General features: G+C 38.2%; 4 protein-coding genes and 1 pseudogene across 4 annotated transcripts; all 5 read right to left on the bottom strand.

Annotated features, from left to right (window-relative positions):
• Nucleotides 1-199: 199 nt before the first annotated feature.
• Nucleotides 200-1,177, bottom strand: LOC147832884 (vomeronasal type-2 receptor 26-like; annotated as a pseudogene).
• An 18,765-nt stretch (nt 1,178-19,942) lies between these two features.
• olfcq6 (olfactory receptor C family, q6) lies at nt 19,943-29,933 on the bottom strand. The gene is made up of 8 exons (XM_087293263.1): nt 29,860-29,933; nt 27,831-27,895; nt 23,282-23,447; nt 22,693-22,984; nt 21,694-22,503; nt 21,332-21,559; nt 20,928-21,051; nt 19,943-20,850 (listed from the first exon to the last, which is right to left on the bottom strand). The coding sequence occupies exons 1-8, from the start codon at nt 29,931-29,933 to the stop codon at nt 19,943-19,945; spliced, it is 2,667 nt and encodes an 888-aa protein (XP_087149389.1).
• Nucleotides 29,934-31,774: 1,841 nt separating this feature from the next.
• olfcq5 (olfactory receptor C family, q5) lies at nt 31,775-37,523 on the bottom strand. Its single transcript, XM_087293674.1, has 6 exons — nt 35,971-37,523; nt 35,472-35,763; nt 34,390-35,217; nt 34,055-34,279; nt 33,811-33,934; nt 31,775-33,717 (listed from the first exon to the last, which is right to left on the bottom strand). The coding sequence occupies exons 1-6, from the start codon at nt 36,192-36,194 to the stop codon at nt 32,804-32,806; spliced, it is 2,607 nt and encodes an 868-aa protein (XP_087149800.1). The 5' UTR covers nt 36,195-37,523; the 3' UTR covers nt 31,775-32,803.
• Nucleotides 37,524-52,447: 14,924 nt separating this feature from the next.
• On the bottom strand, nt 52,448-58,124 carry olfcq4 (olfactory receptor C family, q4). Its single transcript, XM_087293673.1, has 6 exons — nt 57,849-58,124; nt 57,350-57,641; nt 56,268-57,095; nt 55,933-56,157; nt 55,689-55,812; nt 52,448-55,600 (listed from the first exon to the last, which is right to left on the bottom strand). The coding sequence occupies exons 1-6, from the start codon at nt 58,070-58,072 to the stop codon at nt 54,687-54,689; spliced, it is 2,607 nt and encodes an 868-aa protein (XP_087149799.1). The 5' UTR covers nt 58,073-58,124; the 3' UTR covers nt 52,448-54,686.
• An 8,246-nt stretch (nt 58,125-66,370) lies between these two features.
• On the bottom strand, nt 66,371-70,514 carry olfcq3 (olfactory receptor C family, q3). Its single transcript, NM_001082889.1, has 6 exons — nt 70,306-70,514; nt 69,769-70,060; nt 68,876-69,679; nt 68,540-68,767; nt 68,241-68,364; nt 66,371-67,281 (listed from the first exon to the last, which is right to left on the bottom strand). Exons 1-6 carry the CDS (start codon nt 70,512-70,514, stop codon nt 66,371-66,373), a joined length of 2,568 nt encoding a protein of 855 aa, NP_001076358.1.
• Between the last annotated feature and the right edge of the window lie 1,575 nt (nt 70,515-72,089).

The following is a 72,089-nucleotide window of genomic DNA, read 5'->3' as shown; positions in this document are numbered from 1 at the left end:
ATTTTGTACACCCATTGCAAATCTTCTTTGTGTGTGTGTGTTTGTGCTAATCAAAATCTGGAAATTAAACTGAAAAATAAATACATAAATGTATTGACCTGGCTTATTCTTTACTGGGTAAGTGTCTGTAGAATAATCTCTGTTTTTCTCTCTTTCTTTGGGAGAGAGAGGGAGAATACTTGGTAACAAAAAAGTAAAACTATTTATTTTTGGTTTCTCTTCCCATGATGAATTTTTTAGTGTTTCTCTCCGGATGTAAAATGATCATGTAACACTTTGGGGCAAATATGGCCACCAGCACTCCAAAACTAGAAGCTAAGAAAGCAAATATCTCCATAGCCACTGCATATTTCCCTGACGAGCTCATATATGCTGAAACAAATGCATTCCATACCGCACAGAAGATCAACATGCTAAAAATGTTAAACTTTGCCTCATTAAAATTATCTGGAAGATTTCTAGCCAGAAAGGCTAGTAGGAAGCTTATTGCTGCCAACATTCCTATATATCCCAGCAGCAAATAAAACCCAGCCACTGAGCCAACGGGCACATTCATAGACTATTTTAGAGCGGACAATCTAGTTATTTTTACAGGGTGTTGGAGAAGAAGTTGATAGCCAGACAGCACATATTACAATTTGGAGGGCTGTTAGGACCAGAACTGTGCATCTTTGCTGAGCTGTTCCAAACCATTTCATTGCTCCTTTGCCCTTTAGGCCGAGAGGAATTGAACACAGCTACAGTATTACCACCATAGTCTTGACTAGAATGCTGGAGATGCACAGGACAAAGCTTATGCCAAACACAGCATGTCTTAACTGACCCGTCCACAACTGGGGCTGACCAATTAACAGCAGCACACACAAGAAACACAGTTTGAGTGACAAAAGCAGCAGGAAGCTGAGCTCGGAATTGTTGGCATGTACTATAGGAGTGTTACGGTGAAAAGTAACGATTATCATCACAAGAGCACAAAAACAGGTTCTTTGCAGGGAAGTAGTTCCTCATATGATAGAAAATCAATTTCTTTAGGAACACATCGATCTATTATTAAATTATTCTTTTATTTCTATAATACAATTTTGTATTCAATAACATTCTCACCTGTTGTGTTAGAAATTTCACCATCTCCACATGTCAGGCAGTCAAAACAGCAGACAGGAAAGCCCTTCCTCATGACTCTTCTGGTGCCTGGGAGACAGCTCTCACTGCACACAGACTGTGGAGGCTGAAAGTGACATCATGTGTTATTAGTAGTGCTGTCAATCAATAAAAAAAAAAATTAACTAATTAATTGCACTTTTTAAAAAAATGTAATCACGATTAATAGCATTTAAAAGACTGAAACTTGTAATAAAAAACACAAGACAAAAACTATTTATTTCAAAATATTATTAGATTTTTTGTTTAACTTGTAACAGATTTCTTCATGTAAAAAAAACATACTCACTATAAACCATCAAGATCCTGGCTTGACAGCCATATTTTTTACAGAAATAAAAACACAGGCATATTAATGCCATTTGAATTTCAAAACAATCAATGTCAATACAGAAAACATTGATTTCCATGTTGGATTTTAAGTGGACTGCAAAAAAAAAAGCCAAAATACAAGTATTACAGATATGTCAAATGGAAAACTATAATAAAAATAAAGTGTTGAATACAAACAACTGCTCTCATTGCAGGGCTGGACTGGGACAAAAAAAAATCTGCCCTGGTATTTTGGGCCAGAGCGGCCCACTACATCAATCAAAATGCTCCCCATTACCCCATGCCCTTGAATATGTTTACCAACTCCCATTCTATAAAAGCACAAAAGCCATATATAGGAGATAATGAGAGTAGACAAATTAAAAACTTATCTTTTTTTTTTATTTAATATTATAATAAAATTATAATCCACACTGGAAATGTGGGTGCCTGTGTGTTTTGAGGGAGCCTAATAAATAATGAACATAAAAACTGCCTGCTGACGCACACAGTTAATGTTAATTAATAAAATAAAGTTAAATAATAAAAGCAATGTGTCAGAGACTCTAAAAAAATGTTTAACTCAACAATGAAACATCAAACGTAGCTAAAAGATTTTATATTGTCAATCAAATGAACTTAAACAATTGGAAAATGCAACAAATATTTTTTTTAGCCCAAACTACAAAACTAAATGTAAAAAAAAAGTTGCTTAAGTTGCACACTAGTTTGGTCATGTATAAATATCATTATAGCCATATTGTATAAATATTGTCACTAAAAGCCTACATCATGCAGACGATCAAAAACACAATGTCATGATATCTTATGCAATTGTCTTCTGACCGAGTGCATCTTAAAATACATGAATGACACCCCTCATAGAGCTTGAGAAGCAGACATTCTTTATAATTTGTAAAATAAAGACTTGCAGGTTAAGGAAACAGCATAGGAGGAAGTTGCCACGGGCCATGGTGCAGAAAAAAAAAAAAACAGTATATTTATATGGACAGATAGGTAACTAGATAGAATAGACAGGAATATATTGATCTGTGCTCTGCTGCACGCTGCAGAGTGCAGACGCAAAAGGCAAATGCAAGGCTCTCCCGCGGACCCGCGCGTTAGAAACAGGCATGACTCTCGACTATTTCAACAAATACACACCTAAGTTATGCAGAGCCCAACATGGAAGTTTGTGACTGGGTCAGCCCAATGTCAATAAAGAAAAGAACCAATGGGCTGCAGATTATGTCACATGGCTGCTCTTTCCGGAAAAGAAACTTCTTACTTTCAGAGCATGACAGCTCACAGGACCGTCAATCACTTAGGGAGAAAAACTTGACAGTCTGCTAACGTTAAGTGTTTTATGGGCTGATCAGATCATAAGATGATCAGCCCGACCCAAAAATTACGTCGACCCAGCGGGAAACTGCCCGGTCTGCCCCTGGCCACAACAGGGAAAAAAAAAACGGCAACTGCGTTAATTACATTAATTTTTTATAAAGTGTTAATTATTTCAAATTAATCGCATGTGTTAACGCGTTAATTTTGACAGCACTAGTTATTAGTCATGCCTGTTGTCTCTTTCTCATGACAAACTTCTTCTTATTTATAAGCTTTGACTAATATTTCAATTTAAGTTTACTTTTTGTGCCTCAAAGTTCCAGTAAATTTCGTCATTATTCAGTGTGAGCACCATTCCTGTTGCTGTGGTGTGGTGGTGGTGTATCTTTCGCCTGCTGTGTTCACAACTGGTGGTGTGGGGAGTGTGTGTGTGTGTGCGCGCGTGTGCCTCCAACAGTAACGAATGCTCAGACAGAGATGGATCCATGTGCAGTACGTTTATTGTATAAATGAGATTAAACAGGAAGAAGTACATACTCAAGTGTACAGCAGGAGAGTACGGGTTAGTAGACAGGCGGCTAGCAATCGGCATCGGATAACAGGCTGGGATCAGGGCTGGCGGCAGAGATTCAGAGTCCAAAAGCAGGCAAGGTTCAGGGCAGGCGGCGATATAAATACAGGGTCAAGAAACAGTCCGGGTTGGCAACAAGAAGAAATCAGAATCAGGAAAAACGCTCAGAAATGTCTGCGGGGCAAAACAAGACTTCGCACTGAAGCAGCGTGTGAGTGCTGCTTATATGTGTGTGGAATGTGATTGAAGAATATTCGACTTTTGTAATAAATGTAAATCCAACTAGTTAAATTGTGTTCTGAAGTCTGATTGAGCCACAACGAATATGTGTCCTAAAACTGTTGCATAGAAGTGTAATGTGGGTCCCTGGCCCATAATTTCCAGGGTGGCGTAGTCGAGCAATATACCAATCCAACCAATCTCTCTTGCATTACAACAGCCGTCCCCTTCCCCCCAACGCCACACTTGGAAGAAAGTGAGTGAGGAGGTCGGAGAATCTGGAGAGTAAAAAAAACAGTACTCAATATTTATATAAATGTATGTTTACGTATTGAGACTGCAAGCTGAAGCCAGCTACTTCAGCTTACTATAACCATAACATTATTTGACAACTACTTTGCGACTAATGGGTTGTTATTTATTTAGAGGATGTGTGCAGAAAGAAGTGGAAGAGTCTGAGGGACACATATTTGAAGGAGAGGAGAAAGGAGACGGAGAAAAGTGGGTCAGCAGCAGGGTCAGGAAAGAAGTGGAAGTACTCTGCGGTACTGTCTTTCCTCGACCCCTTCGTCTCCCCGCGGGAGACAAGCGGGAACATGGAGAGGGGGGGTAAGGAGAGTCAGCCCGCAGGGTACGAGGGGGAGACAGAAAAAGCAGCAGCAGCAGAAGGGCAGTCAGAAACAGGTGTGTTTGCAAGTAATATAACACAACAGAACACACACACACACACTGTGATGAAAACGAGCCCACCAACTCGTCTTCAAGGGGGAAGAAATGTGAGATCATAAAAAAAAATGATGGCTTACTCGCAAAGCACTGTCGTGCAAGGTGATATTTATTTACAGTGCCAAAAAGTCACTGAAGATATTTACAAGTGCTAACAAAAAAAAATAGTAATAAAAAGTACCAAAGAAACAACAAACAGGAAAATAAAATCTGCAAAAATATACTCCAATTATATCTACAATAATAATAATATACGATAATATCAGGTATTCACAATATACAATATACTTGCTTGAGGCACCACAGTAGCACTCTTGCATCGACTTGGTTAACAAGTGTTGTAAGAAAGTTTGGCTCTGGCTTATATAGCCCAAACTCCCGCCCGTTTGTGGGCTAAACCATTCAACAGGTAAGTATTAAAACGTACAAATACACAAACATTAAATAACTTGACATTCAAGCCACACTTCACATTAAACACATAAAGAAAAAATCCTTAATATATAATTAACAACAAAACATACATTTTCTTAATATAAATAAACACATAATACCCACCCACCCATGAACACAAAACACCTATTTAACAGACATAATGGTTTCGTCAGCTTCCGATCGCAGTGCGCATGCGCACACAATCCCATTCATTCTTAAACCGGCACTTCCTATGTGCTCGGTTTGACCGATCGCGACCGGAACCCTGACTACGCCCACACAGACAAACACCAAACAGAGAAGACAACACAACAGGTGAAGTGGAGGTGTATGAAATGCCTATGGATGACTTATGAATTGCGGGGAGTGGATTTATGGAAATATGACCATTTGCTATCGAGATCGCGTGTGCACCCGCTCCTCCGATAACGGCAACGGCAGGGAGGAACATTATGATGAATGAATGAGGTAAGTGGGTCTGTGAGTATGTCTGCGTGTCAGCGCGTCTGTGTGTGTGTGTTTGCCAGTATGTGTGTGCGTGAGAATATGCGTGTGCGTACGAGAATGTGTGTGTGTGAATGCCAGTGCTGCTTTCCCAGCGGTGACAGTTAATGTGACTTTATCACATCACCTTCCCCCTCTCCCAGCTGCGTACTGGCCGGGAACCTGGACAAGTAGTCGGCTACCACATTGAGTCTACCCGGTCGATGGCGTATTTTAAAGTGGTATGGCTGCAGGGCGAGGTACCATCGGGTGACTCTGGCATTGTGGTCTTTCATGGACTGGATCCAGGTAAGGGCCCGGTGGTCAGTTTCCAGATCAAACTCTCGGCCTAGGAGGTAATAACGTAGACTGTCCAGAGACCACTTGATTGCAAGACCTTCTTTTTCAATTGCAGAATATCTTGTCTCCCTTGGCAGTAGCTTGCGGCTGAGGAAAACAACGGGTTTTTGTTCTTCTGCATTTCCTTGGGCAAGGACAGCTCCTATTCCTGTTGCAGAAGCATCCACTTGTACTAGGAACCTTTTTGTGAAGTCCGGACTCTGTAAGACTGGACTGGAACAGATCTTCTCTTTCAGGGTTTTGAAAGCTTTTTCGCAGTCATTGGATCATGGAACAGGATTTGTGACTGACTTAGACAACAAGTTTGTTAAAGGAGCAGCGATAGAGGCAAAGTTTGGGACAAATCTCCTGTACCAGCCTACAAGTCCTAGGAACGATCTCACTTTCTTCTTGGTCTTTGGCTGTGGGCTCCTGCAAATCGCCTCTACCTTGTCGATCTGAGGTTTAAGCTGTCCATTGCCCAGGTGGTATCCGAGGTAACTGGCCTCTTGCTTTGCCCACTCACATTTAGACACATTTAAGGTGAGTCCTGCTTCTGCTATCTTCTTGAGTGTCTGTTGAAGATGTTGTAGATGTTCAGTCCAAGAATTACTGTGAATTACCACGTCATCCAAATATGCAGCCGCCCAGTCTTCACAACCCTGAAGGACTCTATCCATTAACCTTTGGAAGGTGGCTGGTGCCCCATGAAGGCCAAAAGGAAGGGCTGTGAAGTGAAATAATCCAAATGGTGTTCGGAAAGCAGTGTATGGTCTGGACTCCGGATTGAGGGCTACCTGCCAGTATCCCTTACATAAGTCTAGCGTGGTTATGTATTTGGCTTGACCAATCTTCTCCAGCAGATCATCAATTCTTGGCATCGGGTATGCATCAAACTTGGACTGGGCATTGAGCTTGCGGAAATCGATGCAGACACGCAAGGATCCATCTTTCTTGGGAACAATCACCATTGGGCTGCTCCATTCACTCGTTGATGGTTCGATCACTCCTAGCTCCTTCATCAACTTTATCTCCTCTTTCAAGGGTTCCACCAGCCTCTCAGGCACCCGGTAGGGACGTTGACGTGTTGGTGTTGGATCAGAAAGGTGGATGGTGTGTTGGGTTAGCTCAGTCCGTCCAGGCCTCTGACAGAACAAAGCAGGAAACAGATTTAGGAGGTTCTGCAGCTCTTCCCTTTTGGAGTCTTCTAGGTGAGTGAGATTCACCACAGACGGCTGTCTCTTTACATCCTCCATATCCTCTTCTTCCACATCCTCTTCTACCTCCACCTTCCTCACCAGGAGGGCTGTTTCTGGTCCCTTACCGTGTGGCTCCTTCCACTCCTTTAATAGGTTGACATGGTAGGTCTGCCTGGTCTTCCCCTTGTCTGGATGATGAATTTCATACGTTACCGGCCCCATCTTGCGGATCACAGTAACATTATATACATTATGACCCTCCCCCACAGAGTCAAAATCACAGTCCCCTTCTCTTGGCACATAACAAAAACCCGTAAGTTTAGCTTTACGAGCAGGACATACCGATGCTTTATGACCCAGCTGCTGGCAGTAAAAGCAAATCAAGTCTTTGGTTGCAGGTTTTTGGGTTTGTGCATTGTCCGACAGTTCAGTACGACCCCTCTCAGAACCAGTGTTATGTAACGTGTGACGTACAGTACCTTTATGTGGTTGAGTACGGAGCCCGCCACGATGTGCGTTCAGGTACTGCTGAGCCAACCGTGCTGCTGCCTGTCCTGACTTTGGCTCGTGCTCCTTTACCCAGGTGCGTGCGTCGTAGGGTAGCACCCGAAGCAGCTGCTCCAGGATGATGACCTCGCCAATCTCCTCTTTGGAGTGCTCCTCCGGTTGGGCCCATCGCTTGTACAGGTTCTTTAGTCGGTGGTAGGTCTCTGTCGGCGATTCTCCCACTGGAACTGTAGATGACCTGAAGCGCTGGCGGTATGTCTCTGGAGAGATGTTGAACTTCTCCAGCAGTGCTTCTTTCAGATCAGCATAGACCTCAGCCTCTTCCTCGTCCATTGCCAGGTATGCCTCCAGTGCTTGTCCTGTCAGCAACGGAACCAGACGGTAGCTCCACTCCTCCTTAGGCCACCTCCATGTTCTGGCCAGACGCTCGAACCGCTGAAGATAATTCTCAATATCTTCCCCCTGCTGGAAGCTTGGCATCTTTGGCTCAGTCCACTGCATCGGCACTCTTGGCTCTGTGACATTTGGAGAGTCATGGATATAGGCTGTTCTGTGTTTTGTGGATACCTTTGTTGCGGGTGTCGGTAGCTCCATTCGTGCACTCTCTGCATCAATGAAAGTCTCCGCAGGACGTATTGACTGCAGAATGGAATCACGAAGACCTCGGAGCTCCTGCATATATCGGTCCTCTCTCTCCTCTTGAGAGTCCAGAAATCTCCGCATCAGGGAATACATTCCCTCACCAGCTGTAGCATCAGAAGTAACTGGCTTGGATGGGGTTGAGCTGGACTTTGAGGAGACTCTGGGACGACTTGTGGCTCCCTCCTCATCCTCCGTTGTCACCACCGAATTCCAATCAGCCCCTTCCTCTGATGCTGCCTTCACTTGGGACCGTAAACCCGTCTTCGGTTTTCGGCCTTTTGGCGCTGTCTTGCGAGTAGCCATCCCACCGCTGCCACCAGATGTGATGAAAACGAGCCCACCAACTCGTCTTCAAGGGGGAAGAAATGTGAGATCATAAAAAAAAATGATGGCTTACTCGCAAAGCACTGTCGTGCAAGGTGATATTTATTTACAGTGCCAAAAAGTCCATCCACAGTGAAGATATTTACAAGTGCTAACAAAAAAAAAATAGTAATAAAAAGTACCAAAGAAACAACAAACAGGAAAATAAAATCTGCAAAAATATACTCCAATTATATCTACAATAATAATAATATACGATAATATCAGGTATCCACAATATACAATATACTTGCTTGAGGCACCACAGTAGCACTCTTGCATCGACTTGGTTAACAAGTGTTGTAAGAAAGTTGGGCTCTGGCTTATATAACCCAAACTCCCGCCCGTTTGTGGGCTAAACCATTCAACAGGTAAGTATTAAAATGTACAAATACACAAACATTAAATAACTTGACATTCAAGTCACACTTCACATTAAACACATAAAGAAAAATTCCTTAATATATAATTAACAACAAAACATACATTTTCTTAATATAAATAAACACATAATAGCCACTTCATGAACACAAAACACCTATTTAACAGACATAATGGTTTCGTCAGCTTCCGATCGCAGTGCGCATGCGCACACAATCCCATTCATTCTTAAACCGGCACTTCCTATGTGCTCGGTTTGACCGATCGCGACCGGAAGCCTGACTACGCCCACACAGACAAACACCAAACAGAGAAGACAACACAACAGGTGAAGTGGAGGTGTATGAAATGCCTATGGATGACTTATGAAAAGCGGGGAGTGGATTTATGGAAATATGACCATTTGCTATCGAGATCGCGTGTGCACCCGCTCCTCCGATAACGGCAACCTCAGGGAGGAACATTATGATGAATGAATGAGGTAAGTGGGTCTGTGAGTATGTCTGCGTGTCAGCGCGTCTGTGTGTGTGTGTTTGCCAGTATGTGTGTGCGTGAGAATATGCGTGTGCGTACGAGAATGTGTGTGTGTGAATGCCAGTGCTGCTTTCCCAGCGGTGACAGTTAATGTGACTTTATCACACACACACATATATATATATATATACATACACACACACACACATATATATATATATACACACACACACACACACACACACACACATATATATATACACACACATATATATATATCCAGAATCTCGCCGGAAGTAGTAAGTTATCCGGGCATTTTTCGCATACTGATTATCGAATTCTATTGCTGTTTCGTAATATGCGTTCTTCAGCGGTCTTGCTTCCTCGTGTTCTCGTGCAACGTCATCATCAGCTGCCTAATTTCAGTTCCAATACTCAAGACCGCAAGTACGGAGAACGTGTGAAACTTCCCGGATGTGTTCTTGATATCGAGGACGCACTGATGCAGACTTGAGCACCGAACTCGCTCTGGAAGTCCCAGAAGTCATTGTGACTGAAGATGGGAAGCGCAGCATTCTATTTAGATTTATTATTAAAGGTCAAAGATATAATTTATTTATCTCAGGACTTTCCCTAAATGAAACGGTGAAAGTAAAAATGAACATGAACATCTTAATAAAGGAATAAACACATTAAGGGTGTTTGTTTGCTGAAATTCGTATTAAAATTAGTTTTATTTATATTGTGCAGGGTATATTTATAATGCTTTTATGCAAAGTATATATTTTGAAGAGGGGAAAACAATAAATCATTGTTTGAGTGCTGTAATGTTTAAATAATTTCCATTTAAAACACGTAAAGGTCACGTGACCATCAGGAAGAACACAGAATCTCATTTCTCAAAGGATGCGTTCTCTGCCCTCGCGGTCTCCTAAATTCGTTCTTCCGAGGACACCTGGCAAGACCGGTCTCCACAAGAACGCAAGTCCATTCTCTGCGTTCTTGGAATTGAGAAACAGCCTATGAATTCGGACATACTACTCGGTTCGCATACTGATTTTAGCTTACTATATAGTATGGAAGTACGTGGTTTCGGAAGCAGCCTGAGTGTTTGGTGTGGCCAAGTTAATATGGCCACCAAACAGGAAGTACCCAACGAAGAATAGGTAGTCAGAATTTGGGCGAAGGCTCCCTCTGCTGGCTGGATGAGTGGTTTCTAGTCCTGTTTGTTACACTTATAGCCATTGCTTGTTTTTGTTTCCTTGTACTTTCCCTTCCTCCTTCACCTTTTCTAGGAGACCTCTCATTGCGAGTCTTAAATAAATTAGAGACAACCCACTCTCATGATAATTTATTTTGTTTAGTTGTACGTCAACTATCAATTTTGGACTCATAGCGAGACGTTAAGGCTTCAGAGCTAGTTGTGGACCAGGTCCACTCAGCTCTCCTCTTTCTTCCTGCTTCTCTCTTGATTAGTTGTCATTTCCTTTCCCTTGTTTCCTCCTGTCTTCCATCTTATTCATCTCATTTGTAGGAACCAAACCTAAGCAAACCAACTTGTCAAGTCTATGGGAAAGAAACAAATTTGTTTTGCTCTCAAACCATCCTTTGTTTAGATTCACTTCATGCATTTGTGAATGCAATTAAAACTTCTGATTTTTCCTACAAGATCAATTGACAAAACAAGTAGTGAACAGTTCCTTCTGAAACATCGCTGGTAAGCGGTCCAACAAGTAAGTTGTGTGGTGTCAATCCTGTCATACTGAGACAAGAAAAAAATTCTCAATTATAATTTTAGTATTTCCCTCATAAATATAAGAAGTAGTATTATTTCTTTTATTTTCAGTGATACAAAATATTGAAAATATTTTCATAACTGAAAGAAAAATTATATTTTTCTGTTTAAATTGGTTTTAACTCTGTTGTTCAATTCAATTCAATTCAGCTTTATTTGTATAGCGCTTTTACAATGTAGATTGTGTCAAAGCAGCTTCACATAAATGGTCATAGTAACTGGAACAGTGTGGTTCAGTAACTGGAACAGTGTGGTTCAGGTTTTAGTGTTTAAGTTCAGTTCAGTTTAGCTCAGTTCAGTGCGATTTAATCATTACTGAGAGTTCAAACACTGAAGAGCAAATTCATCGATGCGTAGCTCTACCAATCCTGAACCATGCGAGGCATGGAACCATTGTCTCTCTTTTCTTTTCTCACACGGAAACCAATACATCACACCACTTAATTTTGGTTTATAATCACTTAAACAAACAACACTTAGCTTCTCCACTACATATAGACTGATAACACCACAAAGATCTGGATCAGTCTCCACCTCCCAGCGAGCCAACATGTCACCGACTGCAAAACTCACTGCTCGAGGAGAAGATGGGGAAATCTGGCTAATGGACATCATAAATGGCCGTATCCACAAGGAAATTGAACTTTTATTATTTTTAGTAATATTCATGATTCTAGAGAGACAGGACTTGAAACAGGACTCAAGCCAGAATCACAACCATCCTGAGCTAACCAAATTCACCTGTCTCCTGAGTGCAGCCTTCACAGCCCAGCTCAGGAACAGCACCCATTTTCAGAAGGAGCTGACGTGTGCACAAAGCCGCATCGACAAGCTGGAAGCGAAAGCCCAAGATAACTTCAAGCGTCAAACCACTGAGTTCCTAAAAGAGTTACTGCACCTCCAATGCTGCACAGAGAAAACCCAGGACCAGCTCAACGTATCAGACGAAGTGGAGCATCTAACTAAGAGACATGTTGAACAGCTCCAAACAGCCCTTGCTGTTGCTGAACGAGACCAGCATGAACTGAAGTATTCCCAGCAGGGCCTAATACAGCGTCTCCAGTCTGCTGAACAGCAAGTAGAGGAAGCTATAACCAGCATCCAACACAAAGACGCTAAAATTAATGCTCTGGAGGACCAACTGAGCACATACTGCAGTGCAAATAATGACCTGACCCAATAGCTAAATGACATCAGCGAGGAGGCTCAGAGAACTCATGCATGCCTACCAACAGAACCCAGAGCCAAGATGGGCAGAGCCCTCATCAGCATCACCTTCGCTAAGCAAAGCTGACTCCCTCATCTCCATAAACGGTGGAAGAAGTGAATGGCTGAAGACCAAGTCATTACCAGCCCTCACCACCAACATCTTCCCATCTGATGCAAGCAAAAAGTCACTACACACGGCTGTTAAACCTGCACAGGAAGCAACTCTTAGAGACCTTGATAAACTGGCGAACGCGTCACCCAATTAAACCCAAACTCCACTGAGAGCAGGAACATCAAGGCTTACCTCCAGTACATAGACTTTTATCTTGAAGTGAGACCTCATGTGACTGACAGAGACAGGTTCTACCTCCTCAGATCCATATCCAGTCCCGAGGTGCAAAGCTTCCTAGACAGACAACATGCTCACATAAAGTCAAACTACCAGCTACTGCGTGCAGCGTTAATTGAAGAGTTTAAAAGCTCAGAGTCTGAACATGGAGTGTTTACTGCCCTGGAAACCAAAAGGTCGCCACGAGACACCTTGAGCTTTCTACCACAGGTTCAGGCAAGCATACTTTGCTGCACATGATGACCCGGATATCTAAACTCATTTCACCTGACAGCGACCACGGTCAAGCACAGAGGTCAGTGTCTGTCACAGCCAGAAAGCTCCATCAGGGTAATGTAACGTGGAAGACAAGTCTGCATATCAGCTCCACACTGCCATGACAAACAACTACCCACATTCTGCCAAAGAAACACTTTTCCTAAAGGACTCCCTTCAGGTCACCAACGACCCGTCACCCACGGAAAAGATGCAATGAGCCAAACTTCATGTGTACCTAGAGACAATGAATGAGAAGCAAGTGCATCAAACCAGCAATAATAAGAGAAGGATCAAAAGAATGAGACAGATCTGACCACACAGTACACGCATTACATCAGTAACTGCAAACAGCAAACACATCTGACATTAAAACATCATTGTTTGGTTTAACTCTGCCTATCGTTTCCTATCTTTCTTTAATTAGAATATCAGGATTGGCACACCATACCTAATTTTTGATACTATTTAAATATGGTTCTGAACCAGAGAGCGCTACGCCAATTGGTCATATTATCAAAGATGACTGAGAACTGAACTAAACTTAGGAATGTTGAGAGTAAGTGTTAATTATCAGCAACCAAACAATTTGATACTCTACACCAGTACAGTATGTTGAGATGGAGGTGTTGTCTTGTTGTTTGCCGTGTATTTGTCTGTCTCTCCATCTTGTTTTGCTTTTATTCAACAAATGAGCCAACTTTTGCCGAAGGAAGACTCGATGGTCAGTTGTAATCTGATTCCAAGGAATTTATGACCCAAAGGAATGTGCCCACAGCACAGCAAAAAATAATTAAACAGAACTTCTTTAAGCTTCTTGCTTAAGACTGATGTTTTAATGTAAACTGTATTCTCTCTTTATGTGTAATCATGTGTTTTGCAATGTTTCTCTTACTCCTGTATTAATATTATGGTTTTAATACTTCTGCATACAATGTTTAACTCTACTGAAGCTAAACAAGCTCATAAGCTGTACATGTTTGTAATTGTTTTTAAGCTAATTTGCTTTACTAAACGATTGAACATTTTATGTTAATACGAGTGCAACAAATTAACATTTTAAGAGACTTGAACATTTCTGCCTCAGTTTGCATCAAATTTGCCTATACAAATTTCTCTACTTTGGACAAGGGTCATAAACCATGATTCAGGGAAGTTATCTTCTAATTGCTCAACTTTCCATGGAGGGTGGATACGGATCCTCCCAATACAGCTTGTGTTCAAAGCAACGCCCATTCTCTCTTAAAAACCGCTCTTCAACTTCAACAACTCTCTGCAACTTTTTTAGAAAGAGCCATTCTTCTCTTTACTTAATTCTCTACTCTTAAACCTCTTCAACTTCGACAGCCTAAGCACGAGACCTAAGCAGAGAAACTTCCAAGAAAGCAGGCGGAGACCCAGACGGAATGGGTTAATCGTACAGCTTGTACATTCACATCTCCGATACCTTCTTTTATTTATTTTCCATCGAGAGTTTAGTTAAGTTAGTGTGTCGCACATCAGTGGTCAGAACAAATGGTCCCTTTTGCCGCTTCAACTTGAAACACTGACTCCACCCCACTTCAAAACTCGCGAGAACAAGACCAACCAACCAACCATGTGCTCAACCAAGAGAGCTTATTCATATCATGGTCAAACCACAAGTATATTTCCACCTGAACTGGTGTTAACTAAATGCAACCCTAAAGAGACAATAGAAGGGTGAATTTAATTATGTTTGGCTCGCTTGGTTTGCTCTTACAAAATCTGAGGTTGTTCTATTATTACATTCTCTTAACCTCTTACTTTACCTTCTTTACTATTCTCTACACTTGTATGAATGTGTGTTTGTGTTAGGTGTTAGTTTCTGTTAGATTAGTCAATAAAGTTTCATTTTGTATAAAGATAGGTGCCTGTGTATATATATTTATGAATCTAATGTCCTAAACTTCGATCTTGTTACCCTGCTCAAACATAAATGGGTTTTTATTTTGATAGCAATAGCCATAATAAACTTGACTGTCCACTTAAAAGATCGCTGGATGATTAGTTTGTTCGGATCTAAAGAGTCGAGTCATTTGAAGCCCCGTTCAAATGAATCTTACTCCCGTTAAGCTAATCCGCTATATATATAATGGTGCAGAAGATACGCGAGCACTCTAATCTAGATCATAACTCGCTACATTATAATGGTGGAAAAGGCGCGGGAAGGATAACCTTGAGCTAATTTGTTACAGTAATAATGGTGTAGATATGCGAGCACTTTCTTCTACATTATAATTTGTTACAGATTATTAATGTAGATATGAGTGCAATTTAATCTACATCATAATTTGTTACACAGCATAATACACAACACCAGCCAAGACAATATAAATAATTACATAAATAATAAAAAAATAAAAACAAAATACGGAAAACGGAAAACTGTTAATTTACGGGTATGTTTTACTGTGTACTAATATATATATATATATATATATATATATATATATATATATATATATATATATATAAATTAGCGCTGTCAAAATTAACGTGTTAACGCATGCGATTAATTTGAAATAATTAACGCGTTAAAAAAAATTAACGCAATTAACGCATTTTTTTATTATTATTTTTTTCCTGTTGTGGCCAGGGGTAGACGCTGTTTCGACGTACTTTTTGGGCCGGGCTAATCATCTTCTTATGATCTGATCGGCCCATAAAACACTTAGCAGACTGTCATGTTTTTCTGCCTCAGTGATTGACGGTGCTGTGTGAGCTGTCACGCTCTGAAAGTAATGTTTCTTTTCTGGATAGACCGGCTGTGTGACATAATCTGCAGCCCATTGGTTCTTTTCTTTATTGACATTGGGCTGACCCAATCACAACCTTCCATGTTTGGCTCTGTGTAACCTTGGTGTGTATTTGTCAAAATAGCCGAGGGTCACGCCTGTTTCTCACGCGCGGGTCCGCCCCGCGGGAGAGCAGACTTTCGCGTCTACACTCTGGAGCAGGGCACAGATCAATATATTCCAGTCTATTCTTTCTAGTTACCTATCAGTCCATATAAACATACTTTTTAAACTTTTAATCTGCACCACGGCCGCGGCAACTTCCTCCTGCTGTTTCCTGAACCTGGAAGTCTTTATTTTACAAATTATAAAGAATGTCTGCTTCTCAATTTCTATGAGGAGTGTCAGTCATGTATTTTAAGATGCACTCGGTCAGAAGACAAGCGCATGAGATATCATGACATTGTGTTTTTGATCGTCAGCATGATGTAGGCTTATAGTGACAATTATATTTATACAATTTATATTATAATATATGGAAATAATAATTCCTCTAATATATGGTTAATATAATGATATTTTTACATGACCAAACTAGTGTGCAACTTAAGCAACTTTTTTACATTTAGTTTTGTAGTTCTGCCCAAACAAATATTTGTTGCATTTTTTAATTGTTTAAGTTCATTTGATTGACAATGTAAAATCTTTTAGCATCGTTTGATGTTTCATTGTTGAGTTAAAAAAAAATTAGGGTCTCTTACACATTGCTTTCATTATTATCTTTATTTTATTAATCAACATTAACTGTGTGCGTCAGCAGGCAGTTTTAATGTTCATTATTTATTAGGCTCCCTCAAAACACACAGGCACACACATTTCCAGTGTGAATTATAATTTTATTTTAATAATAAATAAAAAATGTAGTTTTTTAATTTGTCAACTCTCGTTATTTCCTATATATGGCTTTTGTGCTTTTATAGAATGGGAGTTGGTAAACCTTTTCAAGGGCATGCGCAGGTTTTCAATACTTTATTATTATTATTATAATTTTCCATATCTGCAATGTCTGTATTTTTGTTTTCTTTATTGGCATTGATTGTTTTGAAATTCAAATGGCATTAACATGCCTGTGTTTTAATTTCTGTAATAAATATGGCTGTCAGGCCAGGATCTTGATGGTTTATTGTGGGTATGTTGTTTACATGAAGAAATCTGTGTTACAAGTTAAACAAAAATTCTAATAATGAGTTATATTTTGAATTCAAACAGTATTTGTCTTGCGTTTTCATAAATTTTACACTCGAATAGCCAAAATTACAAGTTTTAGTCTTTTAAATGTGATTAATCGCGATGAATTATTTTTTTTTTTAAGTGCGATTAATTAGTTACATTTTTTAATCGATTGACAGCACTAATATATATATATATATATATATATATATATATATATATATATATATATATATATATGATCAAATAATAATAATTAAATGCCTGGGTGCTGATCCACAGAGGACTACAGGACTATTATTTTGAGGATGACATCAGGAGCTCAGATGTGGTTGACCAATCAGACGAAATGGGTGTTTAGAACCACCTTCATGTGGATAATAAATTTTAAAGTAATTTATCCATTTTCCTACCCTAAACCAAAAAAAAAAAAAAAAAAAAGGAAAATTGAGCCAAAATCAGTTGCTTAATTTTTTATGGGCAAATGAAAAAATGGCCATTTCTTTGTTTATTAAATTGCGTTTAAAATCAAAAATCGAATGAACGCAACAAACACTGACCATTCTTGTTGCAAAGTACATGGTATTTTAAAATGAAACTAAAATAAATATAGATATTTATTAGTATTTCTACTTTTCCAAGAACCTTTTAATGTAATATAATATGATGAACATTATGATTTAATGTAATAATAATATGATTTAATGAAATACGAGCAAAATATAATTTTATTGTAAAACAGAGGCAATTGATTAAATAAAAAAATTATTTGGAAAGCTGGCATTTGTATAACTTGTTGTTACATAAATCATGATTATCTGAGCATGTTACAAGATTATTTGCTGTTGATTGGTACTAAAAGAGAACATATAAATCTCACCTTGATCTAATTCCGCATCTCTTATGCTTTGTTCACACAAGACACGGAACACACTGATAAATCGCACTATTCCCTCGTAAATAGACGCGTGAACATTTTGAGTTTACTCGCTTCATTCGCGTGTCAAATCCACTTAATTCGTGCATTTAATTCCCTGAGCCATAGACGCAGATTTGCATCATAGGCAGAGCTTCTGTCTGCCCGATGATTGTAGCTTTGTTGCTAAACAACTAACATGGATTTTATTGACAGAGTAGCTGTGTTTATGTGCTTTATGAAGGCTGAAAAAAAAGCACAGACTCATTTGGAGCAGTGTACAGTGTAACAGAGTCCATTAAAGAGCCCATATTATACATGAAATAGGGTCATATCTTGGTTGTAAGGGTCTCCAACAACATTTTAATATGCATGCAAGGTCAAAAAACACTTTCATGGTCTTATAATCTGCATTTATTTTTACCTAATTATCCCAGCGACTCCTGTATGAATCGTCCAGTGATTCATTTGTTCCCAAACCCCTACTTAGCGCGAAGCTAATCTGCACTGATTGGACCAATGACAGTCTGTTGCGATTGGTCGAATGCCTTCAGTGAGAGAGTGAAATGCCCAACAGCTAATCAGCAATATAAAAGTAATCACATTTCATACACGCTCGATAGTGTAGGCGTGGATTCTAGCTGCCAGTGGGTCAATGTAAATACAGACTATGGACTTGAAAATACAGACGTCTATCTATTTTATTGAGCAAAAACTCCAAAAACAGTTGAGGAGATCTTCTAGCTTGTGTCAGTCTGCTATTTTCACAGACACACACACACATATTGCAAACAAACAAACACTTAACCCTGCTCCGGACAACAGCGCGCACACACACACACACACAAACACAAACACACACCTCCGGATGACAGAGTAAGTTACTCTTTACTGATCCTTCCTTTAACAAACTCTGATGAAGTATTCTTTGTAGCATGTAGTTTCCAGAAGTTTCCAGTAGTTTCCAACTGCTTGGCTATAATGCTGAGGTTTCATCTTTGGGTAGAGACTCAATAATATCCATCTGCAGTGTGACTTCAATCGACCGGCATGTTTGTGTGTGTGTGTGGGGGTATCTGTGTCAGAGGGCGGGGCCGCAGGTTTGAAATCTCCCGGGTTTGCGCGTGCACGTGAATAACTTGGTTTCGTTAGTACGTCATGGCAAAACACCTAATGACTCGGTATCAAGGCGACTCGTTTGAAGCACTATGAGTCAACTCTTTTATAGATGAATCACCAGTTTTAAACACTGTACTCTTACAGATTTAAGCCTTAGCTGGATACTTCACTTCACTTAGAGCTGTGTTACAAACTACATGGAAGGGCATTTTCAAAAACCCATAATATGGGCTCTTTAAATCCTTTCAGAAGTGCACCCAGCTCTGTGAGTTCATGAACTCCTCCAGAAATGTAGCCTGGATGATTAAGGCTTTCAGCAGTGCTTCTAACTGACCGGAACCCAGTTTGATCAACAGTGGTCAGGTGTCGGCAGGTGAATTTCCCCCTGGGACACCAACAACAGATGCTATGTCATAAGCACGCCCCTACAAGAGAAAGCTCTTGGCTGGTTAGTGCAAATGTCCACTAGTTTAGATTTTCGAACTTGAGCGATTCAAGCAAAATGTGCGTTTAGTTCATCAAAACGCTCAACTCGCGCCTTTTATTCTCATAAATCATGCCGCCTGATAACTATCAGTTTTCTGCTACCTGGCAAAGGCCTAATCTTTTCCATTTATGCGCAGGAATGTAAATTATAAAACTTCACTCAAAAACTGACCCAGCCAGGGCTTAAACCAGCTGCTTTCTTGCTGTGAGGTGATTGTGCTACCCAATGTGCCACCATTACGCCACATAATCCAGTCATCAAAATTTAATTATATTATGAATTAAACATAAATTACATTACATAAGTTTTGTTTATTAAAAAAATAAGCACAATATACACTTCAAAGCAGCTTTACCTTTATGGCCTGCATGTACATACATTAATGTAATTTTCTAGTAAGCAGATAGAAGTTGCTACAAACTCCTAGAGATGGGTTAAAGCTGGAAGGGCATTCGCTGCGTAAAACATATGCTATATAAGTTGGCGGTTCATTCCGCTGTGGTGACCCCAGATTAATAAAAGGACTAAGTCGAAAAAAAAAAGATGAATGAAGTTGCTACAAAATTCCTGTCATCTCATGTGTTGCATATATGTTCTAATATAACAGAAACAATGACATAGTATTAAACAAGTTTTCACAACTGTACAAAAAGATTAATGTTTACTATCCCTAATGTGTCTCTCTTCCCATGATGGCTTTTTTATTGTTTCTTTCTGGATGTAAAAGGATAATGTAACACTTTGGGGCAAATATTGACACCAACAGTCCAAAACTAGAAGCTAAAATAGCAAATATTTCTACAGCCACTGAATATTTTCCTGGAGAGCTCACATATGCTGGAACAAATGTAATCCATACAGCACAGAAGATCAACATGCTAAAAGTGATAAACTTTGCTTCATTAAAATTATCTGGAAGATTTCTTGCCAGGAAGGCTATTAGGAAGCTTACTGCTGCCAACAGTCCAATGTATCCCAAAAGCATTGAAAATCCAGTCACTGAGCCAATAGTACATTCATATACTATTATAGAGCGGATGTACAGATTGTTTTTATGGGGAGTTGGAGAGGCAGTTGATAGCCAGACTACACATATAACAACCTGGATGGCTGTTAGGGCCAGAATTGTGCATCTTTGTTGAGCTGCTCCAAACCATTTCATTGCCATTTTGCCCTCAGGCCGAGAGGACTTAAACACAGCTATTACCACCATAGTCTTGACCAGAATGCTGGAGATGCACAGGACAAAGCTTATGCCAAACACAGCATGTCTTAACTGACATGTCCACAACTGTGGTCGACCAATGAAGAGAAGCACACACAGGAAACACAGTTTGAGAGAGAAAAGTAGCAGGAAGCTGAGCTCTGAATTGTTGGCTCGTACTATGGGAGTGTTATGGTGATGCACAAAGATGACCATCACAAAAGCACAGAAACAGGTGCCAAGCAGTGAAGCAGTGGTCAAAGATATGCCCAGAGGATCGTTATAGGACAGAAACTCTACTTCTTTGGGAATACACTGATCCTTATATAGATTAGACCAGAAATCATCTGGACAGACTGTGCACTTAGTAGCATCTGTTTTGTATAAATGAGAAATAAAATTAAAATTTAACAGAACAAAACTTTTACATTGTCAACAACAATTTACTCACCTGTTGTGTTAGAAATTTCCCCATCTCTACATGGCAGGCAGTCAAAACAGCAGACAGGATGGCCCTTTCTTGTGGCTCGTCTGCTTCCTCGCGGACAGCTTTCACTGCAAACAGACTGTGGTGGCTGTCAAAGACATCATTTGATATGTCATTTATTTGAGATCTTTTTGGTTATGTCACCTGAAATAACTAATTTAAGCCCACTTGCAACTGTAGATGCCAAAGTTCATATGTGCCATTTTCCTTTTATAAGTAATTTTCTACATGTTGTCCATGTTTAAATTCTTTTTTTTTTTCTTTTTGAAAAATTTGGGCAAAAGTTGCTTAATTTTTTATTCAATTAATGTGATTTGTAATCTAGTTTTGACTTTTGAAAAAAGATTGACAATATAATGCAAAGTTACTTTTTTTGTCTCAAAGTTCCAGTATATTGCATCCTCATCCAGTGTCAGCATCAATCCTTTTTCTAGCTCTTCACTCACTACACCTACTGTGTGGATTCTTATTGATCTGTCTGAGCCTGGCTGCCAGTTCATCACATCATAGATGGCCAGAGCATCTCCATTCTTATTAAATGACACATGATCCCCAAAGCGTGTGGAGAAGTTCACTTTCTGTAGATAGTGAACAAGCTGTGCAGTTTATAGACAGGACAAAAGTTATATTATTATAATCAGTGTTTTTTGTTTTTATGTTTATTTAAATGAAGACATGTTTTGATTTTAATATGGATATAGAAAATTTGCTATCTATCTGTTTGTCTCACCTGCCACGGTTTTAGATTACTTATTTCAGCACAGCTGTTTTTACTGAATGGTCCTTTTCCCTCCTCACACTTCATTAGGTCATGAAGTGCATGTGCCAGGGCATAAACTGCCTTATAAACATTATTTGCTGCTCTCAATTCTGAAACATCAGTGTAAGGTGTGTTTGTGGTGCTCAGATCTTCCTGTCCTGTACACACATTTTTTACATGTGGCCCAGTTTCAAAACTACATCCAAACATGTTCTCCCAGAAAATCTTAAGCATATTATTTCTTGGATCGTTTTTTGGACGAAGCTGTAAAAGAAATTCACGGAGCCCCTCAATCTCTCCACGTCTGATGGCTATGCCAAGTGTGCCCCCAAGGAAGGGCAGGAAACGTGGAGTGTAAAAGACAGGTGAAGTGGCCCAAGATTCACTTGCAATCCACTGCCTGCCTGTCATATTCTGCAACACCACTTCATTCATCAAAGGTATCACTAAAGTTGATGGAGAAAAAACAACCACCACTGTAGATGTTGAAGCTTGAATCACTTCCATTAAACGTTGAATATCTCTGGGGTTGCTATCATACCGCAGTGGTTCAGAAAAAGCAATACAAAATCCAAATAACTGCATTTCTTGATGAAAGGACTGAGCAGCATAGGTACCATAGTCATCATCACTGTAGAGGAGACCAATCCAGGTCCATCCAAAATGACTAATGAGTTGAATCATAGCCCGCACCTGGAAGGCATCACTGGGGATTGTTCTGAAGAAAGAGGGGTACTTTTTTCTGTCACTCAAACAGGAACATGTAGCATAGTGACTAACCTGATTAGTGATCAAAGGAGGAAGCACATAGCAGAAATAGTGTTATGATCCAAAGGTGCTCTTACAAAATGAAATGAATAAAAAAAAAATAAAACAACTAATTAATCAATGGATTATTATTAATTATTAATAAATTAATTGATCAAATCTGTATATTGATTTTCTTATGCTTTTTTCATCTCATCTTACTATAGGTACTCGAAATAGTCCCAAAACACTGGAAATTGCAATGGAAGGAGTTGAACTTGGATCCCCCACAACTCCAATTATTGGAGGAGGGCCAGTGCAGTTTAGGTTTAAGAAGGACTCCTCTATCCCACTAACCAGGGACATGGCAGCTCGCAATGCCATTCCAAGCATCACACAGTTGTCATAAAGATGGTAACCAAGACTGATATTAGGCAGAAGACTGGGATTCCTGTTAATCTCATTTATTGCAAAAGCCATGGTTTGAGCATACTGGAAACTTTCCATATTAAATCTACAGAAGAAAAGTTGACATATATATATATATATATATATATATATATATATATATATATATATATATATATATATATATATATATATATATATATATATATGTATATATATAAACAGGCATTAATACACAGCTTATATGTCAAATTACACTTATCAATTATAAAACTCTTCAGGTGTAGACACAATAAAGTATATAGTGGTTTCTTTGTCAAGCTGAGGTACAACTATAACCATTAGTATTATCATCATCACCCATTCTCTCATCTTTCATAAATATGCATCCAATCTTACTCACATTTCACAGTATGGTGGAGCTGGCTCTGTTCTGAAAGTCAGCTCAGGGAACAAAGTGAAAAAATGTGCCTCAAAAAGGCCTCCGAGTATAACATCTCCATCCTGGTACATTCCGTTTAACCTGAAACGCCCCTGGAGCTGACAGGCACCTGCTCTGAGGACTACAGCTGCAGAGATACATTTTAAAATTAAGTGAATATTAATAAGCAAAGTTATCCACATTTCTGTCTGAGGTGTCTGAGGAACTAACGTCCTCAGCTTGTAAGAGATGATATTTTATAAGAGAGGCGTGACAAGTAACAACCTAGATATTAGCTTGTTGTTTGTTTATTTTTTGCCACAAAAATAACCTAGATCTACATAAAAACTTAAATTACCCAAGGGTTCCCATAGATTTGCAAATTCAGACACTGTTTTTTATTAATAGCTCTCTCAAGCTATCCTCTTAGCTCTCAAGCTGAATTTATGCTTCTAGAAACTATGGGCAAGCATTGAACAAATTGGTAAGTAGTGCTGTAGTTATACAACATGTCATTTAGTCATTAAGTATCACCACATTGATTTTTTACAATGCATAATAGGGGCTCTTTAAAAACTATAAAGTGTCCATAATCATTCAAATTATGCCTGGTTTATGCTGATTACACATACAATTATATTGTACTTTTAAATATAATTATGATTGTTTAAAATACACACACACACACACAAATGCACAGCATTATTTCACTAAATCAGGGGTCCACAAACTACGGCAACATACAACGTGGGGCCTCTTAATTACCTCAGAGACATTAAAATATATATTTTTTTAATTTTTTTTTAATGTGTCACTTACATGCAAATTGTTGTGTATCGATACTATGCACACAGGGGTAGTTCCGAATGCAGCTTTATTATAAGAAGGGTCAATCAAGCAGGGGTCAAATACCAGCATAAACAGTATAGTAGACAATCCAGAAGCGTAATCTAAAAACAGGCAAAAAGGTTCAGGGCAGGCAGCAAAGGGTCAAAACACGATAAACAGTCCATGGTTAAAAACACAGTAAACAAAGAGAATCGATTACGTAAAGGCAGCAACAGCTAAACAATACTCAACACATGTGAGTGGAACTAAGGGTTTTAAATGGTCTAAATAATCAGTGTATGAGCAGCTTCAGCTGTGAAAGTGTAATGAGTCTGTATTTTGAACTGGTTGTGTGTGTGTGACATGACTGGGTGCTGTAGTCCATAACATGGCAGATTTGTAGTTTATTTGAGAATGTTTACCAGCGATCTTTTTTTAATCAAGCACAAACAGCTTGTTTTGTAATTTAATACTGGCTATACCACCTGAAGGACGGTTACAGCGTGTTGTAGTTGGCCATTACTGGAGAAAGTCAACTCTTTCTTTAATTGTTTGGACTAGTTTGAAAGCTTTAGTGGCACTGTAGCTGTCCAAGGTACTGTTTTATGATTTAAATTATAGCCTATGCACCAATAAACAAGTCAAAGGTGTGAATGAATAAATAAAATATATATGGAGACTTAATTGTCGATATTGTTTTTACAAAATAAATAAATTAATAAATAATAATAATACTATAAGTAGAACATTTATGGTGCCATATAACAAGTTTTTGTGTTTGTTTGTTTTTTGTTTTCGGTGATCTTTAATACATACTGGGTAGCTGCGCAAAATATTTTATAAAATGTCAATCAGGAATTTGTCTATAACTTAATTTTGACGTCAATAAATTATTAAAAACTAACAAAAATAAAAAAATAGAAATACAAAGATAAAAAGAGCAGTATTTTGCTAAATATAATAGTGCTTTATGTTCTGCTATGGGTTGTTTAATATTCATTTTTTTATTTCACTTGATGCATTCGTTATTTAATGTTTAAATACTGAAAGAAATAACAGCTATCGTTTAAATGGTTATTTTACCATCAAAATGTATATTTTATATCAGTATAAAACCTTGAAATAAAATCCTGCAGGTGCCCCTGCTACAGATAGACTTTTTGGCTGAAAGACATTACTTGTTAATTTTAGTGCTGTATCTTGACATTTCCCAAGGGCTTCCGCTGGTACCGGCCTCAGATTCACAACTTGACGTTAATGTGGCATCTACTTGATGTCTGGATGACAGCGAGAGCGAGATGAAACCTCAGATACAATGTACGGCTGCACAGTTTCTTTATACAGTTTCTGCAAATTTCGACTATAGGCTCATCTAAATAGTTTTTTCATTCAATTGAAAGCCGAAATATTGCCAGAAAGACATCTAAATAGTTTTTTCATTCAATTGAAAGCCGAAATATTGCCAGACAGACAAAGTAACTTTTGGTTATTAAGTTTAATTAGTGTAATTTATAAATACATGAATTATTTAGTGCTTTTTGGATTTAGGCATAGGCCGAGTATAAAACTTAATTTTACATGTAAATGCAAAAATTGTATACAATCATTGCAATGCATTGTTCACCGAAAAAAAGGTGCACCAAGACAAAAAGTTAGTCTAGAGCCCTGTATTGGATAGATTAATTGATAGATTGTGTGTGCATTTTTAATAACATTGACACTACTTTTACAATTGATTAAACTAGGGATGCTAACTATTACTCGATTGATTATTGTTGGTAACCCTTTAAAATCGATAGACCTTATCAATGACAGATTAAGCATGGGCATTTAATAAGTTATGCTTTGCGCTGTAAGACACGTCCCGATTTCACACATTACATAATTAAGTGTGTGCAGTTTACGTTACCCTATGGAGTCATGCACTTTCTTGACTTTGCATATTGGGGACACATAAAACCCTGCTATGCACAGATCTCGTTTATGTCAGCCTGGTGCTGTCGTAAATCCGCAGTTCAATTAATCGAAAAGTAGGTTACATGACGTGTAATTATGGGTAGCAGGTTAATAAGACCGAACTTTGGATGTGCAAACCTTATTAGTTTCTCTAAAATATTAAAGTGTTTATAGCTATATTATCAATTTATAGACTGCCAAATATGCATCATGGCCAGACATTTATAGTTTATATAAAAACAAGCTCTTACCTCATTTCACTGTGATCATTATGCGGATCATATTGCATATTTGGTTAATTCTTCAGTAGCCTTGCAAATAATGTATTTTATTCATGATTTGTTAATGGACTAAGCTAATAAATACTGTGATTCTCTGAATTGAAAATGCTTAAGTGGTTTCATAACATATCATTCAAAACTTTATCATGTTTATGATCTGCCCCTCATCCTTCAGTATTACAGATCGTTTTATCAGATGATTTGTCATAAGAGAGATCTTAACAAAAACATTTTCTTTATGGAGACCTATCTAAAAACAATCCACAATCAATAATTCATTTAGTATAAGTTTTAGTAACAATAGCTTAAACCGAAACATAACTTTGTACATGAAAGAGCAGGGTTCTGTTTTTCGATCACTCCAGTTAGCTGGATTTGGTTATTGACGATTTGACATGATCCAGGATCGTTTCGTTCTTCAAAACTGATCTGATAGTTGTTGTCATAGCAACAGTTCTGCTAGCTCAAACCTGGTCGGAAGCAGGTTTAATTCATATAAACAGGATTAGATCAGCTCAGTTCAAGCAAAGATAATACAGAAAGTATGTACCGAATTTTGATATTTTCTTACAGTAGTAGTTATATACACTTGGGAAAATACTATTTTTTTTAAACTATATAAAGTTATACTTATTAATAAAATAAATAAAGTTATATATTACAGTTTTTTACAATGGTTATGACACTTTTTTCAATACATATAACAAGTTTTCTAAACTCCTAATGCAGTTAGCACAACATCCGTCTTTTTTGGCTATACAATTAACACATTTCTTGTTGCTTTGACACAAGATGCATCCAGTTAACGACAATTTAAAATGTTTTAACTTTGTTTACACTCAAGCTCAACCACGACCAAAACAATGTAATATTACAGTGAAATTTACAAATTCTCTAACACAGTTTGTCAGAACAGATAACACCATGTTCTACACACAACTTATATGGGCTAAAATCAAAGTGGATTGTGAATTGAAACACAAATATAATCCCTGTATTTTTTCCATTGCCAATGAGAAACAGCTTATTGCTGTTATAAATATATACATATATACATACATACATATATATCACAGCTGATGCCCATCTAGAAACCACACTCATGTGTTGAGTTTTTCCCAAAAGCATGATCATATGTTCTAAAAGAAGACTCTTGAGGTTTTGAAAAGGAACAGTGAGCGCATCAAAGAACTCTGTCACCAATGTGTTCGGGTAAGGTTATGCAATACAGTCAATAATGTACTTTACACAGTGTGTTTTGCAGTAAACTACTCTATAAACCAGGAGTTCATTAGTACATACAGTAGATATATAGTACAGTACAGCATTTGCATACTCTGTGTCTAATTACTTTTAGAGAGTCATGAAGTTGGAGGCCAGTCAAGCACCACATGGAATTATCTATGTTGACAGAGCTGAGGATGTCGCCGTGGGAGAAACATAATAGGCCAAAGTGCCACAGTTACCGTGCCGGGCCATAGAAGATATCAAGTATAATGTGGATGAGAACATGTGGCAAAATGCAGAAGACCTGGCAGAATAAGAGATTACTTAGGTTTTTTTTTTTTTTTTTTTTGTAATCGCGGTGCTTTTTCTTCTTGTATGTCTTGCAATGATGTCGTTTTGCAAATAAAGTCTGTTCTGTAGCAATTCTGTGTCTGTATTTTTTTAACATAAACTGTAAATATTATAAAGCATTGTTTTTCTTCATTTTTGTATTAAATTTTTGCAGTAAAAGAAAGAAAATGCCTGCATTTACCAAACCCAACAAAACAAAAATGTACAGAGGCTTCAAATATACAGTCAGAGCTGACACAAACTAATGCAGTTTCTGTAATTTTAGCTGAAGATAGTGTTTTTATTTTCAATTTGTTATGATTGTCTGACTGTTTCTGTTGGAAGAGAACATGTGTTAGTGTTTTGAACAATAATTTCATTTTGAAACGTGTTTGCAGTGTTTTGTTAGACACGGTGTATTGTGTTTGTTTATTATTGTATTTTGAAAAGTAGTTTAGAGGTTTAGTTTACAATGTGTGATTTTGAGCATGAAACTGTTTTGCCAATTGTGTTTTAGGTGTGTTGCTGCATTAAGAGTTTAGCAAACTTGTTAAATGCATTGAAAAAACTGTCATAGCCATTGTAAAAAACTGTAATAAAACTTATGCAATCTGCAGCCCCGAAATGAAAGTACAAAGACTGCCACCTGGTGGTGCAAAGAGAAAACTTATTGATATGGACTTTTTAGATCATTTAGTATAATTTGTGTATGATAATAAACATGCACAATATGTGACTTTTTAAAAGCGATAATACTTTTATGCAGTCATAAACAATTTTTTGATAGATATAACGGTGATTTGATGCTTCATAAATGTTGCAGACACCTTTACCAATATCAAAAAGCTTTTGTAAACATCCAGTTATTCTTTACACAGATTAAAAAAACGGCTACTATAATACTACTATAATAAGGAAAATCCGCACTAACTGTAAATATAAATAAACTGCTCTTGAAACATAAAAGGGCATAAAAGTTATTGCTTGTCATATTTAACAAACCGTTTCCAATGAATTTTATGTAATTTTGCTCACATGGATAATTGAATATTAATCAGATGATGTCATTACGCTGCTGTGCCATCAGCCAATCGTTGCATTGCTGATCATGATTACGAGGATCGATAGATCAGTCCTTCACAACACACGCAGCGATCTCTGATAAGTTTATCTAGACATTTTAATCCGATTCACGAACTTGTTTGAAGAACCAAATTAGCGAGAGATCAGTTATCAAGATTAAAAGATCCAGGATCTGCCAAATCATCTTAGATCATTTAAGAGAGCTACGAAGAACAGACCCCAGGTTCTCAGTAACCTTTAAGACAAGCTTGTCGCATCAAAAACGACTCTCACTTATGACGTCTGCTTTTCAGTCATTTCACGTTGTACGCGTTACCGTTGCATTTGTACACATGCTTTAAATTAATGCTTTTTGTTTCCCAAATTGATATAATAAAGAGAACGATTAAAAAAAAACGTTATTAACCGGTTAACTGTAAACGTTTCTGGGCGAAGCAGTGTTGCAGTAGGTAGTGCTGTCACCTCACCGTAAGAAGGTCGCTGGTTCGAGCCTCGGCTCAGTTGGCGTCTCTGTGTGGAGTTTGCATGTTCTCCCTGCATTCGCGTGGATTTTCTCCGGGTGCTCCGGTTTCCCTCACAGTCCAAAGACATGCAGTACAGTTAAATTGGGTTGGCTAAATTGTCCGTAGTGTGTGTGTGTGAATGTGTGTGTGGATGTTTCCCAGAGATGGGTTGCGGCTGGAAGGGCATCCGCTGCGTAAAAACTTGCTGGATGAGTTGGCGGTTCATTCCGCTGTGGCGACCCCAGATTAATAAAGGGACTAAGCCGACAAGAAAATGAATGAATGAATTAATGAATTAATGTAAAAGTTTCTGTTCAGAACGAATAAAGTTTTTAGTTTTTCGTTTCTGTACCTGCAAAATGTCATTCGTTTCCATTTTTCATTTCCATTCCTTGAACCGGTTCGGAGCCCTGCACCAAAGTTCATGTTTAAAAGAAAGTTTACCAGCGAACTCTGCTGGTTAGATTGCTTGTAATCATGACACAAATAGGATTATTATAGGCCTATCTCTATGTGATAATAATTGTTGCCTTTCATTTTTTTTTTTTACTATGTTTAACATTTATGTCTATAGGAAGGCTTTAAGTGTTACAAAATAAGAATTCATTCATATCTCTAAAACTGCTGTGTGCAATCTTAGATTGGTTCTTATATAACTGTCAATCCCTCAGTCACTGCCTCCCGCTGTTAGATGACAGGGCGCTAAATATCACTGCAAATGTAGGGCTGCAGGAGAGGGAATGAAAAGAATACAGGTTTTTTACAACTTAGACTTACATAGACATTAATGAGCTCCCAGTATATTTAAAATTTCATGTTAGTTAATTATTATTTTAATACTACAACCATTCAAAGAATGTAGTTTTATTGTATTAAAAATTGCTTATATTAAATATTTCTTCAGTATATAATATTACAAACTACTGATGCTCATTTTGGTTAATTTTCCCAACCAACCAAAGAATAAACTAAATAGAAATAATAAAATTAATTGGTCAGTCCTAAATATTTTTCACTTAAATTACAAATTTAGATTACAAACAAAAACACTGACTGAATCCTATTTAAGAACTGGCATAGGCTGTTTTTCCAATATATATATATATATATATATATATATATATATATATATATATATATATATATATATATATATATATATATTCTTTTGTTCACCAAATACTTTGCAGCTGCCTGTCACTCTGGGTGGTGATTCTACCTTGAGGTTGCTTGGGTAACGTTTATGGTGATATTCACATAGAGCAAATGAGTATGGAATAAAACGGCACTAAAAAATAACTAAATAGGCAAAACTTGAAACAACACGGTATAAAAACTATAATGAAAGTTACATTTTTAAAAATGGGAAATATCATTTTAAATTACAAACAAATTTGTTTAACATTTCATGACAATTCCATAACAATCCAGAAATTCCATGACTCATGGGAGTCATGTGTATAGCCTGCATCAACAAACAAGTGCATAACAAACATTAATGCAAGCATAACTCAAATGTTTTTCCACCATATTCTTACATTGGAGGGTCACTTTTCTTTGATGAAGCCTCATCATTATTGCATTTTTGTGGTATATGGGGATGGCTAGGGAAGTCCAGTCAAGTCATCTTTACAATGTAGATTATCAAAACAGTTTACATTGATGAAGAAAAAAGCCAAAATATATCAAATTATGGAAAATTCCAGCCTCTTAGGAATTGATAAGAACTGTGGTACAGGGCTCGTATTGTTATAGTTAAATTAAAACTGGGTAATCAAAATTTTCAGTAGTGTATGATTCGGTGTGTATGGATGCTTCCCAGTGATGGGCTGCTGCTGAAAGGGGAGGGCATGATACATATTAAAACGGTGATGTACAGAAAATAAACACCTATGAGCACAGTGACCTTGTGAGGGTCCAACTTGTCCTTTAAGGTTACAAAGGCAGATTTCCCATTGACCTTGCTAAGTTCTATTGTTTTTTAAAGTAATGCCTTGGGGAAAAACTCTTGAAATTCATCTTGGTACCAAGAGCATTATGAATCAAAGTAAACCAGATTTTAATAAAATGATTCACACAACATAAAAAGCAATTGCTATGCTAAAAAATTTTCTTAAATGGTCATGAATATAGAAAAAAGGCAGCTAAAATTAATAACGAAATTAGCAAATGTATAAATATTAATAATTTATAATATGTGATTATTTAAATATGAATATTTGGGTTTATCTTAGTTAAATGTAGCAGAATAAATATAACAATGATTTATCCAATGAGGAGATTCTTTAATTGTTTATTTATCTGAAAAGGAATGAATACTTGTAAAGTAAGGGAATAGTTTAAGAGGTTTTAGGTAATTTTTAAAAAGCTGGTAGAAAAAAGAAAATCTTTTATCATTAAAGTTATTGTGTTTTGTGAGGCAAAACAAAGAAATCCATGTGGTATAAAATAACTGAATGACCAACGAATAGCATAACCTACCATACATAAAACACAGATAAGCGAGGAAATATAAAATTTAGGTAATTAAGTTTACTGAAACAACATATCAAAACTCATTTCAGCACCGCAGCAGATTAACTGCTTTATCAAAATGATGGCTGAAGCACTATGTAGCGTCACATCGAACCTATGGATAGGGGTGATTTCAACTACAGCATTAGAGTTCTTTAAGCAGTGACCATGTTGTAAATCTCTTTAAACAAACACGCCTCTTTCAACTCATCAAACAGAAAGTTTACTTCAAAACCTGTTGTGTGTTTGGGGGTACTAGAGGAAGCTGGATAACTTGCCATGTGCTATAACCAAGAATTTAGCAAAGTGGACCATGTATTTTCTATATCTGTATTTAGAGAAATCTGCTAAAATGTAATTGTTCTGTTTGTAAATACTATAAAATATACTAGGATTTTTCTAATTAAAAAAAAAACTAAGAAAAGAACTCTCTCACATATAATTTTCATATTGTTCATATATGCCTGTTTTACCAACAACTGCAATAATATAACTGTACCTATATCAATATCAACTTATATTTAAACTTAAATACAGATGCAATCAAGATTTTGTAAACTCTTTGTACATTTTCTTTGTGTGTGTGTGTGTGTGTGTGTGTGTGTGTGTGTGTGTGTGTGTGTGTGTGTCAATCAAAATCTGGAAATTAAACTGCAAAAGAAATACATAAATGTATTGACCTGGCTTATTCTTTACTGGGTAAGTGTCTGTAGAATAATCTATTTTTGTCTCTCTTTCTTTGGGATAGATAGGGAGAATAATTGTTCACAAAAAAAGTTAAACTATTTATTTTTGTTTTCTCTTCCCATGATGGCTTTTTTAGTGTTTCTCTCCGGATGTAAAATGATTATGTAACACTTTGGGGCAAATATGGCCACTAGCACTCCAAAACTAGAAGCTAAGATAGCAAATATCTCCATAGCCACTGCATATTTCCCTGATGAGCTCATATATGCTGGAACAAATGCAACCCATACAGCACAGAAGATCAGCATACTAAAAGTGATAAACTTTGCTTCATTAAAATTATCTGGAAGATTTCTAGCCAGAAAGGCTAGTAGGAAGCTTATTGCTGCCAACAATCCTATATATCCCAGCAGCAAAGAAAACCCAGCCACTGAGCCAATGGCACATTCATAGACTATTTTAGAGCGGATAGACTGGTTATTTTTATAGGGTGTTGGAGAAGAGGTTGATAGCCAGACTGCACATATTACAATTTGGAGGGCTGTTAGGACCAGAACTGTGCATCTTTGTTGTGCTGTTCCAAACCATTTCATTGCTCCTGAGCCCTCAGGCCGAGAGGATTTGAACACAGCTATTACCACCATAGTCTTGACCAAAATGCTGGAGATGCACAGGACAAAGCTTATGCCAAACACAGCATGTCTTAACTGACACGTCCACAACTGGGGCTGACCAATGAACAGCAGCACACACAGGAAACACAGTTTGAGTGACAAAAGCAGCAGGAAGCTGAGCTCTGAATTGTTGGCACGTACTATAGGAGTGTTACGGTGAAAAGTAAAGATTATCATCACAAGAGCACAAAAACAGGTTCCCAGCAGGGAAGTAGTGGTCAGCGAGATGCCCAGAGGATCCTCATATGATAGAAAATCGATTTCTTTAGGAACACATCGATCCTTATTTAGATTGGACCAAAATTCATCTGGACAAACTGTGCATTTAATAGCATCTGTTGGTACAAAATTAATTCATGTTCTCTTAACCTTTTTTAATTCACTCTTTTATTTCTAAAATACAATTTTGTATACAATAATTTTCTCACCTGTTGTGTTAGAAATTTCACCATCTCCACATATCAAGCAGTCAAAACAGCAGACAGGAAAGCCCTTCCTCATGGCTCTACTGGTGCCTGGGAGACAGCTCTCACTGCACACAGACTGTGGGGGCTGAAAGTAACATCATGTGTTATTAGTCATGCCTGTCGTCTCTTTCTCATGACAAACTTGGATTTTCTATTTGTTTATTCTTATTTAAAAGCTTTGACTAGTATTTCAATTTAAGTTTACTTTTTGTGCCTCAAAGTTCCAGTAAATTTCATCATTATTCAGTGTGAGCACCATTCCTGTTGCCACCTCATTTACTACACCAATATTGTGAAGTTTAATTGATCCTTCAGAGCTCGGCTGCCAGTTCAACACATCATAGATGGCTAGAGCATCTCCATTATTGTCAAATGATACAGAATCCCCAAAGCTTGTGGTGAAATTCACTTTTTTTAGGTAGTGAACAAGCTGTACAGATTGTAGACAGGACAAATGTTATACATATATCTGATTTAAATGAGCATAAGGTACATATTATGTGTGTGCTAACTTTTCTTCACTATACCTGTGGGTCTTACCTGCCAGGGTTTTAGATCTGTTATGTCAGCACAGCTGTTCCCACTGAATGGTCCTCTCTTCTCTTTACACTGCATCAGGTCATGAAGTGCATGGGCCAGGGCATAAACTGCTTTATACACATTATAAGTTGCCCTCAATCCTGAAACATCAGTGTAAGGTGTGTTTGTAGTGCTCAGATCCTCCAGTCCTGTACACACCTTTTTCATTTGTTGACCAAATGTCTCTTTATCCCCAGTTTCAAAACTGCACCCGAACATGGTCTCCCAGAATATCCTCACTATATTATTTCTTTGGTCACTGTTGGGATGAAGACGTAACAGAAAACTATGAAGACCCTGGATTTCTCCACGCCTAATAGCAATGCCCAACGTTCCCTTCAGAAAGGGCTGGAAATATGGTGTGCGGAACACAGCTGCGGTGACCCAGGCTTCACTTGCTATCCACTGCCTGCTTGTTAAGTTCTGCAACACTACCTTGTTCATCAAAGGAATCAATAAGGATGAAGCAGAAAAAACAACCACTACTCTAGCTGTAGAGGCCTGAATTACTCCCATAATGTGATCAATAACTCTGGGGTTGTTATCTTGGGGCAGGATTTCAGAAAAAGCAACACAGTGTCCAAACAACTGCATTTCTTGATGGAAGGACTGAGCAGCGTAGATACCATAGTCATTATTACTGTAGATCAGACCAACCCAGGTCCAGCCAAAATGCCTCAAGGTCTGAACTATAGCCCGCACTTGGAAGGTATCACTTGGAATTGTTCTGAAGAAGGAGGGGTACTTTTTCTTGTCACTTAAACAAGAGCAAGTGGCATAGTAGCTTATCTAATTAGAAAATATATAGGGCAGAACAGATTAAGTGTTAGTCAGATGAGACAAAATAAGTATTTAGCTCTAAATCCACAGTTCAAAAAATAAAGATTTGGAAAAATTATATTATGTTATTATCAATCATAAAGTAGATATAGCCAAATACAAAAAAGCCAAATAAAATGCGATAAAAACAAATAAAAAAAGGCTGCAGAATAGACCCTCCTCCCCCAAAAAAATCCCACAAGAATCTTTTTTAAGGCCCATACCATAGGCATTCGAAACAGCCCCAGAACACTGGAAATTGCAATAGAATGTGTAGATCCTGGATCACCTATGAGTCCAATAACTGGTGGTGGGCCTTTACAGTTGAAGTCAGAGATGGTCTCCTCTGTCCCACTTATCAGAGCTGTAGCTGCCTGAAATGCCACTCTAAGCCTTAAACAAGTGTCATAGATCTGGTAACCAAGTGTGATGTTTGGCAGCAAGTTGGGATTGTGATTAATCTCACTGATGGCAAAAACCATTGTCAGTGCTTGCTGGAAGCTTGTCATATAGAAGCTGGAGAAGACCATATTTAATTCATTATCATTAACCACAAAAATACAATTAACATTAAAAGTACCAATTATATGTAAATAATCATATTAGTACTTTAACACACAACAACATTAGAAAATATTACAATCTATTTGTAGCTGAAAAAATAGCAATAATAATTCTTATTTCCCAATTAATCATTATTTAGTAGCTGTGGTCCAGACTCACAGTTCACAGTTTGGTAGTTTTGGCTGCGTTCTGAAGCTTATCTCAGGGTATACTTTTAGGTATGTCTGAACATCAAACAAACCACCAATGACAAAGTCTCCATCCTGGTGCATCCCATTTATTGTAAAGTGTCCCTGTTGCTGACAGGTACCTGTACTGGCTATCAAAGTTACACAGATATAGCAACAAGACAGAACCAAACAAAAAAGTAGTACTGCCCACATCCCTTTGTCTTTACCTGTGTGTGTCTCTCTTCACTCAGCTCACTGATTTATCAGTAAAGATTGTTTGGCACTATTTTTTGGAGAGAGAGTGAGAGAGAGAGAGAGAGAGAGAGAGAGAGAGAGAGAGAGAGCACGTGGTGCAATTGCCCTCTGGAAATAACAACATAACTTTTGGCACTTTGTATTTCACCTCCCAAACATAAAACATAGACTTTTACAATATTTTAACTATTATAAGATGGATACATTAAAGTAAGTGGCTGTTTAACTGGGTGAAGAATAGAGTAAATGTTTTAATAACACAAATTATGTGTATTTGACGTAAATAAAGCACATACTCCAATTGCTATCTTCAGTCAGTGCTAGCAAAAAATCTATGTTGTGCTAGCACTTTTCTATATTTAAATGTCTAATGAACCTAAAATTTATGTAATTTGTTTGAAAGCACCAATAAATTATAATTTATTTATCTTGCTCAGTGCGACCCATTGTGGGAAAGCACATTTTAATTTAGCAGCTGTTCAACATGATCCTCTGAACATTCAAATCATACGAGTGTAACTGTACACTCCAAGAGAACAACCCAGACTGATCACACCGGTGTGATCTTTAGAGTAGGGTGCATCATGATTCTTTTTCTTAATGATTCTGGATTGATTCTCAAGAGTTCAGAATTGATTCTGTTATCAAATTAGGTTAGGCAGTTTTGGGCCTGCATGGGCACAAGTTCCAAAGAGAAAAAATACGTCTTAGTTTTAAAATGGCATTTTCAACAATTTATTGTTATATATCTCCGGCCACTTTCTATTTATACCTGCTATCATATCAAATGTTTTAAATGAGCTTTGTACTATATAAAGTTACAAATGAATCTGTGTGAAAGTGCGTTACTACAATTCATTTAATTCAAGTTTATTTGTATGTGTTGTCCTTGAGGTCCTTGATGGTTGGGATGGGTGGCTCTTCCCAGGTATTGGATCACACCAATGTTAGTGCTATAAATGAAAACAGTGGTTATACAGTAGGTGAGAGTTCAAAGTGGCTATTACCGCCGCCGTTTGAAATGGCTGCCGCTCTGTTTTTAGTGTATGACTGCAGTTTGTGAATAAGCTGCCAGGGGGCGCCAAGGGACGGGATGCAAACGGACAGAAATAGCCTATACAGCAGCTTTAAATATGCTACTGTGCTTGTAAATGAGATTAAACAATAAGTCAAAGCATTATAATTCCTTCATTAATCATTTAGTGCAAAGAGGACTCTATTTGGAAAATAGAATTGAAGAAATAAAAGCAACTAAAATGAAAGCACAAACATTCAGTACAAATAAGTATGCCTAAATAAATAAATAAATAAAGCAGTCATATAGCCTAAATACAGAGAGATGTTCAATGTTTGCTATTTTGAGGACTAAGACAAGACATTTTCATTAATGTTTTTATTTACGTTTTTATTTACATTTTCATTGTTGAATATATTTTACTATCTCATTTTATGTCTCAATTATTGTACATAATAATAAAAGAACAATGAAAATAAATGAATAATGAAAATAGGCCTAAATTAATAATTTATTTAAAGACATTGTGGCGAAACACTGAGAAACGGTCAGGCGCATGGTTTAAAGAGCTTAAGTTGAATGCTGCTTCATCAAAAGCAAAAAAATAAATGGACCTACCTCAAGCAGATCACTAAAAGTATAATAAAAATAATTTTGCCGCAGGACATAGATTAAATCTCGCAAGTTTATTTTTAATAATTTAGTTTCAGTTCAGTTTTTTTGTTTCAAAATGTCAATGGTCTCCATTTTGTTTTGTTTTTTTACTTAATGGCTTAGTATGTTTTGTATTTTAATTTCAATTTCAGTCACCTTGCATATGCGTGTGAAATATAATGCGCGCATAACCTTGGAAAAAGAAGAAAAAGCTGTCAAAGCTAATTTATCAAAATTAGCTATATTTAAATACAGCATGTATGTTAATACAGGCAGAGTGTGAACAAACTCAAGGTAAATCTAAGATATGCGCTTGCCTTTTAATGCATTTAAAAAGATTTGCAGCCTTTTTATAGGCTACAGGCTACTATGGTGTGTAATAATGTTTTTTTTTTTTTTTTTTTTGTATGGTAAAGGACAATGCACAGTATGTTATTGATGTAAACTTAGGCTAAAACTTACCATTGATAAAGTGACCCACCTCAATCAGATCACTTAAAGTATAATAAAAATAATGTTGCCGCAGGACGTAAATTAAGTCCCGCAAGTTTATTTTTAAATATTTTAGTTTCAGTTTTGTTTAGTTTTTTTTTCTCAAAACGTCAATTTTCTTCTTTAAAATAAAATTGTTTTTTTTTTTATTGTTTTTTTTACTTGTAATGGCCCAGTATCTCAGTATATATTCATAATAAACTTCACAGCCACAAATATAAAAAACACAACTTGTATTAAAACTGGGCGAGTATAAGAAAGAATAGGATGCTTGTTATATAATTTAAAATTAGATTCCTCTTGTCCAATTTCTGCATGCACATTTATTCACTCGCTACTCTGCCAGGTACTTCGCCGCTGGAGAGCACCTTCAATAGGCCTAATAATCTAAACGTTTGTTTAAAGATGGACCACAAGATGTGCTCAAAAGAGTGGCTACATGTGGTAAAGAACGATGGCAAAGCTAAGTGTGATTATTGTAATAAACTAATAAGTTATAATGCAGAGTGTCCAACCAACATGGCTAAGCATCTGCCGTTGGCTCATTCTTCATGAATATAGAATTAAAAGAAATTAAAAGAAAGAATGGCGCATTAGGTTTATTGTGCATCCCGCGGGTGCAACCAACAAGAGTTGTGCATTTTAGTTTAACTTTTCGAGCGTTATGAGCAGTTCGGTGTTAGTTTTAATTAAAATATATCGAGCCGAAACTATTCCCAGAGATGGGTTGCAGCTGGAAGGGCATCCATTGCGTAAAAACTTGCTGGTTGGCGGTTCATTCCGCTGTGGCGACCCCGAATTAAAAAAGGGACTAAGCTAACAAGATAATGAATGAATGAGCCGAAACTAAACAGCACATTCTCTTCGCCTTCTCGTTTATAACCAGCGAGATGCGCTGCTAAGCAGGCAGGAGAGACTCCGTCATTCATAATCTTAGCTGATGTATCGGAGTCGAAAGAATATATTAAAGAGGAATGTTCTTTTAACAGTCCCGATATGTTTAATCTTTTTTTTCTTTTTTTCCTGTCATTCCTCTTCAGTAAATTATATTTTTTAAAGCTGCTTGATTCTTTTAAAACCGAAAGCAGAGCCCGTCAATTGGTGTTTTTCCCTATCATATACTCATTTATGAATGTTTTATTTTATGAGTAAAGTCTTTAATGTGCTCTTTAAAAACTTTGTTCTATTCAAAGCAGCACTAAGATGCGAATTTATCCTCAAAACGTGGCATGAGAGCGATGCATGTCAAGTGTCCCTAGATTGCCTTTTTTTTCTGCGCGTGCGCGATCTATTTCTGATCTTTTGCATAAAGGTTTTAATCAAACGACAGGTAATTTAATCACTTTCGATGTGCTAAAATATTTGTTAAACGAATGTTAATTTAAAAAAAGCATATGCTCATTTTAATACTGTAAAACAGACTAAAATGCATGGTCTAATCGGAAATAAAGGAAATTATATATTTCATTATTTAATGCATAAAACAGGCTAGTCTTTTGATAAATTTAGTTTAATTGTTTTGAAACTTTTAATTGCATTTTTATTACCTGTAAATAATAAAAGTTGCATCAGATTGATAAAAACGAATCTGAATACCTGCGTGAACAGGGCCACAGTTACTTTTTTTCACTGACAGGACTGGCAAACGCATCAGAAAAAAACTGCTGAATCTCTGCGAATATTTGGTTAACTTATAAAACAAATATCTGGTTTAGTGATGTTAGTAATGCATAGAAAAATGCAAAGCAGAATTCTCCTGAGCTCATTAACCCACTGATGACAGCCAGGGAATCGCTGGCCCACCACATTCTTACTAACATATTTTATTTATTAAAATATATGATTATATATTTTTATATATTATTATATATTATTAAAATATTAAAATAATAAAATAGCCTATTATTTTTTTTCGTGGCTAGAACTTGAATAAATTGATTAACAAGCGATGTGATTGGTAATCTTTAATATGTACTAGGTATACGCAAAATATTTTTTAAAATGTCAAGCAGTATTTGTCTATAGCTTTAATTAATTTAAAACATTAAAAATAACAATAATAAAATTTAAAAAATACAAAGATAAAAAGAGCATCATTTTGCTAATCATAATAGTCCTTTATATTTATATCCATGTGTTGTTTCCTGTTTGTTTTATTTCACTTGATGCATTCGTTATTTAATGTTTGAATACTGAAATAAATAACAGCCATCGTTTAAAGGTTGTTTCACCATCAAAATGTAGCCTATTGTATGTATCATTAACTTTTTATATAAAACTGTGCAGTGTAATTGGGACCTTAATACAGTTTAAAGCGAGGTTGTCTAGAAGGATGATGGGCATGGCATGTATTTTGTTTTGGCTTGCATTGGGCATATTTGAAAATAACTGTCGGGTGAAGGCTTTATGTAACGAAGTGGCTGACACAGAGGGATCCATTTGCAGTATTTTCATTAAACACATTTAATAAACAATAGCACACAGATGTTGTGCGTGCACAAACTCACATCAAATACAGTAGTATGTAGTCGTAGGGCTGGCGGCTGGTAAACACAGGATGAATATGCAGGCATGGGTCAGAGGCAGGCAGCTAGTATCAGAGTCGGTAAACAGGCTAGAGTTCAAAGGCAGACGGCTAGTATCAAAGTTGGTATTCAGGCTAGAGTTAGGGATGGCTGACGTGAAACTGATGTTTCGACACAGTGTCGAGATCCTGAAGCACAAGTGTTACGAAACACTGCACCGAAGCATGATCCGAAACACCTAGTCACGTGACTAAAGCGATTCAAAGTATCGATCAGCTTACAAACGTTTCGAGACCTGGTGAATCTGCATTTGACTGCCAGGGTCAAGACAAAACTCTGTCTCATATGGCCTAGAGGACTGTGTGTGTGTATGCTGTTTCTATGCTTTGCATGATGTTTTGCGTTCGAATCCCGACTTGTACAAATACTCCGAAATCATGGTTTTATGTATTTTAATCATGTTTCTGTTTTGTGTAGCCTAAATAGGATACAGCTGCAGTTACGCCATCAATTTAGCATCATTTTTGTAACACTGTAAAACAATAATAAATATTTTTACAGTATGGTTGGGTTTAGGGTTTGGGTGGACATTAATAAAATACTATAAATGGGCAATTTAATGAATAATATAAATAATTTTTGATAACTTCAGGCCACCCTTTCTGATCTAGCAACAACCCTGTTTTAAGACCAAAACAAGACATATTTATTCACAAATTGTTTATTCGGATTTCAGACCAATGATGAAACAAAATGATACAAGAGCAAAGCATTACCAACTGGTATTAAAGCATTTCGAAACAACTGTATCAGGCTGGCTTCGAACCTACTATCCCTGCATGGTAGTCTGACACCTAAACCATTGTACTAAATTACTTGAAAGACCAAGCATACAAAGTAGGGTTTAATGCCTCAATGTGTTTAACTGTTCTTCGCTGAAGCTGTTTTAGTGCAATACATAAAAAATTACCACTAGATGTCACTGTAGAGTGGGGTTTCAAAACATTTCGAAGCTTCGACACATTTGCTTCGACTGTTTTAGTGTTTCACGAAGCCTTGCTTTGCCCACCACTAGCTGGAGTACAAGGCAGGCAAGACAGGGTCAGAAGCAGGATCACAACGGTAGAAGCAGGCAAGGATGCGACCGCTCAAGTGTGTTAGCCTGGGCAGGACAAGACTTTGCAATGAGGTGTGTGTGAGTGCTGCTTATATGTGTGTGGTGATTGATTGTGGGATGTGATTCAGGTGTGTCTGCAATCAGTGTATGTGGATGACATAATGTCAATAGTCCGGTGATGGTGACCTCTGCTGGCCAGCGAAGGGAATGACTGGGGTTAAAAATATATATTGGTTTTGGCGAATGCTAGGAGCCTAATATAGATATATAAATATATAATATTTTATATAACACAAAGTTCAGTCCAGAAGTTGCTGTGCATAGAAACATTAATTTTCATATGGCCCCATATTTCATGCGGTTTCGTTTTAAAACGCATAGGTTTTGCTACGGTTATGCTATCCATCCTACGTCGGAGTTTTGGATTTTGTGCATGTTTGTGAAAAACATGTATACACAAGAGTGGAGACCCCTTTCCCCATCTCATAACCAAAAGCTTGTATGTCAGGTGTTAATAGGCATCATTGTGCTTTAACCGAAAAAAAAAAAAAAACACTGCATGGATTCCAAGGGTTGCTACAGAAAATAGCCTAACAACATCAATAATACTACTACTAATTATAATAATATTGATGGATTGCAGTTGGATATGCATTCGCTGCGTAAAACATATGCTGGATAAGTTGACGGTTCATTCCACTGTGGCGATTACAGACTAATAAAGGGACTAAGCTGATAAGAGAATGAACGACCGAATAAATGAATAATAATAATAAAATAAAAATAAGGTAATAATTTTTACACACAGATGCCGCACAAGCGGTCTTTTTTATTTTTAGAGATGGTAAATTTGAATTACCTCTCTGCCCACATCCCCCACCTCAAACCTGAAAGTTGCAGAGAGAACTATAGCCCATTTACACCTAGGACAGAGTTTAGCTGAATGAAGATCGTATGTCACATCTGATTCACACAGATAAAGCGCACCATTGCACCATAATGAAACTATTACAATGGTGACAACCGAACCAACCAAATTACACATTACTGCACTGAATTAGCTACATTAAACGTCTATATGCATAAGCCATTCATGGACTGATGTGCTTTTTTTAAACAAACAGATTCGAAACAGAGATTTTAAATATCTATTTGTTTCCCCTCCAATCATTTTCAATCATTGGTGTAAATGGGACCTTAATACAGTTTAAAGCGAAGTTGTCTGAAAGGATGACAGGAACTTCATATCTATTGTTTGGCTCGCGTTGTGCATATTTGAAAATAACTGTCAGATAAAGGGCGGCGACGCAGTGGTGCAGTAGATAGTGCTTTCGCCTCACAGCAAAAAGGTCTGTGTGAAATTTGTATGTTCTCCCTGCGTTCGCGTGGGTTTCCTCTGGGTGCTCTGGTTTCTCCTGTGTTAATGGTACACTGCATTGTGCTTTAACTGGGGAAAAAAGTAAAAAAAAACTGAGAAAAAAACAACAACCTGAAAACACTGAATTGGATTACAAGGGTTGCTGCAGAAAATAGCCTAATAATACTAACAAAAATAACAATGATAATAATTCCTAGTGATGGGTTGCAGCTGGAAGGGCATCCGCTGCGTAAAACATATGCTGGATGAGTTGGTGGTTCATTGCGCTGTGGTAACCCTAGATTAAAAAAGGGACTAAGCCGAAAAGAAAAATGAATTAATGAATAATAATAGTAATTTTAAAATAAAATAATCTACACACAGATGCCATGCAAGTGGCCTTCTATTTTAGAGGAGATACATTTGAATTGCTGCTGCAGCCTTCCCCCACCCCACGCTCTTCAACTTTAAAGGTGAAGAGCGAACACCTTGATGCCTTAGCCTCAATAGCAAAAGATCATAGCCCATTTGTACCTCAAGAAGACAGTGCAAGTTTAACGGAAGAATGTCATATCAGAAACACACAGATGAAGCACACCAGCTGCTACTATCATGAAACTATTAAAATGGTATGGGCATAACTCTTTTATTTGCAGCAGCTTTTTTCGCGCAACAGAAATGCGGCGTTGGGAAGCATTTAATGAATAAAAACAGGGTTAATAGTAAAATCGGCTTTTCATTGCATCCCTATTAACTATATCAGTGCATTGAAGGCATTTTAGTGTCATATCTCGATAGAATAGCCTAAGTTAAATTGAAATAATTTAAAGAATAAAGATATAAAAAATCAGATTAAATAAATCAATTATAAATTTGTTTCGGTTGTTTTCATTTTATTGCCCTCATGATGCGATGTGCTTTATCATTATGGGCGTTTTACGTTATAACTAACGTGATTCAAATGGATCTGCGACAGAGAAATGGGTTTTGGGAAACACCACAAATAAAGAGTTCCAGTATTTGTGAGTTGGAGACAGTGGAGCGGGTCTTGGTTGAACACACAGCAGCACACACACTCCCCTAGTAAGATGGGCAGTTCTGTTTGACAGGGAATCAGTTGTTTTGTATGTGTTGGATTATCGGGTAGATTTTCTCCAGGATCTCGGAGTATTTAATGCACTCGTAAGAATATGCAGTAGCTACATCTCAATCAGCTGCTGAGGGCAGTGTGGGCACAGCCGGTCCTCCACCGGCAGCCATGTTTTTCTGTGCCGGCCCGTCTCTACGGCCAGCTGATGTCTACTGCCCGCTTCTAACATGTTAGAAAATACTGCAAATCAAGCTGTCAGTCTCTCCCCGCAGTTAAAATTGTTCGTTATTCAGAAAAAAGAACAAATATCAGCGCGCAGTGGTTGCTTTATAGATTTATTTTAGGCCTGTACTCAGCTGACAGCGCACGTTTTAATCTTGCAATTATGATAACCTTTAGAGAAAATGTCTATTTTATCAAATTTTCTGTCATTTATTTCTCATTTGCTACTTATTTTTATTAATTTGTTGATGTTAATATGTTACATAGGCTTGTTTATGTGTAACCTACTTCACTCCCAAACCTACTTCATTCACCCTTAAGTAATACACAGACACTGGACTCGGATGAGGAGGATTTTATTTTAGCCCTGCACACAGAGCAGTAACAGTGAGATCACCCTGGTTTTATATAGCATCCACATCCACAGCAGTTCTCCCTAACTCTGCTGCTTTTATTTTGAAAGCTTATATTATTATGATATAAACAAAAAGAATAAAAATAAAGAAAATGTGTTACTAATATAGCTGAATAAACACAGTATACTACAGGAGTTACATACTAAACAACAGAATCCTGTGGTAAATACCACAGAAATGTTTAAGTGATACCACACACTACCACAAGAATACTACAGGAGTATTACATACTAAACAACAGAATCCTGTGGTAAATACCACAGAAATGTTTAAGTGATACCACACACTACCACAAGAATACTACAGGAGTATTACATACTGTACAGCACAGAATCCTGTGGTAAAGCGTCCCAAAAACAACAAAGAACTACACAATTCCAACATTATTTTTGTTTTGTACATTTGATGGTTTACCACATAAAATACCACACGCTACCACAAAAATATTACAGGAATATGACAGTAATACCACACAAATATCACAGGAGTATTATATACTGAACAACAGAATCCTCTGGTAAATACTACAGGAATGTTAAATTATTACCACATACTACCACAAGAATACAACAGAAATCTTAAATTATTACCACATACCACCGCAAGAATACTACAGAAATGTTAAATTATTACCACCTATTACCACAAGAATACTACAGAAATGTTAAATTATTACCACATATTACCACAAGAATACTACAGGAGTATTACATACTAAACTGTCAGGGTTCTGCCACTTTGGTCTTGAAAATTCTTGTTTTGGTGGCAGAGCTCTGACACTTCTCATGTCTGGTCCTGTTTCTGTCTCTGTGTGAGCGCGCGCCGTCGTGGGTGTACGTAGAGTGTGCGCGCTCCTGCTTGACGCGGCCGCGCGCGCGCTCTGCGTCCCTCAGACGCGTGCGCTCTTGTACTCGTGTTTGTGTTTTCGTCTGTCAGCAGCATGGTGTTTCATTCCCAGCGTCTCAGTCTTGTTGGTTTCGGTTTTGGTCGGCGCTGGGATGAAGCATGCATGCTGCATATGTGAGCGCATGGTGAGTGTTTTCATTCATCGTGTGCTCGTGTCTTGCGTCTTTTGTCAAAGCACATGGCTCGGTGTTTACATTGGTCACGTGCTTTTGTCGTGTGCTTCAGTGTTGTGTTATGTGAGCGCATGGCTTGTATTGTCTCTCTGTGTCATGCGCTCTCCCGTCTATTGTCTAGTCCCACCCTCCTTGTTAACCCATATTTAGTTAATTGTGTTCACCTGTGTTTCAATTTACTTTTTTGCTTTATAATCCCCCTCATGTTTTCAGTCCTTGGTCAGTTCGTCGTCGATATTACCCTGTCTTGTTGTCTCCAGTCCTGTTTTGTCCTGCCAGCCCTGTCAAGTTTGTTTTTGCCTTTTTAATTCATGGTTTCCCCTTCGGGGTAGTTTTGTTTTGCCTTTTATTTTTATTTGTAGTTTATAATAAATATTTCTACATTTCTTCTGCAATTGGGTCTGCACTCCTTTTTTTTCCCTCACCGATCGTGACACTAAACAACAAGAATCCTGTGCTAAATACCACATAAATGTTAAAGTGATACCACACACTACCACATTAATACTACAGGAGTATTACTGTACATACTAAACAACAGAATCCAGTGGTAAATATTACAGAAATGTTAAACTAATACAATAATACCACAAGAATACTATAGGAATGTTAAATTATTACCACACACTACCACAAGAATACTACATGAGTATTACATACTAAACAACAGAATCCTGTGGTAAATACCACAGAAATGTTTAAGTGATACCACACACTACCACAAGAATACTACAGGAGTATTACTGTACATACTAAACAACAGAATCCTGTAGTATATACTACAGAAATGTTAAACTAATACAATAATACCACAAGAATACTATAGGAATGTTAAATTATTACCACACACTACCACAAGAATACTACATGAGTATTACATACTAAACAACAGAATCATGTGGTAAATACTACAGAAATGTTAAAGTAATACAATAATACCACAATAATACTACAGGAATGTTAAATTATTACCACACACTACCACAAGAATACTACAGGAGTATTACATACTAAACAACAGAATCCTGTGGTAAATACCACAGAAATGTTTAAGTTATACCACACACTACAACAAGAATACTACAGGAGTATTACATACTGTACAGCACAGAATCCTGTCGTAAAACATCCCAAAAAAACAACAAAGTACTACACAATTAACAGATAATTTTGGTTTGTACTTTTGATGGTTTACCACATGAAATACCACACACTACCACAAAAATATTACAGGAATATGACAGTAATACCACACACTCTAACACAAGAATATCACAGGAATATTGCATATTGTATAACACAATCCTTTGGTAAATACTACCAAAATATGAAAGTGATACCACACACTACCACAAGAATACTACAGTAATATTACATGATGAACAACAAAATTCTGTGGTAAATACTACAGATATATGAAAGTGATACCACACACTACCACAAGAATACTACAGGAGTATTACATACTGTACAGCACATAATCTTGTGGTAAAACGTCCCAAAAAACAACAAAGTACTACACAATTAACACATAATTTTTGTGTTGTACATTTGATGGTTTACCACATAAAATATTGCAGGTAATTTTTGTAATGGTAAGTACATGAACACAATATATAATAGAAAATTACCTGCACACAGAGCAGTAACAGTGAGATCACCCTGGTTTTACTTAGCATCCACATGTAAAACACATATAACTTCATTAGCACTGTATTGGTTTTTAAACTTTTAACTTATGTTGTTGTCTTTATAAGTGTTGTTATTGTGTCGTTGTTGTATGTTTGTAATTGTTGTCCTAAATCCAGTGTTGAAGAAAAATTTCCTTTCTGTGTCAAGCAGAACGGACAATAAAGTTTAAACTAAACTAAACTAAACTAAGCACATGGGGGAAAAAATCAAGATGAGATTAAAAGTATCAAAATCAAACAAATATAAAAAGAAAACCCACTCTATCGATCAATAAATGTATATAAAGTGTGCTAGACTTTTAAAGCTGCATCCAATCAATCACTGAAATGATATTTTTATATTTTAGTGTGGAGCTAATAAATAACCCGACTCACCCACAGCAGTTCATAATAAATACAATTATTATCATAAAAAATGGAATTATGTTTTGTTTATCGCATATACAGTAGTTAAAGTGAATTGCGGGAAGCACTGTGATAGTTTTTCAAAATAAGCGGGGAAATAAATACATTTAAAATTTTATTAAGTGTTGTTCACATTAAATAATAATAATATGAAAACAATTATTTAAAAAGTATTTTGTGACACCCACATCCGTCATTAAAACGCTTTATCTTTAAAATAATTACTCAGAATCCATGCGATAATTTTAGTCCGATAAAAAAGTCTATGCAATACTCTATGTAATAACTAAACTATTATAAACTAACTTTTGGGAAATGGCAAACCAACAAACTATGTTTGTAATGACGGGACCTTAGTTGGCTAACGATGGTTTTGGGAAACGCATCTAAATATATATTTTCCACACTATAGGCCAGTGGTTTCCAACCTGGGGTCCGCGCCCCCCCTTTGGGGGGCGACAGAGTTCACAGGGGGGCGGCGCGGGAGAGGATAAGTATTGAGGTAGAAAAGGCATAAAAATGCTCCACTATTATAAAGGGCTTTGCAATTAATCGAAAATCCGATTTAGATTTCGGTTTCAAACGATTATAAAAAAAGCATTAATCGAGATAAATGATTATTGCATCATATTTTGCCACGTTCCAGTTGTACAAGTGTTGCTCTTAAAAGCGCGAAAGAGCTTATGTGTGTGTGCAGCACGATCACGCAGTCAGAAGCATGCAGCCGGTCAGCATTCACTCTCATTCACACACTGAGACGAGCAGAGGAGCGCAGACATCTAAACTCATCTTAACGTGAGCGCTTTAATGGTCAAATAGGTGTCAAAATGCGGTGTTTAGTGATTATTTACATTAACCCTCATTTGTGTAATAAACAATTGTTTAAACGAGTTGAGGATCAAAAGACGTGAAAGACAAACCATTAAAGAGACAGCGCGCTATAATCCTTCTGCCGGCTGTTTTTATCATTATTAAACAAACATAACGAGAAAACCCTCGCTGCTCTTGACTGAAGGACTGCTGTAGCTAAAGTGTTTTTCTTACAGTGAAGATGCATAAAGCACAGTTTGTTTGATATTTTTATTTTATTGTATTTATTTCTCTTTCCTTTGCAGGGTGGAAAATAACTGTATGTATACAGTTGAAGTCAGAATTATTAGCCCTCTTGAACATTAGCAAACCTTTTCCTGCCCAATTTCTGTTTCATGGAAAGAATATTTTTGAACCACACTGTTCCAGTTACTGAACCACACTGTTCCAGTTACTATGACCATTTATGTGAAGCTGCTTTGACACAATCTACATTGTAAAAGCGCTATACAAATAAAAAGCTGAATTGAATATTTTATTAACTTATTTCTGAACATAATAGTTTTGATATCTCATTTCTAATTACTGATTTCTTTTTGTCTTTGCTATAATGACAGCACATAATATTTTACTATTTTTCAAAATACAAGCATTCAGATTAAAGTGCAGTTCAAAGGCTTAATTAGAGTAACAAGGCAAGTCATTATAATGGTAGTTTATTCTGCAGACAATCAAAAATATATATTGCTTAAGGGGGCTAATAATATTGACCTTAAATTGGTTTCAAAATATTTAAACCTTTCTTTATTCTAGCTAAAATAAAACAAATAGAAGAAAAAAATATTATAGGAAATACTGTTAAAATTCCTTGCTCTGTTAAACATAATTTGGGAAATATTTCAAAAAAATAAAATCTCAGGAGCGCTAATAATTTTGACTTTAACTGGCAATGGTTTTGAATAATCGTGATTACCATTATGACCAAAATAATTGTGATTATGATTTTTCCCAAAATCGAGCAGCCCTACTATTATATATGTATTTTTAAGTACCAAAAAAAAAAATCTAAACACATGCTTAAAATTCCAACATAATAGTGAAAAAAATTAAAATAAATAACTTTAAATAATTATTTAAATTTTGCTCACTCGCGCAATCTGCTTGTCAACGTGTCATAAAGGCAAAACAAAAATTTTTCTTGTTTTGTGAAAAAATGATTCTTCAGAGGCGAAGAAAAAGATTAGACAGTATGACAAAGCCTACCTAGATTTTGGTTTTATTGAAGGCCAAGACAAGTTAAAACTGATTAATTAATATTTTCTATGCATATTACTAGGGATGTAACGGTATCAGAATATCACGGTACGGTAATACCGCGGTATGAATGTCACGGTACGGTATTTATTGAATCATTTACAGGAAAAAACAAAACTTATGAAAATACTCCAAAAAAGTGCCAAAAGTGTCAATGACATACAAATTAGCCATCTATCTGTAAGCTTTGAAACAGGAACTTCAATTTTAATAACAAAAAATTATTAAACCATGTAAAAAAATAAAGTTTCAATTTAGTATTGTTGAAAACTCATCACATTCAACATTTAATCACACTCAGCCCATCTACCCAGATGAGAGCTCTGCTAGTCGGACTTCTCATCAAGCATCTCCCGCTGGATCTAATCTCACTATATTTATTAAACGGGATATTTCATTTATCTTGTTGTCTTTATCTAACGACATATTCCCTGACTTTGGGCATTGGAATCTATTACTTGTTCTCAGGTAACGTGTTTTGGCTGAGCGCAAAGATAAGTTAATGATTAATGTAACCACGTACATTCTGTATATTGACTGATCGCTTGCCTTTATTTCCGATAATGTATAAACTTATTGTATGTTATACTTTTAAAATGGCCATTATTGATTCTTAAAACTGATACTCAGCAAAAGAGAGGCTGTGTTTCGTATTTTCACTGAAATTGAACGGAGGCAGTTGTTATCGGCTCCGTTTTGTTATAAATATCCACACAGTGAAGATGACGCTCATCTTATGCAGCACGACGCCTCAACATTTCTGCTGTCTAAGTTGCTAATATTAAAATGAAAATAGGCAGTTCCTTAAATCATGTTTACATTTTATTGTTGAGAAAGTGAAACAACGAAGCCAGGGTGATGTGAATGAAGTTATAAAGTACACTGTTCCCTTTGAAGATTTACCCGTGTCCTCGGTATAGTCTGCTTTTCCATATCAAACTGAGAAGAAGAGACTGCAGCCTTGATCAAACTTGTGAAGTCTGAACTTACACGGAGAGAATGCAGGGCTGAACTGTGCGTGTTAGGCTACTTAATATTCAGGAAAAGCCCCAATCAGAGAGGCGAACGTCTGCAGCCCCGCCTCCGTTTTCAAATGTCTCCGTTTTCCATCATCCACACTGAGACGGAGCAGCAGCGTTTCGAAAACGGCTGAAAATGAAAACGGCCTCTCCAGCGTTTTCGAAACGCTCCGTTTTCGGCGCTCAAGAACTCCGGCGTAGTGTGGACGGTTGGCGTAACCGTAGCAAAACTTATGCGTTTTCAAACTAAAACGCATTAGTGTAAACGGGGCCTTAGAGTTTTCCAGCTCTTTTCATACCCGCTTCTAGCAGCACACTCCATTTCCGCATTACTGGATCTGTAGCGACAACAGACCGCGAGGGATGATGGTCAAGCATGGGCTGATGGGAGTTGTAGTTTTCGCTACCTCCCGTTCGCTTCATTTGTCTGAGCAAATTTTCTCAGAAGACCTATAGTTTAAAATTTATATTGCGGTATGACGGTATTTACAATACCGTTACATCCCTACATATTACTATATATTAATATTACACAAACACACACACACACACACACACACACACACACACACATATATATATATATATATATATATATATATATATATATATATATATATATATATACAGTACATATGTGTGTGCATGCGTGTGTATTCATATGGTGGGGGGGTTCCAATGTTTGTATATGTTCATGGGGGGGGCCCCAAAGAAAAAGGTTGGGAATCACTGCTATAGGCTATAGCCTATGCCATGCAACTCTACAATTTTGCTTTTGACCTAGATTTCGTGTCAAAGCACCACACATCCTGGCTATATGGATATAGGTAATTACTATTAGCTAATTATTATTATTATTATTATCATTAGGCTATTTTTATTATTATTCATTAGCGGACGTAATGCTTTTTTAAACAAGCAGATTTTTTTCTTTCTCTACATGCCTGTGAAAAAGAAAATTAACAGAGAAAATAAACAGACGATAAATAATATGCAGCTCACTTTGCGTGCGGATATGCCTATTTATTGAATTAATTTATTCAAACATGAGAGTCTTTTACATGAAGTGGCAGTTGGTCAAATATTTGTAACATAGTCTGTAATAAATAATAAATAGCCTACTGATAAAGTAAGTTCAGGTGATCACAAGTTCACAATCAGGTGATGTGCTCCACCGGCACGATAATCTTAATATTATTTTGCTGTTTTCCATATGCGTACGTTTAAGATTTGAGGTAATAACATCGCCATGATGGTCAAAGAAATCAAAACATTATTTTCACCCAAACACAATTTAATAGGGCAATAAAGGCTAAAGAACTTAATTCTTATATTTGCTTTTTGCAGCCTATGACTTCTGACCATGTATCTTTTCTAAAGCATTCAGTATAGTGTAAGAGCATGTTTATTACTAAGAAAACTAAATCAAAATTATATTTTAATTGAATTCATCACATCACATACAGTAAGCTACTACGCCTACAGTCTGTTTAGTATTGTGAAAAGGCAAAGCTGAATACCTTTGGTTAAAGTGCCACCCAGCGGTCAAAAGCTATTAGCGCACCACTTACCGCTGTCGCCGCGGTATGAATGGCGGCAAAAGGAAGACATTAAAGTAGTAACATCTGTATAAGCAAACAGAAACAAACATATAAAACATATAAGTATTTTTATCAAAATGCCTAGTGCATTAAGACAGGAGGAGTGTGTCCTACAGGTGGTTTGTCAAGCCCATTCACCAGCATGGAGCACACTCATCCATCACACCGTTATGTGTGCATTATGCTTATGCGTTACTAAAAGGATAGGTCTATAATCTAGTTTTGAACTGAGAAAGTGTGTCTGAGACATTATCAGGTCAGTTATTGCAGAATTTAGGAGCCATAAATGAGAAGGCTTGACCAGTACAGACCAGAGTACAGACTCTTCAGTAGACTTTGCTATTCTGGGTACTATCAGAAGCCTTGAGTTTTGAGATCTCATCAATGACATCAACACATTTCAGCCAACATATTCACACTACTTCAAATCTCAGACACAATATGGAATCACGCTGTTTATCTTGGTGCGTTCTCTAGCTTGTGATTGTCTATTTACATTTCTACATGCTTCTGTTACAGCTCCCTGGTTCATAGTTAACATGGAAGTATTACTCTGCCGGATGGGTGATATGCATCCCATATAGTGATTTTAAGTTGCTGCTTGAGCATCTTGTTCTGCTTCAATGCTGTGCATGATGGATGCTGCTGTTTTGCTTAAACTCTTTTTGTTTGCTTAAACCTTTTTTTGTTTGTTTTAGAGGTTTTAAGTAATTTTTAAAAAGCTGGTAGCAAAAAGAAAATCTTTTATCACTAAAGTTATTGTGTTTTGACAAAGAAAGAAATCAATGCAAAGAAACAAAGAAATCCATGTGGTATAAAATAACTGAATGACCAACGAATAGCATAACCAACAATACATAAAACACAGATAAGCGAGGAAATATAAAATTTAGGTAATTAAGTTTACTGAAACAACATATCAAAACTCATTTCAGCACCGCAGCAGATTAACTGCTTTGTCAAAATGATGGCTGAAACACTATGTGGCGTCACATCAAACCTATGGATAGGGGTGTTTTCAACCACAGCATTAGAGTTCTCTAAGCAGTGACCATGTTGTAAATCTCTTTAAACAAACACGCCTCTTTCAACTCATCAGACAGAAAGTTTACTTCAAAACCTGTTGTGTGTTTGGGGGTACTAGAGGAAGCTGGATAACTTGCCATGTGCTATAACCAAGAATTTAGCAAAGTGGACCATGTATTTTCTTTATCTGTATTTAGAGAAATCTGCTAAAATGTAATTGTTCTGTTTGTAAATACTATAAAATATACTAGGATTTTTCTAATTTCCAAAAAAACTAAGAAAAGAGCTCTCTCACATATAATTTTCATATTGTTCATATATGCCTGTTTTACCAACAACTGCAATAATATAACTGTACCTATATCAATATCAACTTGTATTTAAACCTAAATACAGATGCAATCAAGATTTTGTAAACTCTTTGTAAATCTTCTTTGTGTGTGTGTGTGTGTGTGTGTGTGTGTGTCAGTCAAAATCTGGAAATTAAAATGAAAAATAAAAACAAATGTATTGACCTGGCTTATTCTTTACTGGGTAAGTGTCTGTAGAATAATCTCTATTTGTCTCTCTTTCTTTGGGAGAGAGAGGGAGAATAATTGGTCACAAAAAAAGTAAAACTATTTATTTTTGTTTTCTCTTCCCATGATGGCTTTTTTAGTGTTTCTCTCCGGATGTAAAATGATTATGTAACACTTTGGGGCAAATATGGCCACCAGCACTCCAAAACTAGAAGCTAAGATAGCAAATATCTCCATAGCCACTGCATATTTCCCTGATGAGCTCATATATGCTGGAACAAATGCAACCCATACCGCACAGAAGATCAGCATACTAAAAGTGATAAACTTTGCCTCATTAAAATTATCTGGAAGATTTCTAGCCAGAAAGGCTAGTAGGAAGCTTATTGCTGCCAACAATCCTATATATCCCAGCAGCAAAGAAAACCCAGCCAATGAGCCAATGGCACATTCATAGACTATTTTAGAGCGGATAGACTGGTTATTTTTATAGGGTGTTGGAGAAGAAGTTGATAGCCAGACTGCACATATTACAATTTGGAGGGCTGTTAGGACCAGAACTGTGCATCTTTGTTGTGCTGTTCCAAACCATTTCATTGCTCCTGAGCCCTCAGGCCGAGAGGATTTGAACACAGCTATTACCACCATAGTCTTGACCAAAATGCTGGAGATGCACAGGACAAAGCTTATGCCAAACACAGCATGTCTTAATTGACACGTCCACAACTGGGGCTGACCAATGAACAGCAGCACACACAGGAAACACAGTTTGAGTGACAAAAGCAGCAGGAAGCTGAGCTCTGAATTGTTGGCACGTACTATAGGAGTGTTACGGTGAAAAGTAAAAATTATCATCACAAGAGCACAAAAACAGGTTCCCAGCAGGGAAGTAGTGGTCAGCGAGATGCCCAGAGGATCCTCATATGATAGAAAATCAATTTCTTTAGGAACACATTGATCCTTATTTAGATTGGACCAAAATTCATCTGGACAAACTGTGCACTTAATAGCATCTGTTGGTACAAAATTAATTCATTTTCTCTTTTTTTAATTCACTCTTTTATTTCTAAAATACAATTTTGTATACAATAATTTTCTCACCTGTTGTGTTAGAAATTTCACCATCTCCACAAATCAGGCAGTCAAAACAGCAGACAGGAAGGCCCTTCCTCATGGCTCTTCTGGTGCCTGGGAGACAGCTCTCACTGCACACAGACTGTGGGGGCTGAAAGTAACATCATGTGTAATTAGTCATGCCTGTCGTCTCTTTCTCATGACAAACTTAGATTTTCTATATGTTTGTTCTTTTTTAAAAGCTTTGACTAGTATTTCAATTTAAGTTTACTTTTTGTGCCTCAAAGTTCCAGTAAATTTCATCATTATTCAGTGTGAGCACCATTTCTGTTGCCACCTCATTTACTACACCGATATTGTGAAGTTTAATTGATTCTTCAGAGCTCGGCTGCCAGTTCAACACATCATAGATGGCTAGAGCATCTCCATTATTGTCAAATGATACAGAATCCCCAAAGCTTGTGGTGAAATTCACTTTTTTTAGGTAGTGAACAAGCTGTACAGATTGTAGACAGGACAAATGTTATACATATATCTGATTTAAATGAGCATAAGGTACATATTATGTGTGTGCTAACTTTTCTTCACTATACCTGTGGGTCTTACCTGCCAGGGTTTTAGATCTGTTATGTCAGCACAGCTGTTCCCACTGAATGGTCCTCTCTTCTCTTTACACTGCATCAGGTCATGAAGTGCATGGGCCAGGGCATAAACTGCTTTATACACATTATAAGTTGCCCTCAATCCTGAAACATCAGTGTAAGGTGTGTTTGCAGTGCTCAGATCCTCCAGTCCTGTACACACCTTTTTCATTTGTTGCCCAAATGTCTCTTTATCCCCAGTTTCAAAACTGCACCCAAACATGGTCTCCCAGAATATTCTCACTATATTATTTCTTTGGTCACTGTTGGGATGAAGGCGTAACAGAAAACTATGAAGACCCTGGATTTCTCCACGCCTAATAGCAATGCCCAATGTTCCCTTTAGAAAGGGCTGGTAATATGGTGTGCGGAACACAGCTGCGGTGACCCAGGCTTCACTTGCTATCCACTGCCTGCTTGTTAAGTTGTGCAACACTACCTTGTTCATCAAAGGAATCAATAAGGATGAAGCAGAAAAAACAACCACTACTCTAGCTGTAGAGGCCTGAATTACTCCCATAATGTGATCAATAACTCTGGGGTTGTTATCTTGGGGCAGGATTTCAGAAAAAGCAACACAGTGTCCAAACAACTGCATTTCTTGATGGAAGGACTGAGCAGCGTAGATACCATAGTCATTATTACTGTAGATCAGACCAACCCAGGTCCAGCCAAAATGTCTCAAGGTCTGAACTATAGCCCGCACTTGGAAGGTATCACTTGGAATTGTTCTGAAGAAAGAAGGGTACTTTTTCTTGTCACTTAAACAAGAGCAAGTGGCGTAGTAGCTTATCTAATTAGAAAATATATAGGGCAGAACAGATTAAGTGTTAGTCAGATGAGACAAAATAAGTATTTAGCTCTAAATCCACAGTTCAAAAAATAAAGATTTGGAAAAATTGTATTATGTTATTATCAATCATAAAGTAGATATAGCCAAATACAAAAAAAGCCAAATAAAATGTGATAAAAACAAATAAAAAAAGGTTGCAGAATAGACGCCCTCCCCGAAAAAAATCCCACAAGAATCTTTTTTAAGGTCCATACCATAGGCATTCGAAACAGCCCCAGAACACTGGAAATTGCAATAGAATGTGTAGATCCTGGATCACCTATGAGTCCAATAACTGGTGGTGGGCCTTTACAGTTGAAGTCAGAGATGGTCTCCTCTGTCCCACTTATCAGAGCTGTTGCTGCCTGAAATGCCACTCTAAGCCTTAAACAAGTGTCATAGATCTGGTAACCAAGTGTGATGTTTGGCAGCAAGTTGGGATTGTGATTAATCTCACTGATGGCAAAAACCATTGTCAGTGCTTGCTGGAAGCTTTCCATATAGAAGCTGGAGAAGACCATATTTAATTCATTATCATTAACCACAAAAATACAATTAACATTAAAAGTACCAATTATATGTAAATAATCATATTAGTACTTTAACACACAACAACATTAGAAAATATTACAATCTATATTTAGCTGAAAAAATAGCAATAATAATTCTTATTTCCCAATTAATTATTATTTAGTAGCTGTGGTCCAGACTCACAGTTCACAGTTTGGTAGTTTTGGCTGCGTTCTGAAGCTTATCTCAGGGTATACTTTTAGGTATGTCTGAACATCAAACAAACCACCAATGACAAAGTCTCCATCCTGGTGCATCCCATTTATTGTAAAGTGTCCCTGTTGCTGACAGATACCTGTACTGGCCATCAAAGTTACACAGATATAGTAACAAGACAGAACCAAACAAAAAAGTAGTACTGCCCACATCTCTTTGTCTTTACCTGTGTGTGTCTCTCTTCACTCAGCTCACTGATTTATCAGTAAAGATTGTTTGGCACTATTTTTTTGGGGAGAGAGAGAGAGAGAGAGAGAGAGAGAGAGAGAGAGAGCACGTGGTGCAATTCCTCTCTGGAAATAACAACATAACTTTTGGCACTTTGTATTCCACCTCCCAAACATAAAACAGAGACTTTTACAATATTTTAACTATTATAAGTTGAATACATTAAAGTAAGTGGCTGTTTAACTGGGCGAAGAATAGAGTAAATGTTTAATAACACAAATTATGTGTATTTGACATAAATAAAGCAATACTCCAATTGCCATTTTTATTACCATCAGTCAGTGCTAGCAAAAAATCTATGTTTTGCTAGCACTTTTACATATTTAAATGTCTAATAAACCTAAAATGTATGTAATTTGTTTGAAAGCACCAAAAAATTATTATTTATTTATCTTGCTCAGTGTGACCCATTGTGGGAAAGCACATTTTAATTGAGCAGCTGTTCAACATGATCCTCTGAACATTCAAATCCTACGAGTGTAACTGTACACTCCAAGAGAACAACTCAGACTGATCACACCAGTATGATCATTAGAGTAGGGGAAAAAAAAATCGATGCATCATGATTCTTTTTCAATGATTCTGGATTGATTCTCAAAAGTTCAGAATTGATTCTGTTATCAAATTAGGTTTTGAGCCAGCATGGGCACAAGTTCCAAAGAGAAAAAATATGTCAGAGGCCGATAGACATCACAATGCTGAGCCAATTCATTCAATTCAAGTTTATTTGTATGTGTTGTCCTTGAGGTCCTTGATGGTTGGCATGGGTGGCTCTTCCCAGTTATTGGATCACACCAATGTAAATGATAACAGTGGTTATATAAGCAAACACAGATACAAACATATAAACAATATAAGTATTTTTATCAAAATGCCTAGTGGATTAAGACAGGAGGAGTGTGTCCTACAGGTGGTTTGTCAAGCCCATTCACCAGCATGGAGCACACTCATGCATCACACCGTTATGTGTGCATTATGTGTATGCGTTACTAAAAAGATAGGTCTTTAATCTAGTTTTGAACTGAGAAAGTGTGTCTGAGACATTATCAGGTCAGTTATTGCAGAATTTAGGAGCCATAAATGAGAAGGCTTGACCTTCTTCAGTAGACTTTGCTATTCTGGGTACAACCAGAAGCCTTGAGTTTGAGATCTCATCAATGACATCAACACATTTCAGCCAACATATTCACACTCCTTCAAATCTCAGACACATTATGGAATTGCGCTGTTTATCTTGGTGCGTTCTCTAGCTTGTGATTGTCTGTTTACATTTCTACATGCTTCTGTTACTGCTCTCTGGTTCATAATTAACATGGAAGTATTACTCTGCCGGATTGGTGATATGCATCCCATGTAGTGATTTTGGGTTGCTGCTTGAGTATCTTGTTCTGCTTCAATGCTGTGCATGCTGGATGCTGCTGTTTTGCTTGAACTCTTTTTTTTTTTTTTTTTTTTTTTGCTTAAACCTTTTTTGTTTTGCTTTAAAAATTCCCTTTTTAAAAAAAAAAAAAAGATCTTCTATGCAGTGTGTAACACAGCTCTGTTAATGAAAACATCCAGCTGAAATTTAAATCTGAAAGTGCACTGTGTTTACTCTGAATCATTTATAACAAATCATCTTGGGTTTAAACTGAATGCATGCTCAAATCGACATCAATATAAGACATCACCAAATACGAGGCGGGCGATCAGGTAAAACATGAACCAGCCCTTTCATTCAAACACCAGCGAAGTGCAGGAAGGAGATTGATCATAACTGAAGATGAGTAATCTGATTACTGTGAGATGGCCAGAGATGCTGCTGTGGGGAATACATGGTTGAACTTCATTTTCAAACAATACCACAGTATAGCCAAGCTAACCTTGCCATGTTTGTTCCTGTCATTTTTTTGATGATTAATACAATACAATGCCAGCCATTTGTTATAGGAAGATTCATCACCAAAGATAATCAATGTATGGGACTTTGCCACACATTGGCAGGGACTTGTCATTACAAAGTTTATGTGGAACGGTCTCTTCTTCCTCCGGATCTGTAAGTGTGGTTAAAATAGTTGCCTCATTGCTTTCTCTTGCTTGCAAAATATGTATTCAATTGTGTTTTGTAACTTGTAATCACTTAGCATTACTTGTACCATATCTCTGGTTAACTATTAATGGGGCTGTTCATATATCTTTTCTAAAACAGCTAGAAAATATGACAAAGTTGCATTTTTAACTGCTTTAAAGGGGTGGTCCAGAATGTAATTTTAAGGCTTGGTTGTGTTTATAAGATGCAAAACAATGTGTGCTTATGTTTCACTTGATGGAAATCGGGTAATTTTTTCATATATCTCACTTTGATTATACACAGCTACTCAGCTAACATGAAAACGACTGTCATATTTCCTAGCTCCTCTAAAAGACCCGCCCTTAAGTGACTCTGATTGGTCATCGTCATAATGTGCTACTATTGGCGGATTGGCTCCACGTCACACCTGTAAAAGCACGCGCTTTTCTGCTGTGTAAACATGCAGTCAAACTTGCGCCCACTCTCTAAAATAACATCTGACAACATCTGATCCACCTTGGTGCTGTGTGTCACTTGTTATAGGTTGTCTAGACTCTGTAGCATCCAGTTGGGTGGTTTTTGGGAGGCATATTTAACCACTATACACTTTACATTCTTGGTCCAATATGTACCTGCTATGTGTATATCAATAACGCTGATATGATTTATAAAACACAATCTGTAGTTGGCAAATATATTGAGTAGATATGTTTGTAAATCTGACATTGAAAGAGTTCCCCACTTCCCTGCTGCCGACCGCCATAACAGACGAAGAGCTGCTCAGATGATCTAAACTCTGAGTGCGGTCCGGATAATATGCAAGACGTGAACTGGACAATAAAGAAAGAGCTGGGTCTGCCTCCTCCGAGGGCAGCTCTTGCAGGCTCACTACCTGGTATTAAAACGGAGTGGTAGGAACCTTGGGCACATATCGCCAGCCCAATTACAGGCATGAGTCACTGACCGAAAAAATGCCTCCGGGTCCCCTACCCTCTAATCGATATCAACGCAACCAGCAGAGCTGTCTTCAGGGACAGAAAGATACTGAGTCGAGGATCGAAGGTATCTGACGCGGCTCGTGTAACGAGGGCGAGATCCTAAGAGGGCATAAGAGGGGGCGGGTGGATTAATTTGCCTAGCGCCCCTGAGGAACCGGATGATGAGGTTATTCGTTCCCACGGTGCTGCCAGCCACCGCGTCATGAGAGCGGAGAAGGCAGCCACGTAACCCTGAGTGTGGAGGGCGACAGCCTGCTCTCCGGCTTCTCTCGGCGTAAAGAAAGCGCAACGCTGAACTGGCAAATTACGGGGGTCTTCTCTACGAGAGACGCACCATTCATTGAATAGACTCCACTTCAGGGCATAGGCGCGCTCGGGGAGGGGGCTCTAGCCCGAGTGACGGTATTAGCCACCGCAATCGGAGGTTACCTAAGTCTTCCTCGTGTCTAAGGACCTCCAAAGATCGGCGAGGGTGCCAGATGGTGCCCTGTTCCTAAGAGAGTATGTGCTCTCTCGAAGGGAACTGCCAGGGGAGGGCCATCGCGAGGAGGGATAGCTCTGACATCCAGGTTTGGTTGAGCCAGAGGGGCGCAACCAGCAACCTGTTCCTCATCCTCCCTGACCTTGCACAGTAACTGCGCAGGCAGGCTCACTGGGGGAAACGCGTATTTGCGCATGCCCTGAGGCCAGCTGTAAGCCAGTGCATCCGTGCCGAGAGCACTCGGTCAGGGAAAGAACAACTGGCAATGAGCGATCGCGGGGGAAGCAACAGATTGATCTGGGCTTCCCCGAATCGCGCCCATATCAGCTGAACAGACTCGGGGTGGAGTCTCCATTCTTCAGGACGTAAGGCTGCCGTAAGAGCGCATCGGCTGCACGGTTGAGCTTGCCTGAATCTGAATGGCGTGTAGCGATTTCAGCCGCGGATGACTCCAGAGGAGCAGACGGCGGGCGAGCTGAGACATGCGGCGAGAGCGCATACCCCCCATACGGTTGATATCCGCCGCCGTACTGTCCGTCCTGACCAGCACGTGTTGCCACTCCAGCAACGGAAAAAAATGGTGGAGAGCGAGAAACACTGCCAACAGCTCCAGGCGATATGCCAATGCAACTGGGTACCTTTCCACAGGCCCGCAGCCGCATGCCCGTGTTGAAAGCGTCTGTTGAAACGACAACAAGACTGGACGCCTGTCCTAGAGACACTCAGGCCTGTAGGAACGAGGGGTCGCTCCAAGGGCTGAGGGCGCAGGACACAGCGCAGTAACAGAGACTCGGTGTGCGCACGCGTGTCATGCGCGTCTGGGGACTTGATCGTGAAGCCAGTGCTGAAGTGGTCTCATATAGAGTAATGCGATCGGCATGAAGCGGATGCCATATGCCCCAGGAGCCTCTGACATAGTTTCAGTGGGACCACTATTTTACTGTCGAGCTCTGTCAGACAGTACAGCATCAGCTGAGCGCGCTCTCCGGAGAGGCGTGCTGCCATGGTGACTGAGTCCAGCTCCAGCCTGAGAGAAGAGATCCTCTGCAAGGGGGCGAGTTTGCTCTTTTCTCGGTTGACCTGAAACCCCAACAGGGGGAAGTGCCAGAGCACTTTGTCTCTGTGCATAATCAATTGCTCCGAGAGAGGGCAAAAATCAGCCAGTCGTCAAGAAAATTGAGTATGCGGATGCCCGCGAGCCAAAGGGGCGCTAAGGCACCCTCTGCAGGCTTGGTTAGGACCCGCGGAGCCAGAGAGCCCGGAGAGGAGGGCTTTGTTTTGCCAAGCTTGACCTTAAATTGCAAACCGCAGAAACTGACGGTGGCAAGGAAGAGTGGAGACATGGAAATACGCGTCCATCAGGTCTAATGCTGCAGACCAACCCAGAGGACAAACGCACCGGAGGATGCGCTTCTGTGTGAGCATTCTGATCGACAGCTTGTGTAGGCAGTGGTTCAAAATGCGCAGATCTAGGATTGGCCATGACCCACCTCTCTTTTTGGGCACAATGAAGTGTGGGCTGTAAAACCCGCTCTCCATCTCAGCTGGAGGGAGTGGCTCGATTGCATCCTTTGCCAGAAGGACAGCAATCTTTTCTCGCAAGACAGTGGCGGACAGGGGGCTGACCCTGGTGAATACACACCCGTGACTTGGGGGGCCGTTTCGCGAACTGAATCGCATAGCCGAGTCTGATTGTGCGTATGATCCACCGCGAAGAGCTGGCCCGCGCTAACCAGGCAGGCAAAGCTCTCGCTAATGGACTCATCACTACAATCGCTGACGTACCAGCAGTGGGGCAGCGCTGAGTGGATGTGCTGATCCGGGAAGCGTGCGGGTCCCACAGAAGAGCTGGAGGTGAGAGATTTGCTCTCACTCCGCACCCGAGCTCCGGAGGGGAGGCTCGAGGGGTGGGAGAAAGGAGACCGTCCTCCCAGCGCTCGTGAGCCACTGGCGAAATGCACCGAATCTGCAAGCTAGAAAGCATAGCGTCCCAGACTGGCAGATTTCGGGCTGTCACATCCGGGGAAGTGGAAAAGTGCTCTTTCATGATGTTTTCATGGCAGTAAAAAGTGAAGTAAGGAAATGGGGCCCCGCCCTCCAGCGGGAAAAGAGCAAGTTCCCTCTTCTCCAGATGGCCTGACCTAGGGATGCTTCGCGGTCTGTTGCAGGACTTAGCGGCGTTCTGGGCAGGGGGGCTGCCTGCTTCCGAGGTGCTCTGCGTGCTCGCTTCGCCAGAGGCGTGTGCGGGGGCGGTGCAGCTCTCGTAGGCGGGCACCTTCAGCGAGGAGCAGGTATGGATGGCACGGCGGGCTGAGGGGGCTTAGGGATCGGCGATAAAACATCACCCTTCAGACTGCTCTCTCACCGCCTCGAATTCTTGGGTGAATTCACAGACGGTGTCGCCGAACATGCCAGCTTGGGATATGGGGAAGTCAAGAAAGCGGACTTTGTCGACTTCGCACATATCAGCTGGAGGTGGCGCTCCTGGATCACTGGTGTGGACATCTTCCTCCACAACGCACACGCAGCGGACTTAGTAGTCCGAAGAGCTTAGTCGGCGGCGGTGCGAAGCTAATAAACCTGGGTTGGACCCACCCTCGTGCAGCTCGGCGCCTGCGATTGGTAGCGCAGGTAGGTGGCTATCGCATGCAAGGCGGAAGCAGCTTTGCCTGCAGCCTTGTAAGCTCTAGCTCCGAGGGAGGCAGATAACTTACAGGCTTTGGATGGAAGACGAGGCGGACCCCGCCAAGAAGAGGCGCCACGCGGATCAACCGCCATCGCGCACTCAACCTGAGGAATCGCCACATACCCCCTGGCCGTTCCACTGTCAAGAGTGGTGAGGGTGGAGGGACACGCAGCACGAGCAGAAAAAAGTGCCCTTCAAGACCGCGTGAGCCTACTGTGCACCTCCGGAAGAAGGGGACGCCCCTCTAGTCGGTCCGGCCGCGGAGCCGTTTGACAGCGCTCACCTGCCCGGAGGGGCCGAGCGGGTTTGGATCATCATCGGTCAATGAAAGCCTACCCTCCGATGCCACGGTGGACGTCTGGTCTCCGGTGTCATCAAACGTAAGGGCTACCATCTGTTAGACGGATCGCTTCCCCCGCACGAAGCTTGGATGGAGCTCTTGGAGAAGCGGGAGGTCCGCGGGCCCGTGGGTGACGGATTATCTCTCTCTGAAACCCTCAGATCTGCCCAAGTGCCCGCTGCAGAGCAGGGGGCAACTGGGGTGGTTTGCCCTTTTGCAAAGGCTAGCCGCGATCTTTACTGCGCAACAGTCATGGCATCACAATGACGACATGAACTGCCCGCGAGCAGCGCATAAACATGCTGGACCCCCCAGGCATGCAACGCAGTGCCCGTGCCCATCATCCGAGGACAGGAAACCACCAGAAACGCACAGTCGGAGCGCCGTCCTGAAAAGGACGTGCTGCACGACTGTGTTGCTCTTTCTGTGAAGTTTGCAACTTTATACGCACCGCTCTGGAGGACCGGACCCAAAGAACGCCAGGCAAGGGAGAAACCCAGCTCAACCGTCTGCCACTACGTGTACACACTCTGGACCGGGAGAATGCTCTCGTTCGCTCGGAATCGCTGGATCACAGAAGGAGGAACCCTCATCGACTCGATCAGAAAGTCTCTGAAGCGAAAAGGATGACGTTTGCTCGCTCCAGTGCAAGCTTACGCTGCCAATTCATTGCATTCATTGGCCCGTTCAATACTCTTTCAGACAAGCGGCTTCTGAACCGAATCTTTCCCATACGTGGATTTTCAATATCAAATCCACTGTATAGCACTGAAGTTCCCCAACTGAAGGGGAACGATGGTTACTTAAGTAACCGTAGCGATCTGCTTCCTTCATGTCTGTATGTTATCTGACGCAGCCGGAGGTAGAGATTGAGCACACTGATAGAACGGTAGGCGGGACCTTTGAAAGGTATAATAAATAATCTGATGGGTGTTTTGTGCTGAAACTTTACAGACACATTCTGGAGACATTAAATACTTATATTTAATCTGAAAAAAGGGGTAAACTGGGTGCCCTTCAAACTTTTGTTTTTTCATTCTGCTTTATTTTGTTTTGACTGCTAATCTCCTGATGATGTTGCTGCTCGTGAGGTCCAGATGACGTAGAACAGAAGTCACCAATGTTGGTCCTGGAGGGCCAGTATCCCTTCAGAGATTAGTTTCAGTTTACCGCAACATACCTGCCTGGAAGTTTGAAATATATCTTGTAAGATTAGCTCGCTCAGATGTATTTGATTACGGTTGGAGCTAAAATCTGCAGGACACCACCCCTCCAGGAACAAGTTTGGTGACCCTTTAGTGTAGAACAGGACCTACATTTATGCAAATGTTGAGGTGTGCTAATAAATATCTCCATGATAAATACAAGAGTCTGTATTGTGTTTTGATTGGCCTATTTTCCACACTAAACAATAGTGTTTTGAGTCTCACAGTATGGCTATTTCCATGTACTAAACTTAACTATGACTCTATACATATTTTCTTCATAGGGCACCTTAGTAGCTTTCAAAGGATGTATTGTATAGTAACTAATATAATAATGAGATGGAATCATTTTAAAGTAATGATGGACGTCACTGAAATTAAATCTATACAGACTACAATTATGACAATGTGAAAAGTAAAATGACAAATGGAAAACAATATGTCAGCATGTTAACTGATTTATTATTTTTCAGCTGTTCTTCCCATGATGGCTTTTTTAGTATTTCTCTCTGGATGTAAGATTATGATGTAGCACTTTGGGACAAATATGGCAACCAGTAGTCCAAAACTAGAAGCCAAAATGGCAAATATCTCCACTGCGACTGAATATTTACCTGGAGAGCTCACATATGCAGGAATAAATGCAATCCACACAGCACTGAATATCAGCATACTAAATGTGATGAATTTGGCTTCATTAAAGTTATCTGGGAGGTTCCTTGCTAGAAAAGCTAACAGGAAGCTTACAGCTGCCAGGATGCCAATGTAACCCAACAGAATGGCAAAGCCAGCCATTGAGCCAATAGAGCATTCAAATACTATTTTAGATCTGACATACAGGATGTTTTTATGGGGTGTTGGAGAGGCAGTTGAGAGCCAGACCACACATATAACAATCTGGACAGCAGTGAGAACCAAGACGGTACCTCTTTGCTGAACTGCTCCAAACCATTTCACAGCACTTTTACCCTCAGGTCGAGAGGACTTGAACACAGCTATTACCACCATGGTCTTGACAAGGATGCTAGAGACACACAAGACAAAACTTATGCCAAACATGGCATGTCTTAACTGACATGTCCATAACTGTGGCCTACCAATAAACAGCAGCACACAGAGAAAGCACAGTTTGAGTGACAAAAGCAGCAGAAAGCTGAGCTCTGAATTGTTGGCACGTACTACAGGAGTGTTATGGTGATGAGCAAAGACGGCCAACACAAGAGCACAAAAGCAGGTGCCAAGCAGTGAAGCAGTGGTCAACGAGATGCCCAGGGGATCCTCATAGGATAGAAATTCTACTTCTTTTGGGACACATTGATCCTTTTTTGGACTAGACCAGAATTCATTTGGACATGATGTGCATTCAGTAGCATCTATTAAAAAAAGAAAACAAAACAAACAAATCTTTACCATTTGCAGAGTCATGCAAAGAGCATAAAATCACTTTCTCTCTCTCTCTCTCTCTCTCTCTCTCTCTCTCTATATATATATATATATATATATATATATATAAATATATATATATGTGTGTGTGTGTATACAGTATGTATATACATATATATAAATACAGTTAAAATCAGAATTATTTATGCCCCTTTAAAATTATTTTTCTTTTTAAGTATTTCCCTAATGATGTTTAACAAAGACATTTTCAAAGTATGTCTGATAATATTTTTTTCTTCTGGAAAAAGTCTTGTTTTATTTCGGCTAGGATAAAAGCAAATTATTCAAAATTAGCCTCTTTAAGCTATATATATATATGTGTGTGTGTGTGTGTGTATATATATATATATATATATATATATATATATATATATATGTATATATACACACACACACACACACACACACACACACAAACACACACACACACACACACACACACACATATATATATATATATATATATATATATATATATATATAGCTATATTTAAGCTATATATAAGATATATATTTTTTTTTTTGTGAGAATAAACCATTGTTATAAAATAACTTGCCTAATTACCCTAACCTGCCTAGTTAACCTAATTAACCTAGTCAAGCCTTTAAATGTCACATTAAGCTGTATAGAATTGTCTTGAAAATATTTAGTAAAATATTATTTACTGTCATCATGTCAAAGATATAATAAAAATCAGTTATCAAAAATGAGTTATTAAAACAAGGTTTAGAAATGTGTTGAAAAAATCTCAACGTTAAACAGAAATAGGGGAAAAAATAACGGTGGCTAATAATTCAGGGGGTTAAATAATTCAGACTTAAACTGTATATACATATATATATATATATATATATATATATATATATATATATACATATTGATCCTTACCTGACATATTAGAAATCTCCCCGTCCGCACATGGCAAGCAGTCAAAACAGCAGACAGGAAGGCCCTTCCTCATGGCACGTCTGGTTCCTGGAGGGCAGCTCTCACTGCATACAGACCGTGGTGGCTGAAGGGTACATTATCATGTGTTTATACCTTTATTATTATTTCTGTTGCATAATGACAAAACCTGGCCTTTCCATCTATTTATTCTTATTTGAATTATTATCACTGTATCTTTGTATAGCATTAGGGTATATATCAACAAAAAAAGGATAACTTAAAATACGAATGGTTATTACTTTTTTTGTCTCAAAGTTCCAATATATTGCATCCTCATCCAGAGTGAGGACCCTCCCTGCTGATGCCCCTTCATCTACGACACCTACTGTGCGGACAACAATTAACCCATCAGAGCTGGGGTGCCAGTTCATCACATCATAAATGGCCAGAGCATCTCCATTCTCATCAAATGACACATGATCCCCAAAGCCTGTAGTGAAGTTCACTTTTTGCAGGTAGGGAACCATCTGCAAATATCAACAAATATATTTTACATACATATGCTTGTCTTTTTTCCCCAAATTAGTTTTCCGTAATTTATGTAGATTTTTGGAGCAGTAAGCTCCAGGTCTAACCTGCCAAGGTTTCAGTTTTGTTATGTCAGCACAGCTGTTCCCACTGAATGGTCCTCTCCCCTCCTCACACTGCATAAGATCATGAAGTGCATGTGCCAGTGCATAAACTGCCTTATAGACATTATAAGAGGCTCTCAGCTCTGATACATCATTGTATTCATTAACTGTGATGTTTAGATCCTCTTGTGCTGTACACATTTTTTCTCCATACCCGTTGCCTTTCTCAAAACTGCACCCAAACATGTTCTCCCAAAAAATTCTCACCATGTTATTTGTTGGATCATTGTCAGGTTGTATGTGTAGCAGAAATTCATGAAGTCCTTTGATCTTTCCCCGATGGATAGCAATGCCAAGCGTGCCCCTAACGAGAGGTACAAAACGTGGAAGATGAAGGACAGGGGAGGTGGACCATGCCTCACTTGCAATCCACTGCCTGCCTGTCACATTTTGTTGTAACAGCTCTTCCATCAGGGGTAACAGATCAGTTGAGAAAGCCACGACTACTCTGGCTGTAGAGGCCTTAATAACTGCCACTATGCGTTGAATGTCCCTATGATTATCATAGGGCACTATTTCAGAAAAAGCCACACAGCCTTTGAACCGCTGCATTTCCTGCTGGAAGGACTGAGCAGCATAAATGCCATAGTCATCATCACTATAGAGAACACCAACCCAGGTCCATCCAAAATATTTTAAGATCTGAACCATAGCCCGAACCTGGAATGCATCACTGGGGATTGTTCTGAAGAAAGAGGGGTACTTTTTCCTGTTACTCAAACATGAGCATGTGGCATAGTAGCTAATCTGCATGGAACAAGATAGGAAAAATAATTATTGTAAGTGTAGCATAAAAACTGTGTTATTATCATAATGTCATTACTATCACATCTTACCAATGGGACATGAAACAGGCCTAGTACACTAGAAACTGCGATGGAATGAGTGGACCCAGGATCCCCAACGATAGCAATCACTGGGGGTGGGCCAGTGCAGTTGAAGTTTGAAAACGTTTCCTCCGTCCCACTAATAAGAGTTGTAGCAGCCCGAAATGCCACCACAAGCTTTAAACAGTTGTCATAAAGATGGTAACCAAGTGTGATGTTAGGCAACAGGTTTGGATTCTTATTGATCTCATCTATAGCAAAAACCATGGTCTGTGCCTGCTGGAAGCTTGACATGTAGAATCTGAAGCATAGAATGAAACAAATAATAAAGAGTAAAAATGCAAACAATATTTTCAAAATGACATCAGTGGAACTACACAGAACAAAATCACAGCTTTGAGAATTATGGTACAGTTTGTACAATATTTAATTTATGTAGGAGTTGATTTTAGTACTTAATAAATTTGACATGCAATCAAATAAAAAAAAAAAACATGTTTTTTTTTCAGTATACATAATTTGTTATTGTTTAATTTGTTCACTTACTCCTCACACTTTGGCTGTTCTGGCTCCATTCGGAAACTCAGTTCTGGAAATACTTTGAGGTGCTGAACCTCAAACAAGCCTCCAATGATATAATCTCCATCCTTATACATTCTGTTCAACTTGAAATGTCCCTGGATTTGACAGGAGTCAGAATTGACAGAAATAAAGATAAAGGACAGATGCAGGCAGATGTTTAGAGTGATACACATCTCTCTCCATTAATCTTTTTATGAGCCACAAACCATTTCAGCTTCTGAATTTATTAGCCATATGGACATGCGCCATAGCACCACCTCCCACCCACCCCATAGAACAGGTGGTTCTGTAATGTAGTTACATACATTTATATGTAATTATGAGGTTATTTATGCTTTTGAATACCATTAATGAATGATAGTACAGAATGAAAAAAAAATGTATTGTTCAATTACCCTTGCATGTATAATAAACTAAGATTATTTTGGGTAACTGAGATGGGCTGGAAGAGCTGGGACTGTTTTTTAAGTAGGCTACACCGAATCTGATCTAGGTGGCAGTCATGCACTGCAAATTCAATTAACAATGGCACTATTTTACACAGAACTGAAACGCATTTTTATTTAGTCTGCAGTGCCTGATTTTGCTTACAGTGCATGAATGTATACAATTGAAGTCAGAATTATTAGCCCCCCTTTGAAATGTTTTTTTTTTTTTCTTTTTAAAATAATTCCCAAGTTTAACAGAGCAAGGAAATTTTCACAGTATGTCTGATAATATATTTTTTTTTCTTCTGGAGAAAGTCTTAAACTGTTTATGAACTGTTTTATGGTCAAAATTAGTTGCCCCTTTAAGCATTTTTTTCCCTGATAGTCTACAAAACAAACCATCGTTTTACAATAACTTTCCTGATTATCATAACCTGCCTAATAAACCTAATAAATCTAGTTAAGCCTTCAAATGTCACTTTAAGCTGTATAGAAGTGTTTTGAAAAAGATCTTGTAAAATATTGTTTACTGTCATCATGGCAAAGATAAAAGAAAACAGTTATGAAAAATTAGTTATTAAAACAATTGTTTAGAAAAGTGTTGAAAAAAATCTTCTCTCTGTTAAACAGAAATTGGGGAAAAAACAGGGGGCTATTAAGTGACTTCAATTGTATATACATACACACACAAATTATCATTATGCAGAACTATTAAGAACTAGGATTAAGAAAATGTTTTTGGGTGTAACAGCAGTTTGTGACAATTGCGCAAAGGGGCAAAAAGGAACGGGATGTGAACAGACAGAAATATACAGTAGCTGTAAATACCCTCCTACTTGTAAATGTATATGAAATACACAGACAAACAGTCTGGCGCATGATGTTGAGGGCTCTTAAGTTGAATGCTACTTCATCAAGAGCATAAAAATAAATTGGCCTGTAAAGAAATCGAAAAGTTGACCTCACAAGCAGATAAAAAAAAAATAAATTAAAAAAAAAAAAAAAAAAAAATATATATATATATATATATATATATATATATATATATATATATATATATATATATATATATATTTATTTATATATATATATATATATATATATATATATATATATATATATATATATATATATATATATTTTTTTTTTTTTTCTACAGGACATAAATTAACTCCTACAAGTTTATTTTTAATAATTTAGTTTGTTCAGTCTTTCAAAACATCTGGGGCCTGTTTCAGTAAGGAGGTTCAAACAGCTCGGAGTTTAAACTTGAACTCTGAGTTGATTTACCGAGAGATAAAAAACTCTGAGTTTTCGGTT

The sequence above is a fragment of the Danio rerio genome, chromosome 18 (assembly GCF_052040795.2).
Source record: "Danio rerio strain M-AB ecotype USA chromosome 18, GRCz13ab, whole genome shotgun sequence".
Classification (NCBI taxonomy): domain Eukaryota; kingdom Metazoa; phylum Chordata; class Actinopteri; order Cypriniformes; family Danionidae; genus Danio; species Danio rerio.
This window is presented reverse-complemented; position numbering and strand designations above follow the sequence as displayed.

Excerpts from the sequence above, each read along its gene's own strand:
- olfcq4 (XM_087293673.1), bottom strand. The coding sequence starts at position 58,072 with ATGTGGGCAGTACTACTTTTTTGTTTGGTTCTGTCTTGTTACTATATC. Across the intron at positions 57,642-57,848 it reads AAACTACCAAACTGTGAACT|CTTCTATATGGAAAGCTTCC; the intron begins GTGAGTCTGGAC and ends GGTCTTCTCCAG. Across the intron at positions 55,601-55,688 it reads TGAAATTTCTAACACAACAG|ATGCTATTAAGTGCACAGTT; the intron begins GTGAGAAAATTA and ends TTGTACCAACAG.
- olfcq6 (XM_087293263.1), bottom strand. The coding sequence starts at position 29,933 with ATGAACTTTGGTGCAGGGCTCCGAACCGGTTCAAGGAATGGAAATGAA. Across the intron at positions 23,448-27,830 it reads ATCTTCTATGGCCCGGCACG|CTGTAGTCCTCAGAGCAGGT; the intron begins GTAACTGTGGCA and ends GTATCTCTGCAG. Across the intron at positions 21,052-21,331 it reads GGAACTTTGAGACAAAAAAA|CCACCACAGTCTGTTTGCAG; the intron begins GTAACTTTGCAT and ends TGTCTTTGACAG.
- olfcq5 (XM_087293674.1), bottom strand. The coding sequence starts at position 36,194 with ATGTGGGCAGTACTACTTTTTTGTTTGGTTCTGTCTTGTTGCTATATC. Across the intron at positions 34,280-34,389 it reads CAGATCTAAAACCCTGGCAG|CTTGTTCACTACCTAAAAAA; the intron begins GTAAGACCCACA and ends CAATCTGTACAG. Across the intron at positions 33,718-33,810 it reads TGAAATTTCTAACACAACAG|ATGCTATTAAATGCACAGTT; the intron begins GTGAGAAAATTA and ends TTGTACCAACAG.
- olfcq3 (NM_001082889.1), bottom strand. The coding sequence starts at position 70,514 with ATGTGTATCACTCTAAACATCTGCCTGCATCTGTCCTTTATCTTTATT. Across the intron at positions 69,680-69,768 it reads GCCTGTTTCATGTCCCATTG|ATTAGCTACTATGCCACATG; the intron begins GTAAGATGTGAT and ends TGTTCCATGCAG. Across the intron at positions 68,365-68,539 it reads GGAACTTTGAGACAAAAAAA|CCACCACGGTCTGTATGCAG; the intron begins GTAATAACCATT and ends TGTACCCTTCAG.